Below are 72,089 nucleotides of genomic sequence, written 5' to 3'. Positions count from 1 at the left end.
ACTAGTTTTAGGGATCTAGCAACCCTTACTGATCTTGTACTAGTTTTGGGGATCTAGCAACCCTTTTCTGATCTTGTACTAGTTTTGGGGATCTAGCAACCCTTACTGATCTTGTACTAGTTTTGAGGATCTAGCAACCTTTTCTGATCTTGTACTAGTTTTGGGGATCTAGCAACCCTTTCTGATCTTGTACTAGTTTTAGGGATCTAGCAACCCTTTTCTGATCTTGTACTAGTTTTGGAGATCTAGCAACCCTTTCTGATCTTGTACTAGTTTTAGGGATCTAGCAACCCTTACTGATCTTGTACTTGATGTTTTCTTGTTGGTGTTGTGAGATGAAAGATTGCCCCTAAGTGAATGGGCAGGAGATGTTCGATGACAGGGATTCTAGTGTTGCCCCTGCCATGTGAGTATTATGATGCCTCTCCAGGCGCTCTGCTGGTGCTGATGATGTGATTGCCCCCTGACGAGGATTGTTGGTAAGTGGTGCCCTTGTGCCAGTGGGCAAAGGAGTAGCTGGTTGACAGAGATTCTGGTGCTGTCCCTGCCATGTGAGTATTGTGATGCCTCTCCAGGCGCCTTTATTGTGGGATGACTGGTAAGTGTTTCGTGTTGTTCTTGTCAAGGTGAGTATTGTGATGCCTCTCCAGGCATCTGCTTGTGGTAGGTTTTTTTTCTGAATTTCATTTTTTGTTTAGCTTCGGCTCTTTCATGTTTGAAGCTTGCCTTTTTTGCTATTTTTCTAAATGCTTCGGCTTTTTCAACATTTGTGAAGCTTGCCTTTTTCTCATGTTTGTTTTGCCTTTTTTATTGTCATCATTGGTGGAGGGATCTATTCCCATGATGATGTTATTAGCTGAATCTTGATTGATGAGTATTATTTTGGAAGCCACTCCTAGCTTTGGTAAGGAAACCATTCCTAGTCTTGACATTCTCTTGGATCATCCTTCATTTAGTTGAGGAGTATGGCGTGATGGCCTCTTCATGCTTGTGGACTTGATCATTCTTCCTCGTCCGGTTCTATCCCGTCTTGTTGTTGACATGTCTTTTGTTTCTTGGTGGTTATATGAAACCACTTATATGGAATGCCCTTGTTGGGGCTATGTTTTTTGACATGATCTTGGCTTTAAGGCACTGTCTAGTTATTGATCTTTTTTACGAGTGCTTTGGCCTCTTGATTCCTCCGACAAGGGATGGATAAACACACACAAAGAATGCAAGAATGCACAAGAAAATGCAAAGTAGGAATGGATTGGATTTTTTTTCTTTCAATTTTTTTTGAACTTATACCCTTTTGTGCACACTTGTGCCCTATGCATGCTATGCAATGATGCCTCTATGCTAATGCTTAAATGCAGATTGATTTTACTTTCAAGAAATTAATATATGCGCATTAATCAACGACATGGATTGTTAGCCTTTAGCCGTGTCGAATTCATTCCAAGTGTTGCTTCCTGAACTTGAGGTTTGTTTAGTTCAGCCCTCTCGCTTGTACTGGATATGATATGTTAGCCCTTGGATCAGGTGTACCTAGACTCTTTTCTAGGACACCTCCATCTTCTCCTTGTGAGTGTTCACTGTGCATACTCCGTGTATCTCTCAAATTTATCTTAATGCCATATAGGTCAAGAGAAAAGAGAGGAAGAGGATATATATATATATATTTTTGTAAAAGTTTTGGTAGAAAGGATTTTTTTTCAAAAATGGTTTATAGAAGAATGGCTGGCCGAGGTAGGCTGGTGGTTTAGGCTGATGAACAAGCACATTCAAAGTGAGGAAATCATTTTCTGCGTTAACTTATTATTTCCTTCAGAGTTAAGCGATGACTTAGGATTGCATATTGATTAAATGATCTTCTCGAGCCGTCTTTCGGTTTTCAGCTCGGGATGCTGTTTTGTCCTAACTTTTGCCTAGGTTACTTGAGATGTGTTCCCTAGCGGACATTTTTTTTTATCCTTACTTTTGCCTAGGCTACCCTTTTTGTTTGTGGGTCTCCTAGCGGACCTTGCCTTAAATTTTTTGCGCAGCCCCCTTACTGGGTTTCCTGCCAGGCTTTTGTCTTTGCAGCATTTGTGATCATCTTTCATTCCTTCATTAAAGGGCGATGCCCCTTGCACTGATTTCATTTGGACTCTTATCCACATGTCATGCCCAATTTGATTGAACTTTATGTGTTTTTTTTATTGCGTATTAAGCCATTGTTTCTGATGACATCCCTATTTTAAATGTGCTTGCTCATTTAAGGTTTTGTTGATGAGGCTTAGAGTAGATAAAAGGGAGAAGAGAAATGAAATAGAAAAGTGTATGGCATTAAAATAGAATTTTCAATTTACACGTGCCCATTTAATGTAGCTCAAGGGCCCGGGCATGACCCGAGTTCGTGATTCATACACAAAGAAGTAGAGGGAGGTTGCCCCTTAGAGAGGCCTAGGTTGTCTGACTGTAGGGCTAGTCCTACACTTGCTTGGATGTGACAATTCAGAAGTTCTCGTGTAGAGGGAGACCCTTTGGCTTCTTCTCTCATGAAAGTGTTGTTAACCCATATCCTGAGCCTTTCCTAAGAAGTAAGAATATGTAGAAGTGATGATAGAGCTTTCCATGGAGTCTTGTTTTTCAAGAGGAACATCCAAGCTGTCTCTCGATTTTCAGCTCGAACAAACATTACTCTTTTTTTTTTAACTAGAATACCCTTTGCGGGTTTTCATTCTAGCAGCTTCTTAATAAGCAATGCTTCTCTCTTATTGAAATCATTTTTCAAGAAAGTTCTATTCACTTTGCCTAGGTGTTTGAGGGATTCGCTCTCCTCGGGTTCTCTTTATTAACTTGCAACTCGTTAAGAGTGCGGATCCATCCATTCCTAGTCATCTTTCCATTTCACTTGGATTTCACGGTTGCACGACACGACTTTATCCTCTTAGGACAAGAATTGGCGTCTTAAAGATTGTAGAGTTTTTTACCCTCAACTCTTTATGCATGGCTTATTTTCCATTAATTTTGACTAACACACATAGGTTAATTTCTCTTTTTATTCTCATTTATTTTTTCAAGAAGGATATGTTCTAAATGAATGCAATGGAGAATGAAGAGAAAGTTAAGAATAATAAATATCAGTCTCATTGATTTATTTATTTGTGAATGCTCAAATAGATTTTGACAGTATTAACAAATCAAAGTAAAGGCCCAACCATAGTGTTTTTTTTTTTTGTTTATAAAATCGATTCGGGCTTTATCGTATATTAGAGCATTCACTTTTCTTAACTTTCTCTATATGTTGGTGATACCTAATTTTAACCTAGAATGCATGCCATTTTTTGTTTTTATCTGAACTTTATCATGTTTTAATTAACTATGAGATATGATGCATGATATGAATATACATATATTTTTTAAGGTATTGTACATATTTTTTGGAAAGGAAACTACTTATATGATGCGATGATATGATGACCTAAGAATGTACAAAAGGGTATAAATTTCTCTATTTTTTTTATATTTTTATTAACAGTTTGCTTTTTTTTTAAAAAAAAAATAAAAAATTAATTCACTCTTATTAGAACAAATAATGCAAACAAATGCACGCAAACATGTTCAATCAAGATACACCCGCGAACAGTCACGTTTAAATCCTTGGTCTGTGGTCCCTGCAAGAAAAGTGCATTGTATAGGACAGTTCTAATCTCACTGGTCTTAAGGCCCCCAAGGTGCCCCCATTATAGGGACCCAGTATCTCTGTCGCCGTCACCTGGCAAACTCTAAGGTTTATCGCAGTATTTCGGGCTAGAGTAACTGGTTATCACCTTGAGTGTGATTTCCGACAAGGCTCGCAGGCTCCAAGGCCAAACTTGGGCCGGTCGTACGTCAACCACTCCCTATGTTTATTACCCTCATGCCCCCGGGTGTAGGGAGAACTGTTGTGTGCAAAGGTTTGTGTACAGTTTTATTCAAACAGGTGCAAAATTTAAATAAACAAACAAACAAATATTAAAGCCAAACAAATAAAACAAATAAAGTAAAGGGGAAAAATATTTAAATTATTATTTTTATTTTATTAACTTCATCAATTAAATGGGCTTGACCCTCTTTAAACGTCCCCAGTGAAGTCGTCATCTGTCGCAACCCGAAAATTTCCGATCTTGCGATCTATGGTTTAGACATCCTTTTAAAAGTCTCATTAATTAAGGAATGCCCGGACACCAGACTAATCCTTAATTAATGGTTTTGAAAATAGGTTCATGGAGTCGCCACCAATATTTTACTCAAAACATTGGAAAAAAAAAAGGTTTTTAAAAGTCCAATAATGGCCTTGATAACCAGAATTGGGTTCGGGGGTCGGTTACGTGTAGGGAAGGTATTAAGCACCCCTACAACGCCCTTAATCGGTACCCTATGAAGAAGTTAACATTATAAATAATAATAATATAAATATTAAATCCCCTTTTATTGATGACTATTTACATGCTTGAAATTTAAATTATACAATTAATCCTAAAATGTCTACATGATTATTTTTATTATAAATAATATTTATTAAAAATAAGAAATAAAAGAGAGAGAAGAAAATTAGCTAAAATACCTCTTGAACGAGCTCTATTAATCTTCAAAGATGGAGATTTGGGTGCTTTTTGGCAACCCTTCACACTACAATGCCTCACAAAAATCTCAAGAAATATAAAAGAGAGGAGAGAGAAAAAGAGAGAAATTTCGTGCTCTAGGGAGTCTGGACGAAATTTTGGGGTCCGGAGAAATGAGCCCCAGCTGTCTATTTATAGACTTCGGGGAGGGGGTCCAGAACGGCCCGTTCCAAAATCGGAACGGCCGTTCTGGATATGGCCGTTGTGGGTTAATTTGGACCTTGGAACGGCCCGTTCTGAAACCAGAACGGCCCGTTCTGATTTCAGAACAGCCCGTTCTGGGGGCCAAATTAAGCCCACAATGATTGGTTTGGAACGGCTTTGGAACGGCCCGTTCCAGATTTAGGAACGGCCTGTTCCAATCTTGGAACGGCCCGTTCCAATTTCGGAACAGCCCGTTCCAAATTAGAGTTTTTGGCCTTTTGGGAGCCTCGGAAAGGCCCGTTCCAATTTTGGAACGGCCCGTTCCGGGCCACTAAAAATTCATGATTTGTCTTTTGGGCCCTTAACGCCCTATATTGTTGTTTTGTGCCTCCCGGGCGAAATTGGGTGTCTACAGGCCCGAGATCAGTTGTGACCTATTTGGATAGTGGGTCGATGTCGCCTAGCGCGTGTCCGAGTTCACTCTGCGCTGTGATGCCGAGCTTGAGCTCGGCATAGTGTGACACCATTACTACCCCAACACATATATAATATAATTTAATTAAGAAGAATAAACTTTCAAAGGGTTCGTAAAAGGGTTCACATAAAACTTCAAAACTGTTCTTTCTTCAATATAAGAAAATGACTGAAAAATAAAACTTGAAAGGTAAAATTTAAGAGTTTACAATTTGAAAATCATTTATTACAATACCAAATCCATATAAATATTCTGTCCTAGAAATTCTCTGCCCCGATGTCACACTATCAGAGCATTCCCATAATTTAACTCTTGGCATTCTAGATGTCACTCGTAGCCGGATCTTCTTCACCTAAAATATCCACAGTTTATACGGTGAGAAAAGAAAATATTTATATCCAAAGTACATACAAACACATCACAATATAATCTCATCATAATTCATTATTTAATTATATATATATATATATATATATATATATTATATATCAATCATTCATCATCTTCACATCTCAATTCACATTTAACATATCTGATTTCACATACATATCTCAATCCATCATAATCCACACCAATTATACAATTTACAACATCATTTCCATATTCATAATTCATGTCAATCTTACAATTAACAATATCATTTCCACATCCATAATTCACACCAATCTTACAATTAACACTATGCCAAGACCTCGCCACATCTGACACAAGTGATACAGGTTAATTGCCTCCCACACCAAACCAGGGTCACGCCCTCCTTGTAGCATCACTTACCCAGGGGTCGTGCCATCCCTAGTCATTAAGGAGTACGCTCGTCCTTGAAGCATCACCTACCTAGGGTTCGTATCATCCCTGATCATCCGGGAGTACGCTCGTCCCTGAAACATCAACTACCAGGGTTCGTATCATCCTTGATCCTTTAGTGTGAGGAACCACAATCAAATTACAATCCATACAGTCTCTTGCAATTAACCCTATGCCAGGGCTGCCATAATCGACATAAGTGGTGTGTGTTAACTGTCTTACTCATCCCACACCATGCTAGGGTCACGCCCTCCCTGTAGCACCACGTACCCAGGGGCCGTGCCATCCCTAGTCACTGATGTGAGGCACCACAATCACAATCATAATCACATCCATACAACATCTCATCTCATAATTCAAATTCACATCACGTACACAATTCCACCTCACATACACAACAGATAAGCCCAACAAAATAAGGGTTTACACACCCCTCAAGTAATTCACATCAAGATCATTCATTCTTATCAATCAATACAATAATAACATTCATAAATTAATATTATAAACAATGGAATTATCAATTTTTCCAAAACCTAGCCTACAGGCACTTTTCTATAATTTCGTTCTCTCTCCCAGAGCATCATTTTTACAAATAAATCATATATTCATACTCCTAAATTCATACAGAATCAAATAATGCCAATAATTTTTCAAACAGAAATAATTATAAAATTGCTCATAATCCTAAGGGCTCTTCTTCTACCCAATTCTCTCATGTAACTTCACATATAAATAATCCCATTTTCCCCCGTACCTGGATAAACAGCAGTTGAAACTACAACAGGGATCTCTTGGTCTTCTCCTCTAAGTGCCCCATGGTCTTTAGAGAGAAGAAGAGGGGAAGAAAAAGAACAAAAGAGAATAGGAAGAGAGAATGAGAGATGTGAGAAAATGAGAGGTAAGGCCTCCTATTTATAGGAATCTGCCTCATCTAATCCGGAACGGCCCGTTCGAAAAGTGGAACGGCCGTTCTGGACCCTCCAGAACCAAGCAAAAATCTCAACTGGAACGGCCCGTTCCAAAACTGGAACGGCCCGTTCGGCCCATTCTACTTTCAGAACGGCCCGTTCTCCAAACCAGAACGGCCCATTCTCCAACCGGAACGGCCCGTTCTCAACTATTTTTTTTAGGCAAATTCTTTATTCTGGAACGGCCCGTTTCACTTTCGAAACGGCCCGTTCCAGGCAACGAATTGGGCCCACGGCCCAGTAAAAATTTGGGTTGTTACAATACTCCCCTCCTTTAAGAAATTTCGTCCCCGAAATTTTTTGCAATGGTAGACTCCTCACTTCTTACTTTCTAATTCTTATGCAACCTCACTACCTTATTGATGTACAACTCTATCACTTTCACCAAAGGATATCTAAGGATAAAACATGTAAATTTGGTGAGCCTATCCACTAAAACACAAATAGAATCGATCTCTTAAGCGTCTCAGACAAACCTATAATTAAAGTCTATCCACTCACCATTACTGTTCCAAAATGGGACATCTAAGTGCTACACAAATTCCTTAAGACTTCTTGCATACTAAACACGAGCATACAATTTCTCTACTCCTCTCTTCAACTTAGGCCACCATGCTTCCGCTGCACCACTCTGATACATCCCCTAAGGTCCCAATTCATCTCAGTAGCTCCTAAATGAATGTCCTTCCTCTAAAATCATCTTTCTTAATTGAAGGTTACTAATCACTCAAATTTGTTCTTGCACCTCGAAACAACATCGATTCTACTCAGAAAAGTTATCTATACTCCTACCAATCTTTTCCACTCGGTTCTCTAAGAAAGGCTCTAACTCCTAGGCTTCTCTAATCTCATTCATTAATTCACTAGTCACTTTTAACATAATCAATTCAATGCTCCTAAGAATAATTTCACACACAAAGCATAAGTCTCTAAATTCTTAAATCAAATCCAACCCTTAAATCATCATAAATGATATACCAGAGGTCATCATAATCAAAGCATCTGCCACAATATTGGTTTTACTTCTATGATCCTCTTTAAAGATTAAGCACCTAAGCGTAAGTTCACTAGGTATACATATTAGATCTCTAATTTCACCACTCCATCTACACCCAAGTCAAACTCTTATCCATCACCTTATCCTATAGCGTCATATCTTGTCACCAAAATTATGCCTTTCCAATTTCCTTCAACAATCCATCCATTACTCAAGTCATACTTAGTCTCACACTACTAAGGGTAACCTTATAAGCCAAACTTAAATCTCTAATTTGAGCCAAAAGGATTCATCTCTCTAATCATAAGGAAAGATAAATATAAAGGTTTCCTACACAAAACATCGGTCACCACAATGACTTTACTCAAATAACAACTAAGTTTGAAATATTAGTCCTCCAAAAAGTTAAACTATCTCTTTTGTCTAATAATTAACTCCTTCAGTCAACCAATAATTAAGGCTCTAATTATCAATAAATACCTCAAGCTTAGATTCATATAGGCAGTATCTCTAAATATTACAACTGCTAACTTAAAAAAATCATAGGTAAGGTAATTCCTCTAATGAGTTTTCAATTGCCTAGAATCACAAGCTACTACCTTTCCTTCTTGCATCAACACTCCACCCAAACCTATCTTAGAAACATCAACCCATACCACAAAAGGCTTACTAAGATTGGCCAATGCTTACACTAGTGCACTAGTCAATCTTTCCTTAAGAATTTGGAAACTACTCTCACACTTACTATCTCACACAAAAATAACACTCTTCTTACTCAATCTGCTCAAAGGTAGTGCTATCTTAGAAAGTTACTCAATCAATATCCAACAATAATGAGCTAATCCAAGACACTCATAACCTCGCTAATAGACTCAAGTATCTCTAACTTAAGCACAACTTCTGTCTTAGATAGATCTACGTTTTACCTCCACAAGAAATTACATGGCTTAGAAAACTCTTCTTATACAACCAAAATTCATACTTAGATAACTTAGCCTAAAGCTATCTTGGATAAATCCTCACTCTCAATTCCAATTTGATGATAGAACACCTTAAGGTCAACCTTACTGAACACCCGTTAATTGATCCATAAGGTCATCTATCCTCATATCAACATACATGCATATCAAATCATATTAGAATACCTATTTAAACCTTCATATATATCCTTCCCAATCATATATATGAATCTATCACTATTTTACACCATAAAACATGTGCATGAACTTAACTTTACCACATAGCATCATACAACCTTTAACAACCTTACAATCCACATGACAACACCTAAGAACATCATAACCAAATCATTTTTATCCTTGCATCGCCTAGTAACTCAAAAACATCATGATAACATATACCTCCCTTCAACAATGACAAAGCAAATGACACATAAAGAGTTATACTCATCAAAATGATCTCAAACCTATTTCAAAAGAAATCTAAGGGAATAAGTTATAACTCTTATGAAGTCATAAGACTAAAAAAAATCATCTTCTTAGCTAAAAATTCAAAAACCATAACAAATATATTCAGTGCTTACAACTAGACTTTTGATCACCAAAGCAGTTATAACTAAAGTTCTAGACCTTTGTTTTTATCTTTTTCTAGTTCCATTGGAAAGATAATATCTAAAGTCACATTCTTCATGAAGACCACAAAAATCTAATTTTGTCAATACGATACTCATACTGTCACAACAAAACTACAGCGAAAATATCTTCTACACCAAATAGCAATAGTGTATCAATATATCTAATACCACAAAAATACCTCAACTCTTCCAAACTCACACCTCAATTTCCCTTCAAGCCTCTCATTATAATCCTAACCAAAACAACTCACATGCTACCTAAACCAGAAATGGTTAACATGCCAGTACTAACACTCAAGGGAATTACCGTCATTTCAATCTCTCACCAAGGAGACAACCACCTTAGATTCAACTGTTACAACTATAGATGTCAGGAACTCCACCAATCGCAAACTCTTAGTACACTCGACAAATCAATGTATCACTCACATCTAAGGTTTTAATAGTTCTAGTTGGCTTGCAAAAGGCTCCGTCCACTATTATCGACACATGTGCTCGCAACACGAGCGATACTATTCAACCACTACTTCTTACATAAGTAAGAAGTATCAAAACCAATGAGTAATCATCAACTAAGCTATATCATGTCTTTCAGTCAAATTCTAAGAAAACAATACATAGGTACGACACTAACAACATAAGAGAACATTATCATCATATCATTATCCTCATCCTAAAGCAAAACATTTAGAGTACACAACAACAACAAACATAATCAATCATTATACTAACATATCAATAAGTTTCACAATTCATTTCATCATTCATCTACCAAACAAACATAGTAGACTCACAACTCACGGTCGATTGGATCGACCTGCTCTGATACCACTAAATGTGACACCCTTACTACCCCAACACATATATAATATAATTTAATTAAGAAGAATAAACTTTCAAAGGGTTCGTAAAAGGGTTCACATAAAACTTCAAAACTGTTCTTTCTTCAATATAAGAAAATGACTGAAAAATAAAACTTGAAAGGTAAAATTTAAGAGTTTACAATTTGAAAATCATTTATTACAATACCAAATCCATATAAATATTCTGTCCTAGAAATCCTCTGCCCCGATGTCACACTATCAGAGCATTCCCATAATTTAACTGTTGGCATTCTAGATGCCACTCGTAGCCGGATCTTCTTCACCTAAAACATCCACAGTTTATACGGTGAGAAAAGAAAATATCTATATCCAAAGTACATACAAACACATTACAATATAATCTCATCATAACTCATTATTTAATAAAATATATATATATATATATATATATATATATATCAATCATTCATCATCTTCACATCTCAATTCACATTTAACATATCTCATTTCACATACATATCTCAATCCATCATAATCCACACCAATTATACAATTTACAACATCATTTCCATATTCATAATTCACACCAATCTTACAATTAACATTATGCCAAGACCTCGCCACATCTGACACAAGTGATACAGGTTAATTGCCTCCCACACCAAACCAGGGTCACGGCCTACCTGTAGCATCACTTACCCAAGGGTCGTGCCATCCCTAGTCATTAAGGAGTACACTCGTCCCTAAAGCATCACCTACCTAGGGTTCGTATCATCCCTGATCATCCGGGAGTATGCTCGTCCCTGAAACATCAACTACCAGGGTTCGTATCATCCTTGATCCTTTAGTGTGAGGAACCACAATCAAATTACAATCCATACAGTCTCTTGCAATTAACCCTATGCCAGGGCTGCCATAATCGACATAAGTGGTGTGTGTTAACTGTCTTACTCATCCCACACCATGCTAGGGTCACGCCCTCCCTGTAGCACCACGTACCCAGGGGTCGTGCCATCCCTAGTCACTGATGTGAGGCACCACAATCACAATCATAATCACATCCATACAACATCTCATCTCATAATTCAAATTCACATCACGTACACAATTCCACCTCACATACACAACAGATAAGCCCAACAAAATAAGGGTTTACACACCCCTCAAGTAATTCACATCAAGATCATTCATTCTTATCAATCAATACAATAATAACATTCATAAATTAATATTATAAACAATGGAATTATCAATTTTTCCAAAACCTAGCCTACAGACACTTTTCTATAATTTCGTTCTCTCTCCCAGAGCATCATTTTTACAAATAAATCATATATTCATACTCCTAAATTCATACAGAATCAAATAATGCCAATAATTTTTCAAACAGAAATAATTATAAAATTGCTCATAATCCTAAGGGCTCTTCTTCTACCCAATTCTCTCATGTAACTTCACATATAAATAATCCCATTTTCCCTCGTACCTGGATAAACAGCAGTTGAAACTACAACAGGGATCTCTTGGTCTCCTCTAAGTGCCCCATGGTCTTTAGAGAGAAGAAGAAGGGAAGAAAAAGAACAAAAGAGAATAGGAAGAGAGAATGAGAGATGTGAGAAAATGAGAGGTAAGGCCTCCTATTTATAGGAATCTGCCTCATCTAATCCGGAACGGCCCGTTCCAAAAGTGGAACGGCCGTTCTGGACCCTCCAGAACCAAGCAAAAATCTCAACTGGAACGGCCCGTTCCAAAACCCAGCAGAACGGCCCGTTCTACTTTCAGAACGGCCCATTCTCCAACCGGAACGGCCCGTTCTCAACTATTTTTTTTAGGCAAATTCTTTATTCCGGAACGGCCCGTTCAACTTTCGAAACGGCCCGTTCCAGGCAACGAATTGAGCCCACGGCTCAGTAAAAATTTGGGTTGTTACACATAGCGGTACGGATAGTACACTAGCCCCCGAGCTCCGAAGACCGCGGGTCGAGGAGTTAAGACCGAGCTCGACAAGGGGCCGTGACCCTTCGAGTATGTTTGTCTGTCATGATGCCATGTGTCATAACCGTCACCCTCGTTCCCATAATGCGTGGGCGGTGTGTTAATGAGAAGTGACGGTTATGCAATGATGGTTGTGCCCATCATAATGGGGTCCCATTAATGTGTCGTCAGTTTTGTCTTTCTCTCTCTCCACGTGTCGTGTGTTTTCAAATTTTTTAGACTTCTTTTGTCTCTCTCTCGCACATTTCTCCCTTCACTTTACATTTTTCCTTTGGCTTGTTCTTGACGCCTCCTCACTTTCCTCTGTCCACTCTCTGTCTTCACTTTTCTTGTCTCCGTTCTCCTTCGTCGCCATTTCTGGCAACTAAGTTCCAATCCTTCGTTATTGTTCCTTCATTTGTCAGAAGAGTACCAGGTACTTCGATTTATCTATCTTCTTCTTCTTCTCAAATCTTTTCATCTTCTTGATGGCTGGAGGGAGTGGTGCCTCATCTTCTGCGCCGGCCAAAGGTAAGGGCAAGGCGCGCGGCAAGGCAGTGGCCGTCGAGACGGCTGCCGCTGAAAAGAAAAGGAGTGGGAACCAACCCAGGGAACCCTTCCCCGTCATCTCTGGCTATGAGTGGGTCAGGGGTGATGTCAGAGAGTTCTATAGCGTCTTTAAGTCGTTCTTGGAGATCAATGCGATTTGGAAGTCGCACAGGATCTGCCAATTGTCCATCTCTAAGCTCATCCGGCTTGAACCTTGTCAACCCAGCGAGCGTGTATATATGGGGGGTACTTCCAATCTTCCTTTTTTCTACATGTACCTGTGTTTCCTTAGGGATTTAGGCGTATGCCTTCCCTTTACCCAATTTGAGTGCAATTTTTTGAATTTTGTTAACTCGGCTCCTTGCCAGTTGCACCCCAATAGTTGGGGTTTTTTGAGGGCTTTTCAGGTCCTGTGCTCGACCCAAGGGGTAGGGTTGTCTCTGTCTGTTTTCCTTCATTTTTATCAACTAAAGTTGGGCGTACCTCCCTATGGTTGGGTGTCTTTGAACGGGAGTAAGGCTGGGGGGCTGTTTTCTCTTTATTCCTAGTCTTATAAGAATTTCAAACAAGAGTTCTTCCAGGTTCTGCCCAAGGAGGTTGACCCACTGAAAGATGAGGTGTTCCACTTCAGCGGGGTGCCGAGGTTTCCTCTCTACTGGCAGCATGCTCTAGTCAGGTTTAACGGGTCGGCCAACCTTCAATTGATGACCTTGGACGCTGCTGCCATTAAAGACCTAGAAGCGCTTCCTCGTCCCTTGGATTGTAAGCTCGTCTTGTCGCTTGCTAACTCGCCGTACAAGGAGAGGGGTCTAGAGAGTGAGTACCTTGTCTTCCTTAGTTGTCAGGGTTTGTAAAATTTTCTTTTACTGATGTACTTGGCTTTTATACTTACAAGTATAATGGGAAAGAGCAAGTGGCACGAGCTAAAGTCTCGGTACAATGTGGCCGAGATTGAGGTCCCCGAGCCTCAGGAGGAGGAGGTCGCCCCCTTGGAGACTCGTAGGAAGAGAAAGAGGGGAGAGAAGGAGGTCGGGGGGACCTCTGCCCTTCAAGATGCTGAAGAGGTGACCTCTAAGGCCGTCGATGCTGACCCTGTTGACCTGATAGGAAGCCCTCCTCCCGAGGGATCGTCCCGAGCTGCCACGGAAGAGGTTGCTCATGAGGCACAAGTTTGTATATTTTTTGTTGCTGACTGTCTTTCTTCCCCTTTGTGTGGTTTTTTGTTTTATACCTTAGGGAATTTTTGTGATTTTGTAGGCGGAGCCTGAGAGAACTGCCGTTGAGATCCGGGTAGAGGCAAGATCAGAAATGCCAGGGTTGAACGCCCCCGCTGCTGCGCAGGCGGCCTCTGCTCCGACTCCCACCAAGGTCCGTAGAGAGGGGCCGAGCTCTGAGGTCCCGACGCCTACCCTTGCAGCCTCGGCACTACCGTCTCGTCCGTCGAAGGAGGACCCCAAGGGTAAATACATCGCTCAACGCTTCGACAAGGATCGCCCTTTGACACGGTTGGATCACGTGAGCGCATCATTGGATATAGACTCATTGTGGAGTTCGAGGGTGATCGTACGTATAGACTTTCTACCCAAGGGGTTCGCTGCGCTTGGCTGATCAGGCGATGTTCGAGAAGGTCGGGCCAGTATAGAGTCTCAATTCTGTAGAGGTCTTCATGCAGCGGTAGCTTGCTATCGTAGACCACTAGAAGCACAGGTGGGCGAAGCTGCAGGGGGACCTCGAGAAGGCTAAGAGCCGAGTCCAGCTTTTGGAGGAGGAGAACAAGGCCTTAGGAGCTGCTCTCGACGAGGCCAAGAGGCAGAATGAGGCCGAGCTACAAGCCACCAGGAGGGATCTCGCCAGAACTCAGAAATCTTTGAAGATTGCTCTAAGGGCGAACGAGGTCTACGCGGCTCAAGTTGGCGAGCTTCAAGAGCTTTCCAGTTCCTCTCGAAGTCACGCACGCTCCCTAGAGGATGAGGTCTCTGCGTTGAAGGCTGACCTGGCGGAAGCGATCGAGAAGCGTCTGTGTGATGAGGTGCTTCTTGGTGGGAAAGAAGAGGAGGTCGCAGCTCTAAGGGCGGACTTGGACAAGCTGGTCATGGCTAAGGCGGAGGTGGAGAGGAGGCTTGTTGAGACTAAGCGAGCTGTCCTGCTGGAGCATAAGAAGGGATTTGTCAAGACAACTCGTCAGGCGAGGTTGCTGGCTCCTAGGGTCGACTTCTCACCCATGCATGTGGAGAAAGAGGTGTGCTTCGGGCGGCTGGTGAAGGAAGACGACCTCCCAGACAACTCAAGTGAGAATGCCTCTACCTAGGCTGCTGGGTTTTGTAATAGCTTAGTTTGTTTTGTTCTTTTTTCTTTCCCTTTGGATTCATGCTTTTGACCTTGCAAACTTGCTGTGTATATATTATTTTTCGTCTTGCGCTTTTGATAGTTTTATTTTTACCTTTGGTTTTGTGCTCATGTTTTAGGCTTAGTTTTTGCCTGTTTTTTGTGGTTTGAAAACACGTTTATACTTGGCTTAGTTTAAAGTGATTTGCGCCAGGGTTCGAATTCGACCTCAGCATAGGATAGGATAATTCGCACTAAGGTTCGAGCTCGACCTCAGCATAATGATAAAATAATTTGTACTAAGGTTCGATCTCGTTTTAAGGTTTAAGATAGAACAATTCATACTAAGGTTCGAACTCGACCTCGGGTAAGATAGAACAATTCATACTAAGGTTCGAACTCGACCTCGGGTAAGATGAAACAATTCATACTAAGGTTCGAACTCGACCTCGGGGTAAGGTGGAACAATTCATACTAAGGTTCAAACTCGACCTCGGGTAAGATAGAACAATTCATACTAAGGTTCGAACTCGACCTCGATTTAAGATTTTGTTCTTAAGGTTCGAATTCGACCTCAGGTTGAGAGTTCGTATCAAGGTTCGGACTAGACCTCGTCTTAAGATAAAACTATTCATATCAAGGTTCGAATTCGACCTCGACTTAAGATAATGCATTTTATAATAAAACAGGGTAAACTCAAGAAGTCATGAATGGAATGAGTCATTTTATTAATGTTATGGGTGTGCCTCGTTAAAAACCCTCTCAGCCAAAACCCATTTTTCTGTTTTTTGGCACAAAAGACCGAGTCGGGAAAAGAGTGCACAACTCATTTGTACAATTTCAACTGAAGTAGAACTTGAGATGCGTGGCATTCCATGTTCTCGGGATGGCTTTGCCGCTGAGCTCTTCTAGTCAGTATGCTCCATTTTCTAAGTTTTTTGTGACTCGGAACGGGCCATCCCAATTAGGCGCGAGCTTCCCTTCTGATGAATCTCTGCGGGCATCTCCTAGTAGTCACCACACCAAGTCGCCAACCCTGAAGGAGCGAGGTCGGACTCGCGTGTTGTACCTCTTGGAGGCTCGAAGCTTGCATGCCTCTTCATGAATTCGTGCTTCATCTCTTAGCTCGTCAATCAGGTCAAGGTTGACTGCCATCTCTTGAGCGTTCTGCTCACTGTCGAAAACCTGGTGTCGATGAGACGTCTCTCCAACTTCTACTGGGATCATGGCATCAACTCCATAGGTTAGCCTGTAAGGCGTTTCCTGCATCGTTGATTGGGGGGTGCAATGGTACGCCTAGAGGATGCTGGGGAGCTCGTCGATCCATTGTCCTTTGGCGCTTCCTAGCCGCTTCTTGAGCTCTCGAAGTATCACTTTGTTTGTGGCTTCGGCCTGACCATTGGTTTGGGGATGCTCCACCGAGGTCGGGAGGTGTTTGACACCGAGCTCACGGAGGAAGTCCTTGAAGCTCTGTGCGATGAACTGCCTGCCGTTATCGGTAACAAGGGAATGTGGAATGCCAAACCTGCATACGATGTTCTTCTAGGTGAACTTCTGTACGTTCTCGGTGGTGATCTTGGCGAGTGGGCATACCTCGATCCACTTGGTGAAGTAGTCGATTGCCACTAAGAGGAATTTGAGTTGACCCTTTGCGGGGGGAAATGGTCCGAGGATGTCCATTCCCCACTAGGCAAAAGGCCACGACGACATCATCTGGTGGAGAGCTTTGGGCGGTTGCCAATGTGCATTGCTGAACTGCTGGCATTCCTTGCATTTTTGCACGTAGGCTTGGAAGTCTGACTTCAATGTGGGTCAGTAATATCCAGCTCGGAGTACTCTGGTCGCCATTGAGCGTGCTCTGGAGTGCATGCCACATATCCCTCGATGGATCTCTTCGATAAGAGGTCGACTCTTTCGTTTTGCTCGCGGGGCACGTGGCAGATTCTGAAATCTTCGAAGGAGGAGATCTGTTGGGAGGCTACGTGAAAGTATCTCTACAATAGGGTATCCTTAGTCTGGTATGCCCCGCTGAGTTGTTCTACCATGAGCTTTGAGTCGTTATTGCAAATTACTCGCCGCGCTCCGAGGTCGTGAGCCAACCTTAGTTCGGCTAGCAGCGCTTCGTATTCTGCTTGGTTGTTGGTCACTTTAAAGCCAAACTTGAGAGATTGCTCTAAGGTGACCTTATTCGGCCCTTCCAAAATAATACCTACACCACCACCTTTAGAATTGGAGGACCCGTCAACATGTAAAGTCCATACCTGTTGTTCGTCGACTGAGGTTGGGGTCAGCTCGGCCACAAAGTCTGCTAGACACTGAGCTTTCAGGGGGCCTCGCTTTCGTATTTGATGCCAAATTCGGATAACTCCACTGACCATGCTATCATTCGTCTGGTGAGCTCTGGCTTTCTCAGGATTTGCTTGATCGGGTAGTCGGTTTTGACGACCACTTGATGACTCTGGAAGTAAGGTCGGAGGCGCCGAGCTGCGGTGACAAGTGCTAGTGCAAGCTTTTCAATCATCTGATACCATTTTTTCATGTCTTGAAGGACTTGGCTGATGAAGTAGATCGGCGTTTGCACCTTCTGGTGTTCTTGCACTATGACTGTGCTGATTGCGCCTTCGGCCACAGCCAGGTAGAGGAGGAGGTCGGCGCGATGATCGGGCCTCTAGAGGATCGGTGGAGTCGTGAGAAAGACCTTGAAGCTCTTAAAAGCCTCTTCGCACTGGTCCGTCCATTCGAAGTTCTTCAGTTTGCGCAGCAGGGTGAAGATGGGGCCCGCTTTCTCCGCCAATCTAGGGATAAAATGGGACAGGGAGACCAACCTTCCAGCCAGGCGTTGGACGTCTTTCACAATGTAAGGGCTCTGCATCTGGATAATGGCTTTGCATTTCTCTGGGTTGGCTTCAATGCCCCTGCTGGTGATCATGAAACCAAGGAATTTACCTCCTTGGACGCCGAAGACACACTTCTCTGGGTTGAGGCGCATGTTGTGTTTTCTGATCTGGCTGAACACCTCGGCCAGGTCGGCAGCATGACCCTCAGATGTAGTGGTTTTGACCACCATGTCGTCAACGTAGACCTCCATATTCCGCCCAATCTGTTGGTGGGTACATCATGATCTGGTTGTACCCGGAGTAAGCATCAAGAAAATTGAGGAGGGCGTGCCCGAATGCTCCATCAACCAGCCTATCGATGCTCGGTAAAGGGTATGAGTCCTTGGGACATGCTTTATTCAGGTTGGTGTAGTCGACACATATGTGCCACTTCCCCGAGCTCTTCTTCACCAGTACCATGTTTGCCAGCCACGTGGTGTATCTGACTTCGCGGATGAAGCCTGTGTTCAGTAGCTTTTGCGTCTCGGTGAGGATGGCTTCTCGCCGCTCACCGCCGACCTTCCTCTTTCTCTAGGCCACGGGTTTTGCCTCCTTGTGGATTGCCAACTTGTGACAAATAAAGTTAGCATCTATACCTGGCATGTCGGCGCTGGACCATGCAAAGAGGTCGGCGTTCTTAGAGATTACGGTTTCAAGTTGTCGCCGTAACTCCGGGTTTAGCTGCCTGCTTATTTTTGTGCACTGTCCAGGGAATTTGCCAACTTGAAGGTCATCGAGCTCGTCAATGGGACTCGGTCGTTCATCATGGGACTCTGACCTCGCATCCAGGTCAGTGATATCGACCTGGGTGATATGAGCTACTGTAGGGGGGTCACGTTTGTGGCGCTCCTCGAGTGGTGAGACTTTCAAACTCTCGGCGTAGCATTGCCGAGCTATCTTCTAGTTTGCTTTGACAAAAATTATCGTGCTGCCACTCCTTGGGAATTTCATCGTGAGGTGCGGGGTATACACCATTGCTCTGAGTTGGTTCAACGTCGGCCTTCCGATGATTATATTGTAGGATGTGTTGGCTTCGACGAGGAGGTAGCGGACCATAATTCTCCTTGAATTAGGAGAGGTTCTGAAAGTTGTCAATAGGTCCACGTACCCTCGAGTGTGAATTCGTTCTCCTGTAAAACTGACTAGAGGTTCTGTGTGAGGTTGGATAAGGGAGTGGGGAATATCTAACCTTAGGAACGTCGGCCAGTATAGAACGTCAGCCGAGCTTCCTTGGTCGATCAGTGTCTTGTGGACCTCCCAATTGGCGACCTCCACGGCGATGACCATTGGATCATCCTGGTTTGGACAGACGCCGATGTAGTCGTCGTCGGTGAAGGTTATTGGTGGTGTGCTTTGGCGCGAGGTCGAGGAAGCGGAGTGAACATTGTTGATGCTGCGCAAATGTCTTTTGCGCGCCGAGTTGCTAGAGCCTCCCCCTACGAAACCACCTACAATTGTGTTGATAACTCCCCGCAAGGGAGTTGACCTTGTTTCTTGACTTACCTCGGCCTGCACCGCGCCTCCAGCGTTTTGTTGGGATCTAGAGGGTTGGTCTGTGCGAGTGCCTGAACCGCGACCTCACCCTCGCCCTCGTCTTTTGTGGCCTCCTCGGTGACCTTGCTGTCGCTGGACGTATTGTCCAAGGTGTCCTGCCTGGACGAGTTCCTCTATACGATCTCTGAGTGTGCGACATTCCTCAATTGTGTGACCATGATTTCTATGGTACCGACAGTGCTTAGATTTGTCCGTGTTGTTGGGACTGTGTCCAGGTGGTGGCAGGATGAGTAGGTTACTGTTGCTGGCTTCCTCCAAGATGTGTACTCGGGGCGCATTCAAGGGGGTATAGAAGTCGTACCTCCCCCCTTTATTTGTCCGAGTAGCCTTCTTAAAATGGCTGTCATTGGTGACTTTCATCTTGTCTTTATGACCGTGGTCTGGCTTGGCCTGTGATTTTCCGTGAACCTGGACATGAAAGGCAGAGTGCTCTTCCATCTAGATGTACCCTGCAGCTCGGGCACGGAGTTCGTCCATGTTAATGGGTGATCGCCGACACAGGCTATCAACGAAGGGTCTTGGCTTGAGTGCCATGAGCATGGCATGTAGGGCGACCTCGGGGTTCAAGTTTCGAATTTTGACAGAGACACTAGCAAAACGCTCCATGAACGCCCTCAGCGATTCGTCGTCGCCCTGTTTGAGACTAGCCAAGGTGGCTGATGTGACATGGTGAGGCTGACTCGTGGCGTACTGCGTTGTGAATCGCCTTACTAGAGTGTCGAAATTGTCGATCGAATCTACCAGCAGTTGAGTGTACTAGTTGAGCGCTGCTCCCTTGAGCGAGGTCAAAAAAATCCTACACAGAATAGCATCCTCATTAGTGTATAGGTTTACCTGTGTAATGTAGAGATCGTCATGCTCGTCCAGGTCTGATGGAGAAGGTGAGGAGGAGTGATTGATGTTCTTCTCCTTAGCTTCTCCTAGCCACGGATCTTCTTCAAAAGAGATGCAAACCGAATGGATTGAAGCAATAATGGAAGATGATTCACGGATGTAGAAGAGGCTTAAGCCTTGGATGGAAGCATCCAAGTTTAAGAAGTAAGAGAAGGCTCACTTCAGAGTGGAGGAAACCTAATAGGGTTCCTAAGGTGAAGCTCACTTTCTCTCAAGAAGACTTTGAAGGAAACTCGGCACTTGGTTCTCAAATTTCATAAATGTTCAAAGTGAATACAAAAATGTGAAGGAAGTGCTTAAGTATGCACGAAATTGAAGCACATAGGCGCCTAAACTAAAGCTACACAAATTGGCGCCTAAAGTTTGAATTCAAATTTGAAATTTGAATTCAAACTTTGGTGCACATGTGTAAGTCCGAAATTTTAGGTACCAAGGTGCATTTAGGTTTGATTTGAGAGTTATTTAGGGTTAATTTGAGTGGCACATGTTCAGCCATCCATGGTGCTAAACATATGACTCAAATGTAACTTAAATGACTTCCAAATTAAACCTAATTTAACCTAATTAGCATACTTTAGTATTCCTTGTATTTTCCTATTCTAATGACCTAATTACATTGGTCAAACAATTACAATGGAAAGGAAAAATTACAAGAATGAAAATGAGCCCAATATTGGGTACCAAAAGCCCAAAGGCCCATGAAGCCCAAAACTAGGCCCAACTAGCCTAAAACCTAAAATGCTACTCTATGTGGTCCAAAATACAAGACCAAAATATATTCAAACTATGCTAACAAAAATATAATAAGAATGTTAATAACAAGATAGACCCATGTTGAAACTTGGTTTGGGCCTTCCAAGCCTATAGGGCCCATTGGGCCTTGACTGGCCCAATCTTCCATGTCTAGCCCACTCCTCTTGGATCTTTGAGTATGTCACCTCTTGCACTCCAAAGCATGATTCCATCAGGGTCAGTCGTGCCGTCGTAACGGTCGATGCTGAGAGACTTCCATCCGAAAGGGAGGGGTGTCTCCATAATGCCATCCATGAAGGGGTGGCGGCGGATGCTCGCCCTATGTCTCGGATCCCGGGCGGGAGCGTTGCTGACTTCATGGGCTGACCTGTTTGTTGGTGCGTGCGACCGATGTGTGGCAGGCCTGGGGGTCGGTGCCCTAGGTGCAGTCGGTGGTTGAGAGACTGAGTGCCCCTCTTCTTCGTGTTGATTACTCGGTTGAGGGGGTTGTTCAGAAGGGCACCGAGGAAGCTGGGCGCGAATACGCTCATTCTCGGCACGCAGCGCTGCTAGGTCAGTTTCATTCGCGGCACGCAGCGCTGCTAGGTCAGTTTCGTGCTTGGCACGAATGCTTTGCAGGTCGACAACGTGTTGCTGCCTCATCTGTTCGACCTGTTCGATCAGTCTTCTCAGTGCTGCCTCGCTATCCATGCTTGTCGTGCGATCTAAGTCGTCTGTTGCTCGTCTACTATGGCTTCGGGTGAAAACCATAAGCGTGGCCGATAAGAGCTATCTTGATCGGCCCCACGGTGGGTGCCAAATGTTCTTACTGGAGATCGTTCGTAGGGATGATCTGCTGGGTAAGATCGGCGAGCCTCCTTCACTAGGTACGCTTGTTGTTCCAAGGTGGGGGTGGTACCTACAAAAGAGACTCCGATGCTAAATTTAGTGTTTGTGGAAGTACGAGTCTCGTATAAGTAATGCACGTACTTTAGTGTGAATTAGGGTTTATCTGGGCCTTGGGCCCGAGATCAGTTGTGACCTATTTAGATAGTAGGCCGATATCGCCTAGCGCGTGTACGAGGTCACTCCGCGCTGTGATGCCGAGCTCGAGTTCGGCATAGCGGTACGGATAATATAGAAATAAATGTATAATTATTTAAAGAAAGTTTTCATTTAAAAAAAACATGGTTCCGTTAAATATAAAAACAAAAAACAAATGTTATAGATAATTTGGAAATATTTTAACTACTAAACTCTAAATCTTAAATCTTAAATTCTAAAACCCAACCCTAAACATGAAAATAATATTCTAATGACTAAAAATATTTAAAAAATATTGCATATATTATATATAGAATCGTGAAAGTTTAATGTATTTAATTAATTTTTTCAACTAAATGAAATGGACTTTTTTATTTGTATATTTTTGTTTATTTATTAATATATCAGAAAGGCTTATAAAAGAAAATTCAACTTGAAGAATTTTATTTTATTATTACATTTCTATGTGTCCAACATCATGGGCGACACGTCAGGATGCCCAATAAGGTGACACCGATGCATAAATGCATTGAACGCGCACAGCACCGTGGCATCTTGTAGAATCCACCAACGAAGAAACCAAACGCCGCAAAATGGCGCCAAAGAAGAAACCCGAGTCCGATCCTCATGGAATGTTCGCTGGGATCGTTGTTTTTTTGGTCCCCAAAGGAGTTCAAGCACGTCGATTTCAGGTACGAATACCATTACTCTGTTTTTTTCTTTTTTCATTTGAAGTTCCCAAGTTTGAATCTTTTTAGTGTTTCTTCACTTTCCCTGCGTGTCAGATTTGGAAGGAGAGGTTGGTGCAAATGGGTGCCGTGGTAGAGGAGCGCCTCTCCAAACGGGTCACTCATGTCTGTGCTATGCACTCAGATGCCCTTCTTCAGCAACTGGATAGGGAGCGTTTGTCACGTTTTAAAGGGGTTGGCCTTTTTAATAACTTAATGTGATTTGTGAGTGTTTTGAGTTTTCTGTTGTTTACATGGAGATGAAAAGATGATGATTAGTATTCATTAAGCACCCGTTTTGGCCATTCGTTGGTCATAAATATTGATTGGTGTTTCAATAGCAGTTTCTTAAGGGACCTGAAGCTGTTTGGATAAGTTTATCCATAAGTACTTCGAGGATAGAATATTAGAAAAATTGAAATAAGTTTCTCTTTAGGATAAAGTTAAAACTAGCTTATGTATGAATTAAAAATAAGATTTTGAATAAGTAATAGGAGAGAGTTTCCACAAATTAGCATATGCATTAACTAATTTCCGCTTCCTTCCCATTTTTTTTCTTCTTTTAAGTGTTTCTGGAAAAGTTTAATGAGATGTTATTTATTGATACGTGATCAATGTGGTGGCAGGTCGTGTATATGTCTTACAAGGGCCACAGTAGATATCTACTAATGGTGTTTAAAGGGTCTTAAGTCTTAATCATGTTTTGAGCTGTTTTTTTAGTTTAAAAATTGTTATGTTGCATTGTATTTTGACATGTGTGAACTGAAATTGATACTTAGTTATTTTGTTTGTATGGTAACCTATACAATTGGTACATTTTTATTATGCTGATTTTTTTGTAATGAGAATTGTTATATTTTGATTATTTTGACTTTTGTGGACTAAAATTAGAAGAAAGTGGTACTGAAATTTTATGTCTTTGAAGTGCATTTGTGGGTTTCTATTTTTGTGTTCATAATGTGCTTTTACATGACTTTTGTTTAATTAGTTATTTAATTATTTTGGGTTAATGGTGCATTGTGCAGAGAGTTCTCCTTTATCAATGGCTAGAGGACTGCTTGAAATCAGGGGAGTTGCTATCCGAGGATGGGTATGCACTGAAGTTGGATCCTGAAGGTGAACATACACCTGAGAAGTCTTTGGACCCTGGACCAACTAATCAAAGCACTTCAAGCGATCCTCAGCAATTGCTTAATAAAAAGAGAAAATTATCTGCTGAGGATACAACAATTGTAAATCATGAAAGTGATGATGATGGGAGAGAAAAAGTGATATTTTCATCAACAAGCACAGCAAGCAGTCATGGCGAAGTTGACAGTTTAAGTTATGGAAACACTAGAACCCAACACAATGGTGAAAATGAGGTGGTAAGTAATAAGAACTATATGCCAAAAGCTGAAAATTATTTCATGATAATGTTTTTATTCCAAAACAAGCACTTTCCTCCAACACCTCTACTAAGAATAAGATTCTGACAAATAAAATTAATAATTTTCTTATCTTCCAGTCCATATAACTATACTAGTGTTTATGCATGCATTCACACACACTTGCACACACTTACCAGTTATCACTCATATATAAGCTTATAACCCAGAGGTTTATTCTTTCTTGCTGTAAGTTGAAACTCCACTAACATGAGGTACACTTTGTACAGTCATCATTGTCATACTGTCCACCTGATCTAAACAAGAACATAACAGAGATATTTGGGAAACTTGTGAACATATATAGAGGTAAGATTCTTATAGCTCCTAGTCTCCTACACATTGCAGTCTTTTTATGTTTTCTGTTACTCTGCTTTTTCTTATTTATTGGGCTAATGTTGTTTGAAAGCATTGGGTGAGGATCGGAGGTCCTTTAGCTATTACAAGGCTATTGCAGTGATTGAGAAGTTGTCATTTAAAATTGAAAGTGCCGACCAGATAAACAACCTACCATCCATTGGCAAATCAATGAAAGATCATGTAAGGGAACTATGTCACTAGACGTTCTGTTTTGCCTTGAGCTTCTATACTGCACTACACATCATGTAGTTTTATCTACTGGTACTTTGAATGACAATATATATCTTTAGTTTCTGAATATTAGTTGCTGATAACTTTATTTCTCTGTTGTCATTAGATTTTCATCATATAAAATTCCATCTGTCTTCTATGATATTGGCCTAGTTTTTATATTATTATTGTTATTATTATTATTATTATTATTATTATTATTATTATTAATTGGGGATAAAGGTGCAAAGGGTTGTTGTCTAGTTGTACTGGGGAACCGTCTAAGACGACAATTGAGTTTTAGTGTTAATATTTGTGAGTTATGATTCTTTTAGAAAGTTTGTTATTTGGTTTTGGTCATCAAATTATGATTGTTTTTATAATATAGTTGTTTGGTTCTAATATTTATCTGTGCAGCTTCTTTACCTTTTCTTTTGCCTTCTGAAATTTTGTTTTTTTCATTTTTGGGATGAGTAATCTACATTGATGGCACAACAATATGAATTTGGACCTCAAGAAGACATTTGTGCCTCTTATGTAATGATTTGGCACTTACTTTTAGTTTTGGTCAGATAACAAGACAAGCAACTCTTTTTACTATGTACAGGTTCAGGAGATAATAACTACTGGGAAGTTATCCAAATTGGAATACTTTGAAACGGATGAGAAGGTATTATAACTGTTGACCATGTTTAGTTAGAGTTCCAAGGAAAAATTGTATGAATAATATATCCTTTTAGCTTTAATGATTATTATTTAATTTTTATACATGATCCTTGTGTGATCACATTTTTGAATACTATTGCATTATATTAGATTATATGGCACATCAAGAACCCATGTTAAACAGTGTTGATAACTTACTGTCTTAGTGTTGGAGCTTGTAATTGTATTTTGTTTTAATTTATTGAGAGTGATGTTTGAACTTGATTTTTATAGCTAAGATTGGTTTAATATGTACTCTATTATTTGCATGAATAGCGAATAGTTGGTCTAATACTCTACGATATGCAACAATTACCTTTGATTGTGTAATTGGAAATGCCAAGTATTCTTTAAGCTATTAACACCCTTTCTTTAAGATATTAATACCCTGTATATCTTTTTACATTTTTTTTTGCAATCTTGTTGCCTTATCTTCTTCCCCCTTATTTAACTATAGGTGCGGACAATATCCTTATTTGGAGAAGTATGGGGCATAGGTCCATCCACAGCACTTAAATTGTATGAGAAGGGTCATCGTTCATTAGATGATCTTAGGAATGATGATTCACTTACAAATGCACAAAAGTTAGGGTTGAAGTACTTTGATGATATCAGGCAACGGATTCCACGCCATGAGGTCTGTGATACTGTTAATGAGATAATATCCCTCCCTTCCCCATCTACCGAAAAAACTTATTTTGTTAAACTCATTTGATAGGTTCAAGAGATGGATCGCATTTTACAAAAAGTTGGGGAGGATGTTTTGCCTGGGGTGAGTGAGCACTAAAGTTCTTGCAGGAATGAGATTAATACAAGCTTTCTATCTTTTTCTCTCTGCCTGTCTCTGTTTCAAAATAGATATTTCTCCAAGCTGCTCATGGTGAAGTGAAGCCAAATGCCATGTTCTGTGAAATAAAATGGGTTGTAGATGGAACACCAATGGATAAACTAATAATAATACTCAACACAAAAATTGCACAAAATACAACAAAACACTTGCTGTTCCGGGAACAAAAGTCTTTATGCACAAACTACAAATAGCAATATACTTGCCTAATTACGCTGCTACAAGTTATATTCATTATACATAACTGTCATCAGTTTTTTTTTTTAATTATTTTTTTTATTTTTATTTTAAATATTTTCATCATGCAGTTAAATACAGAACTAATACAAAATTGCTAATTTACTATACATTATTTTCCATCACATATACTCCTAAAAGTAAAACATAATTCGTTGGAGTCCCTAGAGAACTGCCAATTGGTTTGTGGTGGGTATTAATTCACAATTCATTTACAAATAGGTTTGTTCCATTTGAGTTTGAATTTGTGTACAAAGATGAACAAAGTTTTAGGAGGAGATGATGTATGTGAGGTAAGGCAGCAAAGGTAGCAATGAGATGGGTAATGGATGGAGTTTGGATTTGATGAAGACAGGATAAGTTGAGAATGAGCATGGTAAACTATCTATAGGAAGTGAGAGCATCGAATCAATGCCCAGTAGGAGCACCCAATTGCGCTCTACAAATGATGATGATCATTATCATGAATGGGGATGATAAATCTTCCAATATCTTCACAACTCTTCTGTTGTTTTCTTATTATAGTTTTGATGGATGTGAGAATGCAAGAGAAGGAAACCCCATGAGGAAAACTAAAAAAATGTAAAATTTTGTATTTACCAAGTATACTCCTTGTGTACCGCATACTTGCCTGAAACTGATGTTTTGGGTACCAAAGAATATTGCAAACTTGCTGACTATGACTCCTAATAATAACTGTCTCCAATCCATCAACGAGTCCTTCCTAACCTTTTGAGAGAAATGGTAAATGGAGAGAACATATTCCTTGTGTATTGCAAAGCAAAAGATGTGTTTATATACAAAGTAGTGGGCCTAGGCCCATAAGATAAAACTATATCTAACACTCTCCCTCAAGCTAGTGTATATAGATCATATGCACCAAGCTTGTTACAAATATAATCAATCCTAGGACCTCGTAATGATTTGGTGAAAACATCTGCCAACTGATCAGTAGAGTTAACAAACTGAGTAGTAATGTCCCCAGATAAAATCTTCTCACGAATGAAGTGACAATCTATTTCAATGTGTTTGGTCCTCTCGTGAAATATTGGATTTGAGGCAATATGGAGGGCAGCTTGGTTATCACATATGAGAGTCATCTGTGTAACTTCATCAAATCTCAGTTATTTAAGCAACTGTTTGAGCCAAATGAGCTCACACGTAATAGAGGCCATAGCACGATATTCTGCTTCTGCACTAGGTCTTGCCACTACATTCTGCTTCTTACTTTTCCAGGAAATCAAGTTATCACCGATAAAGACACAATAACCTGAGGTGGATCTCCTGTCAAAGGGAGAGCCTGCCCAATCTGCATCTGAGTACCCCACAACTTGGGTATGATTGTTGTAGCCATATAATAAACCTTTTCCTGGAGCACTTTTGATATACTTCAGAATGCGGATGACTGCATTCCAATGTCCTGCACATGGAGAATTGAGAAATTGACTCACCACACTAACCGCAAAAGAGATGTCAGGACGAGTTACCGTGAGATAATTCAATTTCCCAACCAATCTTCTGTACCTCTTAGGATCTGAGAAAGGCTCCCCCTGACTTGGTAGAAGTTTAGCATTGGGATCCATAGGTGTATCAACGGGCTTGGAACTCATTAGCCCAGTTTCCTCTAAAATATCCAATGCATACTTTCTTTGAGATATTACAATTCCATTTGTAGATTGCGCTACCTCAATCCCCAAGAAATATCTAAGTTTACCAAGGTCTTTTGTTTGAAAGTGATGGCAAAGATGTTGTTTTATCTGAGAAATGCCATGATGATCATTGCTAGTAAGAACAATATCATCAACATACACTATCAAGTAGATGCACCCAGCAGTGGAATGTCGATAAAAGACTGAATGATCAGCTTCGTTTCGAGTCATACCAAACTGTTGGACTACGGTACTAAATCTACCAAACCATGCCCTTGGAGACTGCTTAAGACCATAAAGTGATTTGCGGAGACGACATACCAAACCGAAAGACTCCCCCTGAGCAACAAACCCAGGAGGTTGCTCCATGTAAATTTCCTCAAGCAAATCCCCATGAAGAAAGGCATTTTTAACATCCAGTTGATAGAGAGGCCAACGACGAAGAGCAGCCATGGTTAAGAATAATCTGACGGAAGTCATCTTGGCAACGGGGGAGAAAGTGTCGCCATAGTCTAATCCAAATATTTGAGTATAACCTTTGGCGACCAAACGAGCTTTGAGTCGATCAATGGTGCCATCAGGACCAACCTTGACTGTAAAGATCCATCGACATCCAACCATAGACTTCCCAGGAGACAAAGAAACAAGATCCCAAGTACCATTGTTCTAAAGAGCACACAGTTCATCAAGCATGGCTTGTCTCCAACCAGGGTGGGCCAAGGCATCACCTACAGTTTTAGGAATAGACATAGAGGAAAGAGAAGAGAGACAAGTATATTGGGATGGGGATAACTGGTGATAATTCAAAGTAATATAATGAGGGGAAGGATTACGAGTAGAATGATTACCTTTCTGGAGAGCAATAGGGAGGTCAGACTCAAGTGGTTGGGCCGGAGGGGACGAAGGTGGTAGCACCGAAGTAGAGTCAATTGGGGGTCCAATGCGAAGGCTGGAGCGTTGTCGACGATGATAAACTTGAAGTGGTGGCGGAGGTGGTGAGTCGGGTGACACAACAGACAAAGGAGCAGTATCAAAGACAAGAGGGATGGTTGAAGGGGCACCGATGAACAGTGGGTCCACCGAGAGGTCAAGGATTAGGCTCTAGATACCATGTTGAGAGAAATGGTAAATGGAGAGAACATATTTCTTGTGTATTGCAAAGCAAAAGATGTGTTTATATACAAAGTAGTGGGCCTAGGCCCATAAGATAAAACTATATCTAACATAACCCATGTGAATCTCAGTTCCCATTAGTTGTTTACTCAGAAATTATGTGGTGTTTAGTGCTGCTTTTGTCTTTCATCTGTCTTTTGACTTTTAAGTATGTATGAATTATGATACAAAACCCCCCTTGCTTATTCAAGAAATAAAAAATGTGGTCTAGGAGTTTGTTAGTGATGGATTACATTACTTCTATTTATTTCAGTTTTTCTATTAATAGTGGATCAAGTTATTTCCATTTATTTTGGTTCTGTTATTTTGGGTAGGAGTTTGTTTCATTAGCATATTACAAATATCTCCCATGTAGGCTTAAGTTTTCTGATTGGTAATTCTATTATTGAGAGTCAGTCCATATAATATGGATGTCCTGGTTGGGAGCAATATTTGTTCAGATTCTCCTTCTGTTATTTCCAGCTCTCTCTCTACACTTTCTTTACTGCCCATATTTTTTGTTCTCAGTACCTAACATGTAGCTGATGGCTTCAACTGCTAGTTTTTGGTTTTGGTACCCAAAGTTACTTCAGACATGGATATTGTGCAAATGTTAGATTATACAAGCTTTATTTAGAAATTTACAACTTTTGGCATGTATCTTGTTAATTGTTATAGTTTACAAAATTGTTACAATTTACTTCATATAACTCTTAGGGATTCCCTGTTTCTCAACCCCCCTCCACCTTTTTGTAATTCATGCTTTCACTTACATATTGCAGATAATTGTTATTAATATTACTCAATAATCAGCAGACAATTTTTTTGTTGTTCCCACAGTTTGAAGCATGATGTTGAAAACTTGATTATGGTGTTGTGTCATTTAGGTTGTTATCATTTGTGGGGGATCGTATCGACGTGGGAAAGCTAGCTGTGGGGACATTGATATCATTATAACACATCCTGATGGTAAAAGGTACTGCTTGATTTCTTATAAACTTTATCCACTGCTATAGCAGAGTAGTCTAGGAGTTGAGTGGACCAGCCTTGGGCTTCTACAGGATTCAAATATGGAGTGAATTCCAAATTCCAATAGCTTCCATTGCAGCTGCTATTGGCTTTTTGCTCACTTTAGTGGGTCTACCTTGCTATTGGTCTTCAAAAACACAATTTTCACTCCAACTTTCTAATGCATTTTTTGCTTAAGCATAATGTAATTTGAACCCCTTCTTTGACCATTCCTCATAAAGTTACCAATTTGACCTCCTTACCTTAGAGGACTTTTTTTCTTTTTTTCATGTTTCTTTTTTTCTTCTTCCTTTAGATTTCCTAGTTCACATTCTGCTAAATTTTATCTAGTTTGCTATGTTCTTTTTCTATTAATTTTACCATCATCTTCCAATTTTTTACTTCATTATGTTCTTATTACTGCTTGATGGTGATTGTGTGTAAACTGTGACGTAATATTTATCATGAATTTGTTTAACTTTGGTTTTCTAAGTATTTCTATGTGTAGCATGAATTATATAGTTTGTATTATGATATTTAAAATAACGGTCATCCTGCTATATCATTTTTAGAGCTGGTTGCTATGAGGCAGATGCTATCCAGGATTGATAACTGCGGAAAAATATAATGTATATTTCTCTGCTTTGGGAAAAATATAAAAGTGGTATAAATAGAATACAAGGGAATAAATCTGCACACTAATCTATCCCTGAAAATCTAGGAAATAATTCTCCCTATAAATGCTGTATCTAAATAATTAAAGGAGGGGAAATAAAATTGATCTTATTAACATTAAATCCTATTATGGGCTGTACAAATCAGAGTTGAATATTCTAATTGATATGCGCTGATCTCCAACACTCCTCCTCAATCTAGGTGGTAGATGTCTATCATACCCAGATTGGATCTAATGTTTTCATACGTGTTCCTTGGAAGAGCCTTTGTTAGGATGTTTGCATGATGGAACATGGTCAACACTTATAACACCGTGGTCAATTTTTTCTTTAATGAAGTGTCGGTCAATCTCCGCGTGCTTTGTCCTATCATGGTGGACTGGGTTCTTTGCAATGCTTATGGCAGCTTTGTTGTCACATAATATCCTCATAGTATAATTGATGGGAATTTTGATTTCATCCAGCATCCTCTTAAGCCAGATTCCTTAACAGATACCTTGAGCCATAGCTCTGAATTCAACTTCTGCACTACTCCTTGCCACCACAGGTTGCTTCTTACTTCTCCAAGTCACCAGGTTTCCCCACACAAAGGAGCAATAGCTTGTAGTTGGTTTTCGTCAGAGGGGCATCCTGCCCAATCTGAGTCAGTGTAGACTTCAATGCTTTTGTTTGAGTTCTTTTTGAAGTAAAGCCCTCGACCTGGTGTACCTTTGAGATATTGGAGGATTTTGTTCGCCGTTTTCATGTGGGCCTTAGTTGGATTAGATGTATAGCGACTACCTAAGCTCACAGCAAAACCAATGTCGGGCCTAGTGTGAGTTAGGTAGATTAGCTTCCCAACTAGGCTTTGATATCTATCTTTATTAGTTGATGGACTGTCTTCTTCACTTCTCTTTTCCGGTTCAATGGGAGTATTGGCTGCCTTGCATCCTGATACATAAATACCATTCTTTGTTCGAGCAATTTTCATCCCTAGAAAATATTTGAGCTGACCCAAGTCCTTGACTTCAAATTTCTTGGCCAAAATTCCCTTCAGATGTTTGATTTGATCATAATCGTTTCCTGTGATAACGATATCATTAACATAAACAATGAACAAGGCTACCTTCCCTTCCACGGAGTGTTTGACAAACATAGTGTGATCTGATTGGCATTGGTTGAACCCGTCTTCCTTGACAACTTGAGTCAATCTATCAAATCACGCTCTTGGAGATTGTTTAAGGCCATATAGAGATTTTCGGAGCTTGCACACCATGCTTGAGGTTCTGGATGACTCAAGTCCAGGGGAATTTGCATATAGACTTCTTCTATAGGAAGGCATTCTTGATGTCTAGTTGATAGATTGGCCAATCTAAATTTGCAGCTAAAGAGAGTATGACTCGAATTGAATTGAGTTTGGCCACTGGCACAAAAGTCTCTTCGTAGTCCACTCCATATGATTGGGTAAACCCTTTTGCTACCATCCGAGCTTTGTACCGGTTTATACTACCATCGGCATTGTATTTGATGGAGAATATCCACTTGCATCCAATCGATTTCTTTCATTCCGGTAGTTGATTTCCCACGTGTCATTTTTAACCAAGGCCTGAACTTCTTCTGTTACAGCTGCTGCCCATTCAGGTTGTTGGAGTGCTTCTTGAACATTCCTTGGGATATTTGTGCTGTCAAGAGCTGCCACAAAAGACCTATACCCTTGTGACAATTTTCCATAGCACACATATTTCTCAATGGGGTGTTGAGTGCAAGATCTCACCCCTTTTCTTAAGGCAATAGGAATGTCAATGTCATCAATAGGTTTAGGATTAGGAACGATATTACCTTGGGAAAACTCATTTTCTGGAGCCTGGTTGGATTCATGGCTTTGCCTTGGATCTGTGCTGGACTCTACTCCCTTCCTTCTCTTCTTGAAGTACGTCGTCCAGTTGTCTCCTTGTGTGGCTGGGCTTTGATTTTGCTGAGATGCATTCCTCTCTCTAGCTTCAGTTGGTGCAGTTTCTACTGCATTTTCCTGTTCAGTTTCTGCTACAGGTGCAGTCTCGGCTGGTTCTACATTTGGGGCAGATTCGGTTAGCTCAAATCCCAAAAATTCTATTGCGTTTTCTGTATTTTCTATTGTAATTTCCTCATGTAGGTGAAGTATTGGTTGGCTTTGTATTTGGGGCAGATTCAGCTAGCTCAAATCCCAAAAGTTGGGATTCTACCACTTTAATTGGATAAGTCTGCTCTCCTTGAATGCCAACTTTGGGGTAATAAGGCTGATTCTCAAAAAAAGTGACATCCATGGTGTGGTAAAATTTCCTGTGTTGGGGTGAATAGCATTTGTAGCTAACATGAGAGATCTGGTCACTTCTAGGAGATGTCTATTCTTTCTATCGGCGACTCCGTTCTACTGAGGGGTATCTACACATGAACTCTGACGTATGATTCTATGTTTCTGAGGTAGGAATTTAGTGCAGAGTGATAATACTCTCGGCCGTTGTCACTTCTAAGCACCTTAATTTTGCTTTGAAATTGTGTTTCCACCATAGTATGAAACAACTCAAATATTTTGCCAACTTCTGATTTCTCCTTCATTAGGAAAACCCAAGTGACCCGTGTGTGATCGTCAATGAAGGTGACAAACCATCTTGATCTAGTGACATTGTTTACCCGTGATGGTCCCCATATATCAGTGTGAATTAGGGAGAAAGGTTGAGAGGGTTTATAGGGTTGAGGCGGGTAGGAGTTACGGGTATGTTTGGACAATTGGCATATTTCACATTGAAACAACTCTTGATTTTTATTGAATACTGTGGGAAACATTTTTTTCAAGTACATAAAATATGGGTGGCTTGACCGATAATGCCACAACATTACAGAATTTTTCCTATTTGGAGGTACAGTTGCACAAGAGTTGGCCTTGGGTTCCGCTTTTGACTCGTCAACTTGGAGGAGGTAGCGTCCAACACATTCTTCAGCATTGCCAATCGTCTTCCCCGACTCCAAAATCTGAAATTCACATAGGTTAGGAAAGAATTTAGTGACACACTTCAAATCTCTTGTCAGTTTGCTAATGGAAAGCAAATTATAGTCAAGTTTAGGCACATAAAGGACTGAATTCACGGTAATATTTTTTGAGATAATAACTGAACCTTTACCCATGACCTTAGAAAGAGTCCCATCAGCTATTCGAACTGTGTAATTATTTAGGCATGGAGAATAGCTTTTAAACATAGTTAAGTCTCCAGTCATGTGATCTAAGGCTCCTGAGTCAATGATCCATGACTTTGGTTTTCCTTTGCTAGTATTTAAAGCATGCAAGAAATTACCTTTTTGTGCCACTGTAGGTGTACCAATTGTTTGCTGGAGAATTTTCTATAGTGCTTCCATTTGCTCCTTGCTGAATGGAGATGGGTTAGAATTTACCTCAGCTATGTTGCCTCTGCTGTCCAGGTTTTTGGTCTGTTTTGCCTCTGAAGGTCTGCCATGGATGATCCAGCAGTTGTCCTTAGTGTGACCCAGTTTCTTGCAATGATCACACTAGGGCCGATTTTTCTTTTGAGATGTACGAGGCTGGTTCCCCCTTGCTGCCATTGCTGAGCCTTCAATGGATGGGACTGCAGTTGACTTTCCAAGCATCACTTTCCTCCTGCTCTCCTCTCTTCTCACTTCCGAAAATACTTCTCGGATTGTTTTAAGAGGTTTGGTTCCAAGTATTCTCCCCCGGACTTCATCAAGTTCTGTGTTCAGCCCCAATAGAAACTTGTAGATCCTATCTTTCTCCACCAATTCTTTATACTTCTTTTTATCCTCGGTACAACTCCATTGAACATCTTCATATATGTCTAGTTGCTGCCAATGTCGACTGAGTGTACTAAAATACTCGGTGACTGAGAAATCACCTTGTCGCTGGTCATGGAGTATGCTCTTGATCTCAAATACTGCAGACGTATTGTCCAGATTTGAGTAGGTTTCCTTCACTGCATCCCACATCTCCTTGGCAGTATCATAGTACATGAAATTTTCCTCAATTTCATTAGTCATGGTGTTGAGCAACCATGACATGACTAAACTGTTTTCCAGTTGCCATTTGTTGAGATTAGGGTCACCCTTTTCAGGACTCTTGGAGTCTCCTGTGATGTAACCTTCCTTCTCTTTTCCTTAAAGAAAGATCTTAACTGATCGCAGCCATTGACGGTAGTTCTGGTCATTCAATTTGTGACCGATGATAGGAAGAGCAGGCCCTTCAACCAAACTAGTGGCCGAACCTTCTGCCTTGTTCTCTCCCATGGTTGGCAGTGCTAGGTTAGGGATGGTCAGATCGAGCTCTGATACCATGCGGAAAAATATAATGTATATTTCTCTACTTTGGGAAAAATACAAAAGTGGTATAAATAGAATACAAGGGAATAAATCTGCACACTAATCTATCCTTGAAAATCTGAGAAATAATTCTCCCTATAAAATATAAATGCTGTATCTAAATAATTAAAGGAGGGGAAATAAAATTGATCTTATTAACATTAAATCCTATTATGGGCTGTACAAATCAAAATTGGATATTCTGATTGATATATGCTGATCTCCAACAGATTCTGATTGATATGCGCTGATCTCCAACAATAACTATGATTTATATTATCACTAAGCATGCTTTTCAAATAACAATTTTATACCCTTTTTACTGCTTTTCAAATGGTAGATGTTAAAGTTGTAAATTGTTGTAGAATAGTAATTAGTAATTCTCTACTATACCATGTATCAAATTTTCACTTGGTAAAGCAAAATTCTTAGAAGATTCTATTAGAAGCATGACTTGACTTTGAATACCATTTTTAGTTTTTGATCGATTGTATTCTGAATTGCTAAAGTAAGCAATTTATGTTATAGTTTTTATATTCCTTGATTTCTTGTGTGTTTTTTTTCCTTCTCTTATTATTGGAATAACATGTAACATTCAATGGCTATCACAATGGCGTGACGTTACTCTTGCTGTCAGGTGAATGCAACTGACTAACATCGTTCACTTCTCTCTCCATCTCTTGTCTAGTGGAAACTTCTCTTTTCATGTTCAGAGGTTCAATAGATTTGTTCATTGCTTGCAGTCACAAAGGATTTTTACCAAAGTTTGTAAAGCATTTAAAAGATATGAATTTCCTAAGGGAGGATTTAATTTTCAGTGTTCACAGTGAAGAGGTAATTTTATTATTTTCTTGCTGTATACAAATGATATTTTTATTTGGCTGATTAATCTTTCCTGAAAAACACTATTTTTCTAGAGATCATTATTTCATGTGTATGCCAATATCATCACAAATAAGAGTTTGAGTGTGTGCTCGCATATGATGATGCAAAGCAGATAAGAGTTTGTTGAGTTGTAAATAGCAGTTTAAGCTAAACTCAACCACATTTTGGGTTTGGTTGCAAACACTTCTATGCAAGGTTGTCAATCTCGAGAGTTTACGTAATCTCGTGAAGGCTTCGTAAACTCGTAAGAGATTACTCAATAAAAAAATTATAAAAATAATTAGAAATAACATAATAATTGAACATTTTAACTCCATATTAAAGAGTAAAATAACAAATTACATCAATAATAAAATGCTAAAGTTCTTAGAAAAGTTCACACAAATGACAAAACCCAAGTTCTTAAAAATAGACAAATAAAAAAACTAAGAGTAAGTTAACAATGAATCACAAAAAAAAAAGTAAAAACCCTAACCAGAGTTGCGGAGAAGCAAAGTCGTGGAGAAGCAGAGTTGCGTACTTGAGAAGCCGCGCGACTTGCAGAGGAGAAGACAGACAATCACGCACGGAGAAGAGTGGTTCGTGAAGGAGAACGGTGGTTCGCGCATGGAGAAGAGTGGTTCGCGAAGGAGAAGAGTGGTTCGTGGAGGATAACGATGGTTCGCAGAGGAGAACACACGGAGGAGAAGTGGTTCGCGCCTTCACCGTGGAGAAGACAAGAGGAGAACGCGCAACGGTTTGCCTTTGCCGTGGAGAAGACAGTGGAGCCGCGGAGATTGTTCGAGAGTGAAATGAGAGTCACTGAGTCAGTTATTAGCCCTAACCCAAAATGAGCGTTTTGTTTATTTGGAGAACAAAAAAACAATGTGATCTCATAAACTCGGGACCGATCTCGCGATATCACCGAGATCACCCGAGATCACGAGATCACCGAGATTACTCCGAGATTACTCAAAAATGAGTTTACTCCCGAGTTATACAGGTAAGTTGTCCTAATCTCGTAAACTCATACTCGTACGAGTTATCACTAGAGATTGACAATCATGCTTCTATGTGTTGAACAGTTTATATGGTTGGAATTTTAGATTTTACCTTGGAGCAGTGCATGGATTTTGAAATAACCAGCTTTCTGAAGAAAATGAGGAAGGAGGGCCAATTATATTTTCTAACTTTTATGATTTTTGATTATTTGGAACTTAGAATGGGAACCCTCTGGAATGTGTTAGCATATTAAGAATTACTGATCATATAATCAGGAGCTAATAATTATATCTTAATTTTACTGTACTCTGAAAATTTGTCTGCAACCATCATCCCATTCTACAACAAGCTCATAATTTCATTCTCTATTTCAGATATCTTTATCTCTGTAATTTTTCTATAATATCTAGATATACTGTTTGATGAATCAATCTCTACATGATATTTTTTTGTATTAATCTGTCAGCTACATGTTTCTGTAATAATTTTCTTTGTTAATTTTTCTTTGTCTAGACAGGGTACTGATTCTGGTGTGGACACTTACTTTGGTTTTTGCACCTATCCTGGACGGGAGTTGCGGCATCGTATTGATCTAAAGGTGACATGTAACTTCTTAATAGAATATCTTAAGCAGATTCTTGGTACAGATGTCATGTAACATGTAACATGTAGCACGCCATATATTTTTTTAGTTTTATTCATTGCCATGTTTTTCCTGTAAGACAGTGCTGGTATATGCATTTGAACTTGGTTAGCACTTAACCATAGGATACTGTTGCTGGTCGTACTTTGTTACATAGCGCCACCTTTTAGCATGGTTGATTTGAATGTTTTTTCATTACAGGTGTACCCAAGAGACATATATGCATTTGGACTTGTAGCTTGGACTGGAAATGATGTCTTGAATAGGAGGTATACTTGTTTCTCTAAGCACTAAACTTTCCGTTTCTAGCATTTTGGCCATTGAGCTCTACAAGAGAAGTTCAAACAGTAGACTTGGGATTGATATAGTATGGGAATATCAGATTAATTTACTTTCTGACACATGCGTTACTTTAGTAAATGCTTGCAGGAGTGAAATAAATATCTAATAATGTAATAATATTAATAAAAGAGAAGATAGAATGTTGTAACCAAGGTTCCCCAATTTCCGTTTGTTAGAATAGCTTGTTTAGAAAGCCTCTTCAATTTTTTAAATATTTTACTGTACTTTTCTGATTGTACTTTTTCTTGATGTAATAGCTTAGGCTTTTAGACTCTTCGGCCTTTTGTAGATCTAATCATTATCATTCCATATATAAGGAAAAGATGCAGATCAGTGTATACACTGTTTTTACCAATCTATTTCAATATTCAAGTTGGTATCAGAGAGGGTTCGACCCCGCTTTGTAGTTTCACTCCATTCGTTGCTGTTCGTCAGTGACCTCTTACTCCAGCGAACCTAGGGTTTGGTGTGCCTCGTCAAGTGTGACCTAACCCTATCAACTCCAATCAGAGGTTTCACACGCTCGCACATGCTGCTTCTCTCAAGTTCTGTCAGGTGCATATTGTTCACATGCCAATTTCTGTTTGTCAGAACTTCCTTGTTCAATCACTGCCTTGCTCGTTGGAGCCTCCTGAGCCTATTTCTAGAGTTAGTTTTTTTGATTTGACCACTGTTTAGGGTGTGGCTATGCTGTTCTTCTTCTGTTGGTCTTCTCTCTCTAATTCCTGTTGCACGACCCTTCTTCTTATGGCATCTCTAGGTCCGATTTTGCCTATTTCTGACACTCCAATCATAACCATGGAGAAGCTCAATGAAAAAAATTATTTATCATGGGCTGCCTCTGTGGAACTATGGTTCCTTGGTCAAGGTACCACGATCACTTAGAAAAGGAAGACATTGAGGGTTCAGATGAAAGTCAGACTAAATGGAAAGAGCTTGATTTTCAACTATGTGCTGTGTTGTGGTAGTCTGTTGAACCAAACATTTTGGGAATACTTAGAGCCTTCAAAACTTGCTGTTCTTTTTTGGAAAAAGGCTCAAAATATTTATGCAAATGATATTCAGCGGTTATATGATGTTACTCAAAAAATAGCATCCTTGAAACAAACTAATCATGAAATGACGTCTCACATTGTTGAAGCCCAAGTTGCTGTAGAAGAACTAAAAATGTTCTTGACTGATGATTCATTAGATGGAATAAATAAAAAAACTTGATAGGCTATATATGGTGTTGATCCTGAGAACATTGCACTCAAATTTCAATCATGTTCCTGACCAGATTCTGACTGGCCAGGAGATTCCTTCAATGGATAGCCTAATAACTAGACTTCTTCATGTCCCTAAAGAAGTGAAGAATGAAAACTCTATTGGAATTATTGAAGCTTCTGCAATAGTTTCTAGTCAAGGTAGAGGTGGTTGTGGAAATCAAGGTAGTCAAAATCGAGATCTTACTCAAGATCGCAAAGGGTAGTATGGATTGTAAAACGGAAGATCATAACATGGATCGTAAGATCCTACAAAACTTATGAAATTCATATATACGCACACATAAGTTTTGTAGTAAAAAAACAGCTTCGTCCTAGTAAAAAACAGTAAAAATTCAACTAGATAAGCAAAAAATAATGATATTTATATAATATAAAGTAGTAAGCCAAATTACTAATATATATTAAAAAGTAAAAACCCCATTCTAGTTACAAAACTATAACTCTTTCCCATTGTTCCCAATTACAAAATAGTAGCTCCATCCTAGTTATCAAATAAAGATTCTATCTTAGTTACAAAAAAATAATCCATCTAAACTCTAAAGAAAATAATCTTGCAAGTTAAAATCATAATCGCTTAAGATATCTTCAACTCCATCATTTTCAATTCCATCTCGTTCACTATTCAAATCAGCAATTTCCATATCATCTAGAGGTGCAGTTTCATCCTCCCCAACTTGTATTGGAGCCAAGTTCTCATCCGAATCCAAGTTGTTTACATTCAAATCCAATCCTTCATTCTCCCCATGCTCATCTTCCATAATCCATTCATCATCGGATGAGAAATCATCAAAATTAATTTGAACTAGTTTCCTTGTTTGCTTCTACTTAGCTAATTTTGAATTAGCCATAACATATACAACATCATTCATTGTGCTTTGTGTTGAGAATAATAGTGAATGAAGAGAACATATTCCTTGTGTATTGCAAAGCAAAAGATGTCTTTATATACAAAGTAGTGGGCCTAGGCCCATAAGATAAAACTATATCTCCCATAAGATAAAACTATATCTAACACTCCCCCTCAAGCTGGTGTATATAGATCATATGCACCAAGCTTGTTACAAATATAATCAATCCTAGGACCCCGTAATGATTTGGTGAAGACATCTGCCAACTGATCAGTAGAGTTAACAAACTGAGTAGTAATGTCCCCAGATAAAATCTTCTCACGAATGAAGTGACAATCTATTTCAATGTGTTTGGTCCTTTCATGAAATACTGGATTTGAGGCAATATGAAGGGCAGCTTGGTTATCACATATGAGAGTCATCTGTGTAACTTCGTCAAATCTCAGTTCTTTAAGCAACTGTTTGAGCCAAATAAGCTCACACGTAGCAGAGGCCATAGCACGATATTCTGCTTCTGCACTGGATCTTGCCACTACATTCTGCTTCTTACTTTTCCAGGAAATCAAGTTATATACAAAAGATGTCTTTATATACAAAGTAGTGGGCCTAGGCCCATAAGATAAAACTATATCTCCTATATCTAACACTTTGCTTTAGCCTATTCTTTCTCTTTGTGTGGACCTAAACAAATGCAAATATGATAAGAAGCTAGCAAGTATTGTAACGACCCGCCATGGTCTCTACACTTAGTGGAATCGCCCTACTACTAGTGAACTAAGGAAAATATTAAATTGGATAACTCATACATACAGGTATAGATAAGAATAAAAATAACCAAATTCTTTAAATACAAAATAAAATGTCATATATGTACAGTCATCCCAAAAATAATATTCCCTAGTGCCGGTCAAAAAGACAAAAATCGCTACCCAAAATGGTAATCCTAACACGAGGATCAAACTCCCCGTCTCGCAGCGGTCACCTCGACTCCAAGCTAGCCCTGACCTGCTCCCATACCAAGTATGATCATCGCAGTTCCACCACATGGAAACAGAAGGGTAAGCTAGAATTCACAAATGAATCATAATAATCTATACTACACAATCGTATTCATAGAGTCACACCATACACTCTATCCAATACTACTCATGCATAAAATACAATCCACCAATCATGAAGTCAAACACCACACTTCATCATATTAATAATCATGCAATAAATGCATCTCATGACAGATATCAATGCATATCAATCATCTAATGCGTCGTCACGCATACACCTAGGAGATCTCCACAACAATAGAGCTGTATAAGTGACATTCCATCCTACCGAAACCACCCCAACCGTTTTCACGCCCAATGCGCCCGCTCGGTTACAGCTAAATAGGATATATAATCCTCCCTCGGGTTTACTCGGATGATGTCACTTACACAATTGGAAGTCCAGATCCACCGTCAGGTATAGCACAGCTGGTACGGGCTTATCACGACCTTGGCATGCATTAACCAAGTCAATTGTGGAGTTCGCCCACCGACTATCCGCAAGGATCCACGCACCTTCCCGAGTACTTGGTTAAGGGAATAACCCTCGACCTCATACCCCGCTCCAACACTAGCTAAGGACTTAGAGGAGACTCACCCAACCCAGTGGCCTATCTGAGCACCACTCTCCCAAATCCAGTGGCCTCCCAGAGCACCACTCTCATATATCAGTGGCCTATCCAAGCACCACTCTCAAGAGACTCTATGTGAGCTCTTCCAGTTCGAAAATATTTTTCGTCTCCTCAAGTCCTAGGCTAGACTCATGCCATAGGCATCACATGCAATCATGCATCATACATCATAATGGTCTGCCCACCATCATGATCAACAATTATACACATGTCATAAGACATCACATGCAATAATGCATCATACATCATAATGGTCTGCCTACCATTATGATCAACAGTCATACTCATGAACATATACGCATGTCATATCATATTCAAACATTCATATGTATCATCACAAAGCATACATATGAATCACACCTCACCATACATCATATATCATACATACATGATCTAAAACTTCAACTTTAAACATGCATAAGCATCAATTCATTCATAAACTTATTCATGCTCGGCGTAGCCCGAGCTCGCCCAGCCTAATCCCAGCCTGAGAGTCCCAAGACTCATCCACGCCTAGCGCATTCAACCTGCGCCCGGCCTAAATTCCAGTAACAGAGTTCACAAACTCTCATCCACACCAACAAATCCAGCCACATGCAAACACAAAATACAATGCATAGGCTCCATACAACTTAAATAAACCTAGAATCAACATGTACCCATCTGATGCATCAAATTCACCAGAAACCCCATTTTTTTCCAAGACTTTGAACAATTAGTGAATTCTCCGATCCAGCCATGGATCCTCAACTTTCATGCATCAATTGAGTTTCTAAACTCACATGCAACTTAAATAACAAACATTCTAGCTTCCCTTACCTGAAGGTTGGCTAAGAATGGCCAACAACTGTGACGAAAAAGAATTCCTTTCCAAAACTCAACCCGGAACTTCAATCCTCCCAAAGCAAGCTTTCTAATCTGAATTTCAAGAAAAGTCAGAAGGAGTTAGTGATCTAGAGGAGAAAAGGAGTCAAACAGAGAAATTTGGGAGAGAAAGGAGCTCACTGACCCAGAGACCTTCTCTCTAAAACTTCTCTCTAAAAACTCAAAAACTCCTGAAGGCCCCCAACCCCCTATTTATAGACTTTCGGATTTTGCCCAGAACGGCCCGTACCGAGTTCGGAACGGCCCGTTCCGAACTCCCAAATCACGCACAAAATTCACGTCCAGAACGGCCCGTTCTGAAATCAGAACGGCCCGTTCCGGAACTCATTCGGAACGGCCCGTTCTCCCTCCAGAATAGTCCGTTCTCCTTCCCAGAACGGCCCGTTCTCAACTACAATATGTAGTTCAATTCAGTAGCTTGGAACGGCCCGTTCCAGTTTGGAAACGGCCCGTTCTGGGCTACTGAATCAACCCCTTTTTTTTTTTTTTAACAATGTTACAAGTATAGTAGACTAGTAAATTCTATTTTATAGATATATAATATATTTTAATTCTACTTAACTTACCATTTCAAAAAAACTCCAATTTCTTTCACATCCAGATGAGCTACATGTCAAGTTTAATACATGTATTGCAAATTTTTGGAGTTCTGGATGCTCATCACCGTAAGACTCCCACCAATCTGCTGGAGTCTTTAAATTAATTGACCTAGGGACAACCAAAATATTGTCCATCTTTTCTTGTCAGTCTAGCCATCGGTCATAATTGTGCATCCAGTTTTCTCCCATTCGTCCCTATATGATTGCAAAGTAATTGATGTATTTTTCACTTCCTCCTTCAAAAGTTTGACTCTAATCTCATGATATGATGGAGGCTTAAATCCAAGGCCATGCTTTGAAACCAAATCAAACATAGCAAAGAATTCTTCACTCTTTGCCACATTGAAAGGTATTGCGTTGTTGTAGAAAAATCTAGCAATTGCTTGACATGCTTCCTCTCTCACACCTTTCTTAAACATGGTATTGATGGTGGCTTGTGTACTAATTACTCTCTTCTTAAAAATATTTATGGGACTACTAGTGTCAATTGCTTCATTGCCTTTTCTTTTATCACTAGCTTCTAGGCTTTCCTCCTCCTTATTAAGGCTTGATTTCTTGATCAATTTTTTTGCAAACCAACAACAATTTCCCACATTTCCTTCTTCACTTCATCAATAACAACCTTGCAAGCACCAACATCCTTTTAAGTACCAGCCAAGTGATGCTTCAACCTATAAACTCCCCTTGTTATTACCTTTTGGCAATATTTATGTTGAAGCTTCCTTGTATCCCCACCAACTGAAATACAATGCTTCCAAGCTACATCGCTTCTATTTCCAGGAGCATTTTTGGGAGGCACAGGGGCATAGGAATTTGGAGTTGGATTAGAAGATAAGAAATAGTAGAAGAGTTAATAATACTTGAAAAGGAGAATAATTTTATTATTATTATCCATACATATTACATTTTCCTTATATCTATTTGTAACAATCTAATCTTCTAAAATAAGGAAATAAGGAAAAATATTCTGAAAAATATCTTAGAAGATTCTATAGATATTTTCTCTAATTAGGAAGATTTTTCCTCTAATTACAACACTCTCCCAAAAGTTGGTAAATGAATATCAATCATTCCCAACTTGCCTACAAGATCTTGAAATCTACCCTGAGGGAGCCCTTTTGTAAAAATATCTGCTATCTGAAGTTCTGTAGGAACATGAGTTGTAATCACAAAGCCTTTGTCTAGATTATCTTTGATGAAATGTCTGTCAATCTCAATATGTTTGGTCCTATCATGTTGTACTGGATTATGGGCAATGCTCATGGCAGACTTATTGTCACAGTATAGTTGCACGGGGTTGTCCACCTTGACTTTAAGGTCATCCAAAATGATTTTCATCCAGAGTCCTTCACACATTCCTTGAGCAAGGGCTCGGAATTCAGCTTCTGCACTAGAACGAGATACTCTATCTTGCTTTTTGCTCCTCCACGTTACGAGATTATCTCCAAGAAACATACAATACCCAGAAGTAGATTTTCTGTCAGTAATAGAACCTGCATAGTCAGCATCAGTATATATTTTCATAGTTAATGTATCTTCCCTTTTGAACAATAACCCCTTTCCTGGACTTGACTTCAAGTATTGGAGAATTTTGTCAACTGCTTGCATGTGTCTCTCTCTTGGATCATGCATAAATTGGCTCACTACACTAACTGCATAAGCAATGTTAGGTCTTGTGTGTGATAGATAAATCAATTCCCTACCAATCTCTGATATTGGGGGTTCTCTACAGGAGCACTTTCTTCACTTCCAATTCTATGATTTTGTTCTATAGGAACTGTTGAGGTTCTACATCCCAGCTTCCTTGTTTCTTTGAGGAGATCAAGTACATATTTCCTTTGTGAGATGAAAATTCTATTTTTGGAATAAGCAACCTCTATTCCAAGAAAATACTTGAGTTTTCCTAGGTCTTTCATTTCAAATTGGGCTGCCAATTTTTCTTTTAATGCCAATTTTTTTGCTTCATCATCTCTTGCAATAATCATATCATCCACATAGACAAGCAATAGAGTGAGTTTAAGACCATACAATGCTTTCTTTAGGAGGCATACCTTGTTTCTTTCATTTTTCACTTCAAAACCTGGGGAATCTCCATGTACACTTCCTCTTCTAGATTTTCATGAAGAAAGGCATTCTTCACATCCAACTGGTGTAAGTTCCAACCAAAATGAGCAGCCAATGCGAGAACAACTCGAACTGTATTCATCTTTGCCACTGGGGCAAACGTCTCCTCATAGTCAATCCCATAAGTTTGGGTATAGCCTTTTGCCACCAATCTAGCTTTATATCTTTCTATTGTCCCATCTGCCTTATGTTTCACTGTGAATATCCATCTACACCCTATTTCCTTCTTGTCTCTTGGCTTATCAACAATCTCCCAAGTTGAATTTCTTTTTAATGCATTCATCTCTTTTTTCATGGCTTGAGTCCAATGTTCAAGTTTCATGGCCTCCTGGATTGAGGTAGGAATTTCTGTGGCATCAATGGCAGCAATCATGGTTGTCAATCTCTAGTGATAACTCGTAAACTCGTACACTCGTACGAGTTTACGAGAGCTTACCTGTACAACTCGGAGGTAAACTCGTTTTTTAGTAAACTCGGAGCAATCTCGGTGAACTCGTGTAAACTCGTGTAAACTCGCGAGACTACCTCCGATATTAAGAGATCACCGTTTTTTTTTTCACTTACACAAAACGCACGTTTTGTGTTTTGTGTGTTAGGGCACTTTAGTCTCGTCTCCTACTCTCCTCTCCACTCCAGATCATCTCTTCCTCCGCAGCGCCTCTTCCACGGCTCCTCCTTTCCTCCGCACGCGCCTCTCCTCCTCCGCGCGACTCATCCGCGCACGCCTCACCTCCTCCGAGCGACTCCTCCGCGCGCCTCACCTCCTTCGCGCGACTCCTCTGCGCTACACCTCCGCACGCGCCTCCTCTCCTCTCCGCGCGACACCTCCGGCGCGTCTCCTCTCCTCTCCGCGCGACTCCTCCGCGAGCGCATCACCTGGTCCGCGCGACTCCTTTGCGCGCGCGACACCTTTGCGCGCGCCACCTTTGCGCGCGCCTCCTCTCCTCCGTGTCTCCACCTCTGCTCTTCTTCTTCTCTGTGCGCAAATCACTTTTGTGCGACCCAGGTTAGGGTTTTTAAATTTTACATTTTTACTTTTTTTTTGTGATTCATTGAATCATTGTTAACTTGCTTCTGATTGCAACTCCATCCGACTATCATTTATGATTCTGTCTATAGTAATTTCTACTATAATCATGTCTGGGAGTGGATCAAATTCTACTGGTACTGGATCAGCAGCCTCTTCTGTTGCTAGAAATAAAAATGCCCCAGGAAACAGGTCAGATATTGGGTGGAAGCATGGGACAGATGTTCAGGGCAATGCAAGAAAAGTGAAATGTAATTATTGCTCAAAGATTGTGAGTGGAGGAATTTCTAGATTCAAGCATCATCTTGCAGGGACTAGAGAAGATTCAGAGCCTTGTGCTTCAGTGCCTGAAGAAATTAAGTTACCTTCATTCTCTCACTTTGTCATTTGTGTGAACTTTTGATCTTAAATTTGTGTTAAGAGCATTTATTATTAATGTAATTTGCTATTTGGGAGTTAAAATGTTCAATTATTATGTTATTTTTATTTATTTATTTATTTATTTATTATTGAGTAATCTCTTACGAGTTTACGAGACGAGTTTACGAGACGAGTTTACGAGACGAGTTTACGATACGAGTTTACGGAGCCTCCACGAGTTTATGGAGCCTCCACGAGATTACGTAAACTCTTGAGATTGACAACCTTGGCAGCAATAAAGCTTATGTGCTTATCAGAGAGATTGTTAGTGCAAACATACTAAGAAATAGGATATTTAGCACATGATCTTCTTTCCTTTCTCAATGCAATGGGTAAGTCCTCAGTAATACTTACCTCGTCACTGTTATCTTCAGGGATCCTCACCTCTGGATTAGGCAATTTTTCTTGCTCGAGAGTCGAAGTGGGTTGTTTTCTTCTTTCATATTTTTTGCCAAAAAATTGTCTTCCTCTTCTTCCGCTTCTTCCTCATTGTGGACCATGGTAGCTTCATTGCTTAGATCTTGGGCATCCTACAAAGACAAATATGGTAATGACAAGAAGGAGAGCTCCTCCACTTCAAGTGCTTTCTCCCCCTGAAGTGGTGGATTGGCATAAAAGGATTGTGTTTTATGAAAGGTGACATCCATGGTGATAAAGACGCGACGACTCTGAGGATGATAACATTTGTACCTTTTTTTATTAGAAGGATACTCAATAAAGACACATTTAAGAGCTTTGGGATCTAATTTACTACGATTAGGATGATGAGAGTGAACAAAAATAGTACATCCAAAGACTCGACTAGGTAGACTCGATATTAGGGAGGAAGAAGGAATAAAAGACAATAAAGACTCTATAGGACTAATGCCATTTAAGATACGGGTGGGTAACTTATTGATGAGATATGTGGCGGTTAACACAGCTTCTCCCCAATAATTTTTTGGAACAAACATTTGAAAAAGAAGAGCTCTAGTTACTTCAAGAAGATGACGATTCTTTCTTTCTGCAACCCCGTTTTGTTGAGGGGTGTTTACACATGTTAGTTCATGAACAATACCATTATGAGACAAAAAATTGAGAAATTCATGATTCACATATTCAGTACCATTATCAGACCTAATTCTTTTGATATTTTTTCCAAATTGATTTTGGACAAGACGGAAAAATTTAACAGATTTGGAAAACTTCTGATTTATTTTTCATAAGGTATGTCCACGTGACACGCGTACAATCATCAATAAAGGTAACGAACCATTTGGCTCCGGAAATAGATTCTACAGCAGGTCTCCAAACATCAAAGTGATTAAATCAAATGGAGAAATACTCTTTTTATTACTAATAGGATAAGATGCACGATGGTGCTTTGACAATTGACAAATATCACAATTAAAAGACTCAATTGACTCCTTGGTAAACAAATGAGGAAATAAGGACTTGATAAGGTTGAATGAAGGATGCCCAAGCCTTTTATGATGTAGCCATATTTGGGAATTTGCCCACGTCTCAGATGTAGCTTGTTGACTCATGATTTTTGTTTTTCTTTGATCATTAGACTCCAACAGATACAACCCACTTTGCTCCTTAGCAGTTGAAATCGTCTTCCCCGTGGCAAGGTCCTGAAAAATACAATAAGTTGAGAAAAATGTTGCTGAACAATTTAAATCCTTTGTGAGTTTTTTCACAGAGATAAGACTATTTGTTAATTGTGGAAGATGTAAAACATCCTTTAATACAATAGACGATTCGAAAATTATATTCCCAGAGCCGCATATAGGTACACCCTGACCATTCGTAACTGTAATAAGTTGTTCTCTATTTCGTTTAACATACGAGTTGAAGAACACACGAAAAGGTGTCATATGATCAGTTATTCTTGAATCAAGAATCCAAATACCTTGAGGCATAGGACCAACAATATTGAGACAAATCTTACCTTTCATGGATAGAGTACATGATCCAGAGGGCTTACTCATTGATTCAACCATTGCTTTCAAGCGCTCGAGTTCCTCCTTATAAGCTTTCATATCAAGATCTGGTGGTGGTGAAGTACTGGATTGATTGGTGGCTTCCTGTTCTGAGGTAGTATGATTTGCCCATCGTTGAGCAGACCCTTTGTTGTTACCCATGCGTTCGAGAACATTATTTCTTCCATGGAGTTTGAAGCATGTTTCCTTGGTATGTTCAGATCTTCTACAGTATGAACAATAGTCTCATGATTACCTTTTTCAAACGACTTTCCTCTGGCATTTGCTCCTTTGTGGATCCCCTTTCCAGTTGTCATGGCAGAGCCAATGTTGGAGATCCCCCCATCAAGCATGACAGCTCTTCGAGTTTCTTCTCCTCTTACCATAAAAAATACTTTTGATAGGGATGGTAATTTTTCTCTTCCTAAGATTTGTACCCTGATTGGGTCATACTCATGATTCAGGCCATGGAGAAAGTTGAAGATTCTTCCTCTTTCCATGGCTTCACCATGTGTGGCAGCATCTGTTTTACACACCTTTATTGTTTGGTACTGATCTAATTCGATCCAAAGTCCATTCAAGATTCCGTGATATTCTGATACAGAAAAAGAGCCCTGTTTTGTATTAAATATTTTACTTTCAATGTCATAACATGCAGCAAAATCCTTTTTTAATGAAAAAGTACTCTGTAAATCATCCCATATCTCTTTGGCAGAAGAATGAAACATAATTTCGACTTATCTCAGGAATCATGGAATGCCACATCCAAGTCATAATTAGTGAATCTTCATTGTCCCAAATTGGAAAATTTGAGTTGTCTAGTCCTGGCCCTCCACCATCTATGTGATCTAGTCTTGAACGTCCCTTGAGAATCCTTCGAATATACTGGCTCCACTATAGGAAATTCCTACCATCCAACCGATAGGCACCCACCACATTTGGAAGATCATTAGGACCCAAAGGAATAATTTTTACCTCAGACATCCTTTGGAATGCAATCTGGTGACCTTATCCGAGAAACGATGACCCTATCCGAGACAAGACGACGTGTGGGATACACCGAAAAAAGGAGCAGAACTCAAAACTCAGATTACTCAAATCTGGCCAAATGAGATGTCACCGACCCGTGGAATGGACTCAGGAGGCTCCGGCGACTCTTTCTGTGGCGACGACGAGTGGGTCTTGCCGGAGCTAGGCGCGTGGGCTACACGTGCTGGCGACGGTGGCGGCACGTGGTGGCGTATTTCCCGGAGCGAATTCCGGTGTTGTGTTCGCTGGAGTTGGGCGCACCTTTCTACCCTATCAACGACCCCAACGGCTACGGCGGAAGACGCAATGGCCGGACAACAGCAGCGGTGGCTACTGTTTGCAGCGGAAATGGAGCTCCCAAGATCGGGAGCTCTGATACCAACTTGAAAAGGAGAATAATTTTATTATTATTATTCATACATATTACATTTTCCTTATACCTATTTGTAACAATCTAATCTTCTAAAATAAGGAAATAAGGAAAAATATTCTGAAAAATATTCTAGAAGATTCTATAGATATTTTCTCTAATTAGGAAGATTTTTCCTCTAATTACAACAATAATTTATGTAACAGTCTTTTAAAAAAAATAAAAGAATTAGATGGCACAAATAAGAGAAGGTGTAGGCTTACGATTACAACAAAAATGTACAGGCTTGCAATAAACAAAATCCAATTCTGAATCGGTTTGTAACTTCTAGGGAAAGAGAGAACAAAAGCAAGGAAAGGAAATCAGAATTTCACATCCCACACAAAGGGAAAATAAGAAAGATGGAATGAAATATAAGTGTGATTGGAACTTATTAAATAGGTTTAGAAGAGTAGAAGTGGCGGTAAGAAGAGTGGGAGTCTCTACTTTCGTAAAAGGAAGAAGATTTAATTTTTATTCATGATAGAATAGCAGCCGTCTCTATTTTCGTAAAGGGAAGAATCAAGAAGAGCAGAAGTGAAGGGAGTGGCGGCTTCTAGTTCTCTGTTTTCGTAATGGGAGAGTGGAAAGGTTTTTATCATTTTTAATCTATGTGGGGTAGAGGGCACCTTTCAATGTTTCTCAAGTTATTGGGCTTTAGGGGGAAATAAATATGGGCTTACGTTAGGGTTTTTTTGGGCTGAATGTGTTTTAAATTCTGGGTTATAAAATCAGGTCTCAAGTCCGACCCACAAACTAACCTAAAATTAGGCTTGCAAAAGAGCGTCGTTTCTGTGCGAGTTACGCTCTTCCGCGACGATCTAGTACGATCTGCAAGTTTTGCGATCTAGAGCAGGCACGAGCATGGAATTGGTGAAGAAGATCGTGAACGTGTCCGATCTTACGCGGTTTGCCGCGATTTTGACTACCATGGTGGAAATAGAGGAGGAAGAGGAGGCAGAAGTGGTCATCCTCAATGTTCATACTGCAAGAGGATGGGTCATACCCAAGAGAATTGTTATTCTCTTCATGGTTTTCCAGAGAAGATAGAAAATCTATCCAAGTTTTAGAAATTAGGAAAATCTGATATGAAGATCCTTGAAGATGATTATCAAGAATATCTTCATTGGAAATCCATGAATCGAGCTCAATATTCCTCTACCACTACTGTTTTTATAGCTTGTGTTTCTCATTCAACTGCAAATCAAAGTCCATGGATCATTGATTCAGGAGCCTCTAATCACATAATTCTATGTTTTCTTCCATGTCCCCACTTAAATCACCTCACGTTTTTACCTTAGCAGATGGGTCTAGAATTACTCCCAAAGGAATTGGTCAAGTTTTTCTTTCTTCCTCATTAAATTTAAACTCTATTTTGTTTATCCCTAATTGTCCTTTCAATTTAATTTCTTTAAGTCAGTTAACCAAATCCTTAAATTATTCAATAACTTTTAATGCTGAATCTTTTGTTATTTAGGAATGTGGTACGGGTCGGAAGATTGGCATAGGACATGAATCTAGTGGTCTCTACTATATTGAAACGCAACCACCTGGATGTTGTGTTGCTGTTTTGTCACCCAATCTTTTACATGATCGTTTGGGTCACCCAAGTCTATTCAAGTTAAAACTTTTGGTTCCTAGTCTTAAAAAATTAGAGGAGTTAGGTTGTGAATCATGCCAATTAGGCAAACATGTTAGGTTGTCTTTTCCCAAGCAAACTGATAAAAGATGTAACTCGGTTTTTACCACCATTCATTCTGATATTTAGGGTTCAAGTCGTGTAACATCTTTTGGTTTTAGATATTTTTTAACCTTTATTGATGAATTTTCTCGATGTACTTAGGTATATTTAATGAAAGATCATTGAGCTCTTGTCTATTTTTATGACCTTCTTCAATGAAATCAAAAACCAATTTGGGAGAATAATTAAAATTTTTAGAAGTGACAATGCAAAAGAATATTTATCTTCTGAATTATCCTCCTTCCTATCCTCAGAAGGTGTCTTGCATCAATCTACATCACACACACCCCAACAAAATGAAATAGTAGAAAGAAAAAATAGGCACCTTGTGGAGACTGTACGCACTCCAATGTTCAATGCAATTGTCCTTGTACATTATTAGGGTGATGCAATTCTCACTTCTTATTTTTTAATAAATAGAATTCCCTCTTCTTACCTTGAAAATAAAATTCCCTACTCTATTATTTATCCAAAGGAACCCTTGTTTCATGTCTCACCTCAAGTCTTTGGGTGTACATGTTTTGTCCATAATGGTTTTCCTGGTCAAGATAAGTTGTCTGCTAGAGCTATTAAATGTGTTTTTATTGGCTATTCTCGTCTTTAGAAAAGGTACAAGTGTTAGTTCCTAAAGACCAAAAAATTTTACATGTCTGCTGATGTCACCCTTTTTGAACAAACTCCATTTTTCTCATCCTCCATTCATGATTCTTTTTCAATACAACAAGTGCTACCAGATTGTTCTTATGTTTCCATTCCGCCTCAAATTTCAATTCATACCACTCCTAACCAAGAGGTTAATCAGTCTATCATTCCCACAACTAATCCTACTCAAGCTACTCCACCTCCTCTTGTCACATATCAACATCGAACACGACAAATTGGTCCAACATTACTTGAAAAGTCAACATATTCATGTCCTTCACCATCAGACGCCCCTACTATGAATCCTAGTGAGGATAATTCTGGATGGCCCATTGCTCTTCGAATAGATATTCAGTCTACTCGGAACCATCATTCTATTTATAATTTTTCTGAGCTATCATCGATTATCTCCCTTGTATTTCTCTTTTGTCTCTTCAATATCTCCTTACTATTCCTAAAAATGTTCATGAGGCTCTTGATCTTAGATGGCGACAAGCCATGATTGCTAAAATGTAAGCTCTTGAACATAGTGGTACATGGAAGCTAGTTCCACTCCCTCCTGGGAAACAACCAGTTGGATGCAGATGGGTCTATGCTATTAAAATTGGCCTTGATGGTACGTTTGATCAGCTCAAAGCCAGATTGGTGGCCAAGGGGTTTACTTAGATTTATGGCCTAGATTATGGTGCCACCTTCTCTCCTATGGCCGAGATTCCTATTGTTCATCTCTTTCTTGCTATGGCAGCTATCCGTCATTGGCCTTTCCACCAATTAGACATTAAAAATGCCTTTCTTCATGGTGAGTTGGAGGAGATTTACATGGAGCAACCTCCTAGATTGTTGCTCAGAGGGAGTCTGGTTTAGTTTGTAAATTGCGAAGGTCTCTTTATAGCCTCAAACAATCTCCTCATATTGATCATTGGAATGCTGTTTTGCGTATTCTTAGATATATCAAAAAGACTCCAGGACAAGGATTACTATATGAGGTCAAAGGAGATAGCCAAAGTTCTGGTTACTATGATGCTGATTAGGTAGGTTGTCTTATAGATAGACGTTCTACTACTGGATACTATGTATTTCTTGGTGGAAATCTCATTTCTTGGAAGAGTAAGAAACAAAATGTTGTTGCTCGATCTAGTGCTGAAGTTGAATATCGAGTCATGGCCTTGATTACTTGTGAATTTGTATGGATTAAGAACTTATTCGAGAGTGGAGATTTTGTGAGGATCATCCAATGAAATTGTATTGTGATAATGAAGTCGCTCTTCACATTGCTTCCAATCTAGTATTTCACGAGAGAACCAAGCACATGGAGGTTGATTGTCATTTCGTGAAAGAGAAGTTGTTGTCCAAGGAAATCATTACTGAATTTGTCAATTCCAATGAACAACTTGCAGATATTATGACTAAGTCTTTAAGGGGGCCTCGAATTCAATTTTTATGTTCAAGGTTTGGTGCATATAATTTGTATGCACCAGCTTGAGGGGGAGTGTTAGAATAGCTTGTTTAGAAAGCCTCTTCATTTTTTAAATATTTTACTGTACTTTTTTATTGTACTTTTTCTTGATGTAATAGCTTAGGCTTTTAGACTCTTCAACCTTTTTGTAGATCTAATCATTATCACTCCATATATAAGGAAAATATACAGATCAGTGTATACACACTGTTTTTACCAATCTATTTCAATATTCAAGTCTGTTTAAATCCTAAACTCTTGGATCTAAGAAATTGGCTATCAACTGTGAGCTAGGTGCCATCTTAATTTAATGTCGTTGTATGGCAAACACATAAATGTCTTTTTAAAACTTGATCATTCTTGTATTTTGAGAAAGTTTGGATAAATTTCTCAACCTAACATTTATAGTAAAAGAAAGTAAAAATAATGCAATAAAGTAAAATGAATCAAACTTCCACAAGTTAAAATTAATTAATTTATGCAACTCAACCATTTTAGAAGCACTTTCATTTAACTTATTCATAAATAGTCACACAAGTTAATTTTAACTTATGCAAGAGAAGTTTCACTCATTCTACCTCATTCTTTATTTTCTTTTCCTACAAGTGTTATTGAAAAATTTCTCCAAACTAGCTCTTCATAGTTCTCTTGTGTAAACAGTAGATGTTTTCATAACAACACTTCATTATTAATTTGATGGGACTCGGTCAATGCTTTAATTATCTATGTCGTCATTTCTGGGTCATCTATGGTGAACAAGTTGTGGTGGTTTTTCTTTTTCTTGGTGCTTGAGTGCAGGTTGAGGCTGCAAGCAGAATCAAAAGGATTCCGACTTGATGATACAGGGTTGTTTCCAGCTACTCTAGGTTCTGGTGGCAAACGGGTATGGCTTAAAAGTTAAAAGAATCTTAGTGATAGCGTGTCTTGATTTGCTTGAATTCTCATATATACTTGTCCCACTGCAGGGTGCAAAAGGTAGTGCAAGTTTGAAATTTCATACCGAAAAGGAGGTATTTGATTTCCTGGACTTCCCTTGGCTGGAACCACATGAAAGAAATCTCTAAATATACGAATGGTTTGTAAGAAATCTTTTGCTTGCTGAGCTGAGTGCTGTTTTGTAAATATATATATAATGTATTCATGTGTCTGGCATTAGTATATTTTTTTTGTACAAAAAGTGGCTCAATTAGATGAGAACAGGATTTTTGTAGGGATTTGTTTAGAATGTATTATAAGTTAAATGTCATGACTACACATTAATTGAAACTAAATGTGGTCATCTCAAAAGATTGGGACAAAATCGCATAGCTTACAGATTGTTACACCTTATAGTACTTGGAGATAGTTTTCTTTCAACCCTGTCCTAATCTATTTCATTCCGTCAAAGTGTGGAAGACAATCAATACTATTTCAACTACGTTGTTTGAGAATTGTTTCTCCTAGGAATTTTCAAGCTCATGAGAAATGTTACTCAAATGTAAAAGGATTTGCTAGCTTCTACTTTAAACTTGTATGCATAAGCGATTTAATGTGAATTAGCGGCATGTATAAAGGTTGAGAAAACACTAAAGGTTCCATAATTCAATGGCTAAATATTTTTTAAAAAGTTATTGGCTTAATTTAGTGATGGCTTAATTGAAACTTAAATATCATCTAGTAAGGGTCAACAGTGTTTTTAAACCAAATGTTATCGGATTCGTCACCCCGATCCAATCCATTTTTTTAAATCGTGAATTAGTGTCCGTTTGATTTAGAACATAGTAAAATTTAATTTTGATGAAATTGAGTTTGAACTGTTGAATGCGAGTGAGATGTGTCAAAATTAATTTGAATCATATTCAGAGTATTGATCAACTACGTACGGAATCTTAAACTTGGCGACCCTACATATTAACTATGAATATAAAAATTGTTATCCGTTTATATTAGAGAAAACTGTAATATAATTTATTGACTGAAAATGAATATGATACAATAATCTGAGTCTCTATTTACAGTCCTATATATACTAGAGAGACTCGAGAAGGAAAAATGGAAAAATACTACAACTGACTAAGTTTATAACTAATTATCTAATTCAACAGCTAAATAACTCTAGTTGACTCTCACGCCCCGCTCCACCTCCTCCCCCACCCCCCAAACTAAAGGTGGGTGAGAACCAGTAGAAAGTTCACCCATATTGACTCCCCCATAAATAGCTTTGTTCAACTTACACACTAGCGTTTTATCATAAGCTTAAGAACTTTGGTTGAAGTTGTTGAAAACAGAACATGAAAAATAAAAGTGCAAGACAAAATAAGATATACAGGCTTAGATTAGAAAATTTGCTACTTCGCACATCCAAAAGGAACAAAAAGTGATATAATATATTTGAGTTATGAACTCAATTTTTCACATATTAAAAATGTTCACAGCAAATGTTTAAATACTAAAACTGACCGACACTTGATTGGATAAATACAATAAAATATGACTAAGCTAACAAGTAAAACATTACTTGCCTATACAATTTACTTTTTCTAAACATAAACAATTTTTAACCAAACTTACAAGTAAAACAAAAAATTGTAGAGACTTAAAAATATTTAATTATGGCAGTGAACAATTTTCAACTGCCTACAAAAGCATATCCCCATCAAGTAAGCCGTTAAGGGAGACATTGTTTACATCAAGTTGAAGAATAGGCCACTTGTGTGTAAGAACAAGGGAGAGAATGATTCTAATAGTGACAGGTTTTATCACCGGAGAGAATGTCTCATGAAAATCAAAACAATAGTGTTGATTAAATCTCTTTGCCACAAGTTTAGCCTTGTATTTATTTAATGAGACATCATCATTTTCTTTGACTCAAAATTCATTTATAGCCAATAGAAATCCTATGCGAGGGAAGAGGAACTAAAGTCCTGGTGTTATTCTTTTAAAGAGCAGAGAATTTTTCTCTCATAGCAGCCAACAATTTTGGATCTTGCAAGGCTTGTTAACATTTTTCGATTCAACATGGGAAAGGAGAAGGGTGGGATGAAGACGAGGTTGAACAATACTAGCTTTAGATTTGGTTGTCATAGAGCGAGTGTTTATAGGTCTAGGTGGGGTATGTAGGAATTCAGAAAAATTAGAAGGCTGAAATTCATGTATTTTTATTCATACTTGCAACCTTTAAATACACAAAACACATTGATACAAAAACTGCTCATAAACATAAAATTAAATGACAAATGTAAATACTCATAAAAGTGTAATAACATCTATAATTCCTATAATTAAAATTCATAACAGTAAGAATTCTAATAATGCTCCATTAATCTGAAATAAACTCAAATAATAGATGCTGATTCAGATTCTCAACACTCCTTGTATCAGTAGCTATTGGCTCCAAGTTTTCCTCTCAAGTTCTCAAACTTTCCTTTTGGAAGTGTCTTTGTGAAGATGTCTGCCAATTGATCTTCTGTCTTGCAATATACTAACACAACATTACCTTTTTTTTTGAAAATCTATAACAGAATACAACTTAATATTGAAGTGTTTAATCTTCCTATGAAAGACTGAATTTTTAGAAATTGCAATTGCTGCTTGATTGTCTACAAACACCTTAGTTGGATTTGTTTTAACCACTTGTAGATCATCTAGAATTTTCCTTAACCATAAAACTTGATTAACAGCTTCAGCAACAATCCACTTTGGATCCTTTTCTTCTTCAAAAAAATATGCAGGTTCTAATATAGAAATATTACATCTTTCATAAATATCAGAAAGTAATCTGGTTCCTCTAACTGGTGGATCATCAAAACTTTTATAAAAAAATTTATCTTTTTCTTCTATAAAAGAAAAATTAGGAACTTGCTTCCAATCATCTTTCTCCCAAATCCATTGTTTATCTTCAACAAAATGAACATCTATGCTTATGAGAATCTTACCAGTTTGTGGTTGGTAGACTCTATAAGCTTTTGAAGGTGTGTTATAGCCAATGAAAATTCTTGCTTCTGCCCTTTTGTCTAGCTTATCTCTTTTCACCTTTGGCATATAAGTGAAACAAATACAGCCAAAAACTTTGAAGTTTTGAACAAAAGGTTTATAGCCATACCATGCTTCATAAGGAGTTTTTCCTGGCACAACTTTTGTAGGAAGCCTATTTAATAGAAAAACAGTCGTATTTGCAGCTTCAACCCAAAACTTCTTCGGAAGTCCTTTCTCATGCATCATGCTTCTTGCCATCTCCATTATCGTTTTATTCTTCCTCTCACTCACTTCATTTTGTTGTGGAGTGTAAGGAGTAGTAAGTTGGTGCTTAATCCCAGCTTCTTCACATAAAGAATTAAATTGATCTGAAATGTGCTCTTTTCCATTATCAGACCGTAGAACTTGAATTTTACAACTAAATTGATTTTCAATCCAAGCCTTGAACCTCCAAAAATTCCTGCAACTTCAGATTTAAATTTCAAGAAATAAATCCAGCACATTCTTGTTAAATCATAAATAAAGAGAATGTAATATTTACTTCCATTTAGAGATAATTCAGGTAGAGGTCTTTCAAGGTCTATGTGAATCAATTGCAGTTTTTGTGATGCTCTCTAACTAGTTTGTGGAAATGGTAGCCTGTACTGTTTCCCATATTGGCATGCATTACAATTATTTAAGTCAGCTTCCAATGATGGCAAGCCTTCCACAATATTGTACTTTTTCATGTTCAGTAGTGCAACATGGTTAAATGACCCATTCTCTTGTGCCAAAGCTCAGTGACATTGATCGTGCTTGAAACAGCAGCTTGCACCTCCTCTATTAAATCTAAAGAGAAACTTTTTCCTTTCATTTTGACCTTGAACAGATCATGTCCACTTGCATCTTTAATCAAACACATTTTTGTCTTCAAATAGAATTTTGTAGCCCTTTTCAAGCAACTGTCCAACATTTGATTTCAGGTACATAAAGTACATCAGTGATTATTTTTGTACCTGAACAACTTTCAATTGCAACAATGCCCTTCCCTTTAACAGTTATGCACTCTCCATTGCCAATTCTGACTTTTGAAACAATTGTCCTATCCAGCTCCTTGAACAATTCTTCATCATAGGTCATATGATGTGTGCATCCACTGTCAATCAACCAGCTCTCACAATTGTTATTGGTGGCAAAACAAGTTGCTGCAAATAATTGTTCCTCCTCCTTTTTTTGGTCAGCCACTTGAGCCTCTGTTTGAGATTGGCTTTTGTTATTGCAAAATTTTGCAATATGACCAAGTTGGTTGCATTTGTTACAGCGTAAGTTGGGTCTTCTTCAACATCTGAAGTGGGGATGGTTTCTTTTTCCACAGTGCTGACAAGGAGGATGATTTGGTTTCTCATCATCTCCTTTACCACCTTTGTTGGAACTTTCTCCTTGCTCAAAGTTATTCCCTTGAGCCTTTTTTTTCTTTCCTTTGTAACCATGACTAAGTTTCAGTTTTGCCTGTAAAGCACCTTCAATAATGCCTTCCTCCCTCATGAGTCTCCTCTGTTCTTGGGCTTGCAATGCATACATCAATTATGCCAAAGTGATATTTGACAGATCTTTGGAATTTTCCAAAGAGGAAATGGTGGATGCAAACCTCTAAGGAAGAGTCACAAGGATTTTCTGCACTATCCTTGTATTAGAAAATTCTGTCCCATGCAACCTCACCTTGTTTACAATGCTTAGAAGTCTGTCAGAATATTCTTTCACCCTTTCTAACTCCTTCATCCACTGCATCTCAAACTCCCTGATCAAATTCAGCACTTGCATCCCTTTAACTCTCTCATTTCCTTCATACTCTTGTTTGAGAAAATCCCAGATAGCCTTTGTTGACTTTAGAGTCACAATTCTGGTGAAGATTGATTGAGAAACAACAGAAAATAGACAAGACATTGCCTTTGGTTTTCGTTGCTTTCTTTCCTTATGATACTTGATTTGATTAAGTGTTGGATTTTCTGGTAATTGGCCAACCTCATAATCCTCCTCAACAGCTTCCCAAAATCATTTGCATCAAGAAAAGCCTTCATTCTGACTGCCCATAGGTGATAATTCTCACCATCAAATGCTGGTAGTGTTTGGACTGAATAATCAGATTGCATTTTCAATTCTCAATATAAGTGTTTAGGTGTTTGGATGAACTCTCAACCTTACCAGGTCCCTCAAGAACAAAATAAGCTCTGATACAAACCTAACTCTTGTTATGAAACTTAAATTAGGAGTTTTATTTTGCTTGGTATTCCTAGAATAATATTATTGTTGTTAATTATGAGTAGCATTTAAAGATACAAACGTTGGTTTTTCTTTCTGCTATAAATAAGTGTAATATTTCATTTGCAATATGAATGAGAATACAGAGAGTTTATTTGCTCCCAATTTATGCCTTTTGTTCTCAACAAATTGGCATTAGAGCTTGAGTGCGTGAGGTGAGTGTGAGCCGACCTAGTGTACCCAGCCTGAGAGAAGAGTGACAAAAAGTCTTGTGAGGTGTGTGAGTGGAGCGTATACACTCAAGAGAAATGGCAGGTTTAACTAATGGCATTCCATTACCCAAGTTGACTAAAGATGTCAACTACGATAACTAGAAGGTGCAGATGAAGGCCCTTCTCGGCTCCCAAGATAACTGGGATGTGGTTGAGAATGGGCACGAGGAACTGGTGACTACCGAGGGGTATACAAATGCCCAACTGAATGCATTGAAGGTTGTTCGAGCAAAGGACAAGGCAACACTGTATTTGCTGTACCGAGCTGTTGACGAGTCGGGTTTTGAGAAGATAGCTAATGCTAAATCTTCAAAAGAGGCATGGGATATACTCGAGAAAGCAAAAAAGGGAGATGAACGCGTGAAGCAAGTTCGGCTTCAAACCCTTAGGGGCGAACTGGAAAACATGAGAATGAAGGAGTATCCGAGTTCATTACTCGGGTGGAAACTGTGGCGAACAAACTAAACAGGAATGGAGAGAATCTTCCCTCAAGCCGAGTTGTGGAGAAGATCTTAAGGTCATTGACAGATGACTTTGAGAATATAGTGTGTGCAATCGAAGATTCCAAGGATTTTTCAACGCTCACTGTCGAAGAGCTTACTGGGTCCCTAGAGGCGTATGAGCAGAGAAAGAAGAATAAGAAGGAGAAGGGGGAGTCTCTTGAACAGGCTCTCCAGGCGAAGGCAACAATAAAGGAGGAGAAGGTGCTCTATGCTCAGAGTACTAGAGGTCGAGGAAGAGGCAGAGGCCTAGGTGGTCGAGGAAGAGGAGGACGAGGTGATGAGTATGTCGGCCAACAGGCTCGGCGTGGCCGAGGTCAGGCTCGAGGAGGCCGAGGTCAGACCTGGGGTGGCCGATCAAACACAAATAACAATATTGAATGTTATAACTATGGAAAGTATGGACATGTTGCCAAGGAATGTTACTCGATCAAATGCTACAATTGTGGAAATCTAGGTCATATTTCCAAAGATTGTAGGTCCGAGAAGAAAAAGGAGGAACCAACAAACTTTCTTGCTGAGGAAGAAGATGAAGGAGTGTTGCTGGTGACAACCGTTCCAGAAACTGAGATCAAACCGAGTTGTTCTTCTGAGATCAAACCGAGTTGTTCTGATAACTCAGTTTGGTACTTGGACACCGGCGCAAGTAACCACATGTGTGGTGACGAGCATTTATTCAAAATACTTTCAAAGGAGGAGCTCGGATCCGTTTCTTTCGGCGATGCTTCGAAAGTAGCCGTCAAAGGCTGAGGAACGATCTGGTATCAACAGAGAAATGGGAAAATCGGAGAGATCAAAGATGTATACTACGTACCTGATCTAAAAAGCAACATACTGAGCATGAGACAGTTAATGGAGAAAGGGTACTCGGAAGACTCATTGCCTAGGTAGAAATGAAGAAAAATCGCATGTACAAACTTGAGCTGAAAATAGTTCAAGATGAATGCATGAAACTTGATTTGGAGGATGAGGCCATGAAGTGGCATCTGCGGTTCGGTCATCTTCACTTTGGGGGGTTGACCGAGCTGGTGAAAAAGGAGATGGTGTTTGGACTTCCTAAAATGGAGTTTGAAAAGAAGTTTTGTGAAGAATGTGTGATCGGGAAGCACGCGAGGACTTTTTTCCCAAGGAGTTCTGAGTACCGAGAAAAGGAGCAACTCGGACTGATCCATACCGATTTGTGTGGGCCAATAACTCCAGAATCATTCAGTGGTAAGAAATATTTCGTCTCTTTCATTGATGATTTCTCAAGAAAGACATGGGTTTATTTTTTGAAGGAGAAGTTAGAAGTGTTTGAAACCTTCAAGAAATTCAAAGTAATGGTGGATAAAGAAACAACTAAATTCATCAAAGCAGTCCGATCTGACAGAGGAGGCGAGTTCACTTCTGTTGAGTTCAACAAATACTGCGAGGAACTTGGGATCAAGCGTTTCTTGACTGCCCCATATTCTCCGCAGCAAAACGGTGTAGCGGAACGAAAGAATCGAACTATTCTTGATATGGTTCGATCAATGTTGAAAGGGAAGAACATGCCGAAGAAGTTTTGGGTAGAGGCGGTGCAGTGTGCAGTCTATGTACAAAATAGATGTCCACATGCAAAGCTAGGAGAAAAGACGCCTCAAGAGATCTGGAGTGGCATGAAGCTGAGTGTTTCTCATCTTAGGGTGTTCGGTAGCTTGGCCTATGGGCAAGTACCACGACAGCACAGGACAAAATTAGAAGATCGGAGCAAGAAGTACATATTTATTGGATATGATGAAAAATTCAAAGCATACAAGTTGTTTGATCCTGATAACAAAAAAGTGGTGGCGAGCCGAGATGTTCACGTGGAGGAAACAAAGCAATGGTGTTGGAATAACTCGGCCGAAGTAGAAACTAGCTCGGACATTGTTGTACCTTCAACAACAACTACCACCGAGTTCTCAGATGAAGAATCCGAGCCACAACAGCCCAGGATGAGAAGTCTGCAGGAAATATACGACACTACAAATGAAGTTCATGTTGTATGTCTTCTCGCCGACTCTGAAGACTTGAGTTTTGAGAAAGCTGTCCAAGATGAGAAGTGGAGAACAGCTATGGATGAGGAGTTTGGGGCGATTGAGCATAATAAAACTTGGGAACTGACCAACCTTCCTGAAGGAGCTCGACCCATTGGAGTATAATGGGTGTACAAAAAAAAGATGAATGCTAAGGGAGAGGTTGAGCGTTATAAAGCTCGGCTTGTTGTGAATGGCTATAAACAAAAGGAAGGAATTGACTATGATGAAGTTTTTGCTCCTATCACGAGAATGGAGTCAATCCGACTTCTGATCTCGTTAGCTGCTCAGAGACAATGGCAAATTCTACAGATGGATGTGAAGTCGGCCTTTCTAAATGGAGTGCTGAAAGAGGAGGTGTACGTCGAGCAACCACTCGGGTACATGAAGAGAGGAGATGAAAAAAAGGTGCTGAGATTGAGAAAAGCCCTCTACGGGCTGAAGCAAGCTCCTCGTGCTTGGAATGAAAGAATTGATGGGTATTTCAAGAAAAACGAGTATGAGCAATGTCCGTACGAGCATGCCTTGTACATAAAGAAATCAGGAAAGGATATGATGGTAGTTGCTCTCTATGTCGACGACCTCATATTCACTGGAAGCAATGCAAAACTGATTAAGGAGTTCAAGGAGATAATGGAAAAAGAGTTCGAGATGACAGACTTAGGCCTGATGAAATATTTTCTTGGCCTAGAAGTGAAGCAATCAGATGAAGGGATTTTTATATCCCAAGAAAGGTATACGCTTGAAATCCTAAAGAAGTTTAAAATGGAGGATTGCAACCCGGTCTCTACCCCAATGGAATCAGGCACGAAACTCTCAAAGTTTGATGGAGGAGAACGAGCTGATTCTGGGAGATATCGAAGCTTAGTCGGAAGTCTCAGATACCTTACAAGCACGAGACCCGACTTAATGTTGAGTGTTGGGATAACAAGCAGATTCATGGAGGATCCAAGCTACACACATTGGAAGGCCTTGAAGAGAATTCTGAGATATGTTCGAGGAAGCCTATCACTTGGTCTTTTCTATTCAAAATCGGATGACTACCGATTAGTGGGTTACTCGGATAGTGATTGGTGTGGAGATGTTGATGATCGGAAGAGTACTTCGGGTTATGTATTCCTACTCGGGAATACGGCTTTTACTTGGCTGTCAAAGAAGCAGCCCATTGTAACTCTGTCGACCTGTGAGGCCGAGTACGTGGCGGTATCTTGGAGCGTATGTCATGCAGTTTGGCTTTCAAATTTACTGAGGCATATGGGAGTGATCCGAGATGAAGCGGTTGTGATCCGAGTTGATAACAAGTCGGCAATCGAGTTGGCAAAGAACCCAGTTAATCACGGAAGGAGCAAGCACATTGACGTTCGATTTCATTTCATCCGAGAACAGATCAGAGAAGGAAAGGTCGAGTTGGAGCATGTCGGAAGCCGAGTTCAAGCTGCGGACATATTCACCAAGCCACTACCAACTACACTGCTGGAGAATTGTAAAAGGCTGATTGGAATGAGAGATGGGAAAAATATTTAAGTTTAAGGGGGAAATTTGTTATGAAACTTAAATTAGGAGTTTTATTTTGCTTGGTATTCCTGGAATAATATTAATGTTATTAATTATGAGGAGCATTTAAAGATACAAACGTTGGTTTTTCTTTCTGCTATAAATAAGTGTAATATTTCATTTGTAATATGAATGAGAATACAGAGAGTTTATTTGCTCCCAATTTATACCTTTTGTTCTCAACAACTCTGCATTATGACAATGTTTCCTCTCAACGGCTGGTGAGTATGAGGACATGTTAAACCATGACGTATACCTAGAGTATTAAAATAAGTAGTGAAAGGACGATACTCCCCTCCCCAGATTTAATGGACTTATAAAGTTGTAATTCAACCATTGTTTTAAATTGTTTGAATACCGTAAGAGCTTCAAACTTGGGTTTTAACAAATAAATCCAACTAAAACAAGAATACGCATCCACGTAATGAAATTTATTATGAGAAGTAATGGGAGCTGATCCCCACAAATCACTGTATCAATTCCAATGGTGAATTATATTTAGTTTCAGACGCATGAGAAGGTAGACGACGCGCTTTACTCAAGCAACATGCAAACCAGAAAGGTAAAGTAGTTTTATCAGGAAAAGAAATATTAAAATGCTGAAAAGTAAGACGTAAAACATGAATGTTTGGATGACCAAGTCTAAGGTGGCATGTAAAGGAAGTGTTAGGCGCTACAATGTTGCAATTATTTTGAACAGTGGTGGTATTTATACAAAGAGAAACAGAAGAGGAATTGAATTTCATCAAGGAGTCTTTAATAAGCTGCAAACTGGAAAATCAATTGAGAGCATCAGGTCTGACTTGACCTTGAAGAAGAATTGCATTGGAGGCTTGAGATTTGACAAAAAAACTTTCAAAAGGAGAATGAAAAAATGTATAACCAAAGGATGAAATGGAAACATTGCCAATGAAGATCTGGTCAAGACCTTCTCCTTCAAAAGGTATGGTTTGTTGTATATTTTGAGAGTTGCTCATTACATGAAACGAAGCCTGAGTCAGGAAACCAAGTAGTAGACAGACCATGTTCGGTATTGGCAACCATGACATAAGGTTGCCTAGGACATAAAGACTGTTGTTGAGATTGATTCCGTTGTAAGGTATTCATATTTGGATTTTGAGTGAATTGTCGATTCCACTGTGAGTGACCAAATTGGTTCCAAGGCAACGACCACTGAAAGTTGGGAGAAGTTTGTGTCTGATATTGTTGATTGAAACGATGATAGCAGGATAAAGCTGTGTGACCATATCTAAAGCATACTTGTCATTAAGTGGAATACTGACCACCACGACCTCGTTTGTGGCCAAAGCGACCTCCGCAATAACCAGAACCACTAAACTCATTAAAGGAATTTTGATTCTGATAGTTTTTAGAGGATTTTTCACCATCATTAAAATTTGGAGCAGCCTGGGAAGTAGTTTGAGTAAGATTAACTGAGGGAGAAGTGGCAGTATCAACGGAAACCTTTTTTCTATACTTTTGGAGGCGAAGTTCTTGAGCAAGGGTCAAAACTTTAACCTGTCCAATGGATATACGTTACAGAAGACTCCCAACTAATGCAATAATTGAGTCAAATTCTTGAGGAAAACCTTTAAGAATAGCATCTAAATGCTCACGTGACCATATAGGTTCGCCTGTTAGGGTTATTTCACTATAATAAAAAGTATCATTAACGACAATTATTTAGAATTAATAAGATAATTGTCTACATATCTTTAGTAGCCAATAAAAATTAACTGGTAAAATTTTATTTATAGTGGTAATTTTTAAAAATTGCCGTTATTATCACATTTTTATTTCGCTTTTTTTTTCTTTCAAAATTCCTCACACTCTTCATACATGACAAGATTTCATTTTTTCTTTGCCTCACTTCTCATTGTCTCATCTCACTTTCACTCGCGCGGTTTCAAGCTTCAATCATGGTTCCTTCTATCTCTCGTGCGCATCAACTCGTTTTGCTATTGGATCCTCATATGGTAATATCTCTTGTGATTTTGGCTTCAATTCCAATTTTAGGGTTTTGTTTTGTATGATTCATTTTTTCTTTTCCATTTCAAACTCTTTCTCTATCTCTATCTCTTTCTGTTATAAAATGAATGTTTCGATTTGATTGTGCCTTCTACCTAGTGAATTTTGCCATTGTTCTCTTTAGCTAAGCTTGATGGTGTAGGAGTTGATGAGTAGTACTCAATTTCAGATCCAGAATTATTAGCAGAGGTAATGCAGGACATGTCATGCTTTTTGTATTAATCTTTTAAATACAAAATATTTATGTTTGTTTGATTTTAATCAAACTGTAGCAGTGGATACTAGCATCCTTTTCCCTGTTATTCTGTGGGATCAGAATCCGTTCTGCATATATATATATAGAGAGAGTTTCTACATACGTACACCAATTAATACGGAGAAATTGACTTGGGAGCAGTGGGGTGTTTGCATTGCCATTGCATCTTCGTCTTGGTCAATTAGTTTTTTTGTGAAGAGTATCCTAAACTTGAAAACTTGAAAATTTTGAATAGTCATATAGTTGCAGAATCTTACTTTGAGTAGAGATTATCCATTTCAACTAGCAGAAATGGTTCTATTATGTGAAACTTGGTTAGTACATATGGTGCTAGAGACAATACTATGATCTGGCATTTGTTTTGTCCTTATCCACTACATGATTCTGTTCTTCAAGTTGGCAAAATAACTAATAAAAAATAATCTTAAAAATATAAATATTATTTAGCTTTATCCATATATGAGAGGAGATTGAGAGCAAGCAACTATATTTACATCTTAAACCACACAGTTTGTGGATGTTATTGAACCATTGGAAAGCGTCGGTGTAAATATGATCCCAACTACCAAATAGGATATTGAGAGGTTTGTTACTTTTTGTTAATTAGACTCTGAACTTTTAGTGTATTGACATTTGTTCAGCAGCTATAAACGTATGTATTCCCTGTATAATATCTATTATGCTATTGTCATCATATTTTAAATCTCAAGCTTTATTCAGGATATAGTCACTTGAAGGAGTTAAAAACAGTTTGTGTGTTTCCGTAATGAATTTTTGTCCAAGCCTCTTAAGATGAGTTTCATGTGGTTACTTGATTCTAAGATAGCTTTGCCCTGAAAGGGTGAGATGTTATGCTAATGATCAGATTTCACCAATATTAATACTATGTTAGTCTCACATCCTATCCCAATCTTATTATGACACTTTGATCTTCTTTCAAACAACTATTTCAATTCAAAAACCCAAGTTACTAGAATTTCTGGGAAGTTCCCTAACAAAACTTAGGCAAATTAAATGAATACTAGTTTTAGCTTCTTATTTGTTTTATGTAAATAGAGATTTCACTGCTATGACTATCTCGCTTGGCTGTTACAATAACTTTTCTCCTTTTTTGTTTGATTCAGATGTCTACACTCTGCAGTGTATTTGGATTTTAGTTAGATTGGATTGTTTTGGACATATATAATGTACTAATACAATATAAGCATCAAATATAATACACATTTTGTAACTGGGACAATTATGAGGTTTTAGTTATGATTATCTAAAAGCTCTTTTCATAATTTCTATTTCGTTATCAATCGAGCAATAATCATTTCATATATTATACATATTTGATACAACATTATGATTACTTAATTTCAAAAATTAATATTATAGGATGCCATATATATAATTCCAAAAATTCAAACTATGAATAGCCTCAAGATAAGCAAAGTCATGCATTAACCAAGGTAGAGAATATATAATAGAAAATAATTGTGTTGGTATTGATTGACATTTTGGATAGAGAATAGGAGATGAAAGGAGTCATGTCACTTTTAAAGTGGTAGAAATATATATTTTTTAAACCAAAGGTATCCCAGCCAATAGATAGAGATTAATCCTTTGGAGATATAGAGATTATTGAAGTGAGTTTTGCCTCTTCCAATAAATTATTTTTTATATATGTTGGGATACAAACAAGTCCCACATCGATAAAATAAAATAAGAAATAACAATTTATATAATATAAATATACTTCAATGCTTGAGAGGTCTTTTAGATAATGACCAAAAGTAAAACCGTGAGGGCTAAGGCTCAAATCGGACAATATCTCATCATTGTAGAGTATATTTGTGTAATAACCTTATAAAAAATAATCCTCATAAAATATTCTCTCAGACAAATACCATAAAATAACCTCTCAAGCATTGGTATCAAAGCTGCCTGGTTGGATGCAGTAACAATCATAACATATAATGTGATATATAAAGACCGATTCCGCTGCATGAAAGGTTAGGTCCCTTGTTTGAGGGGAGGATTGTTGAGATACAAACAAGTCCCACATCGATAAAATAAAACAAGAAATAACAACTTATATAACATAAACATACTTCAATGTTTGAGAGGCCTTTTGGGTAATGACCAAAAGCAAAACTGTGAGGGCTAAGGCCCAAAACAGACAATATCTCATTATTGCAGAGTATGTTTGTGTAATAACCTTATAAAAAAACAACCTTCATAAAATATCTCCCTAGAACAAATATCATAAAATAACCCCATCAATACACACCACCAAGGACCAAACCCCTATCAAGATGCTGAAGGGAGCTATCTACCTACTAGATCAGACTTTCTTGATAAATGGTAGAAATATCTAAAAAGCCTTAAGATTTTCTGTTAATTTTGTTTCACAATTATTAATTATCGTGGATGGTTTTTGTATTACGCCCTTTCTAATTAAAGAGCATTGGTGTAATATATTCTTTTTGTATTTTTGTTGTCTGGCTGTAATTTGACTTGGTTATTTGATAATATCATTATTTTATTAAAGAGTCAGCATTTGTTTAACCAAATTTTTATTTATTTTAATAATTATTGTTTTTTTTTTAGAGTTCCTTTGTTTCTTTTTTTAGTGCATGTATTTCATGTAAAGTTGGATGGAAGCATGGAGCAGTAATTTGCCTTTTGATAATTAGGACGCATTAAACAACCCACTCTTTGGTAAGATCTACAAAACAAATCTTCAACTTTACTTTTATTTCTATTTGTATTCTTATAATATGGTCTCATCATTATATGGTGTGTATCAGGGGCGTAGATTGTATATATATGACTGTATTATACTATTATGCCTTTTTATTTTAATCATTACTTCAATTTAATGTTTGATATGGAATTACATATTTTTATGTTTTCATTTATACTTTTTGGTGTGTTTATAACCTTTAATTTTTTTAATTTTTTTTTAAAATGACACTTTATAGTTCCCTCTCAGCGAACAACTATTGTTAATTCTTTCAAGTTCTAACATGTTTCATTTTTTTTTTCAAAAGTCCAATAAGAAGCAAATAGCATATAATTTACTTTTATAGCTCGTAGAATTTTTAAAAATATTTTTTTTTATTGTTAGAAAAATAATTTCATTTTATTATTTATATAAAATTAACTATTATTTTAAAAAAGTGAACATGAATTAATTTTTAATATTATTATTTCAAAGTTAATTCCTTTTAAAATCAATTTACCTATTCTAGAATAAGAAAGAGAAAAGTTTTAGTCATTCTCTTAAATAATAAAGAGATATCAAATTTATACAATAAAAAATATACAATAATTTATTCAACACATTTTTTTTTGTTTCTTTCCATTACATCACTCATTATATCCCACATTTCTCTTGATATGTGTAATTGAACTATTTTTTAAAACTTTAATAAAATTAACCAATTTTAATTATTTCTATTGATATGTGTAATTCGGTTAAGAGTATCTTATAAAAAGAATCAAAGGGAGTATATACTAAAAAATATTATGTTCATATTTGGCCCCCCTTAACTTTATATCCTGGCTTCGCCCCTAGTGTGTAATTATATCATAGTGATTCTTTAGCACATGTTTTGCCTTTTCTTTTTATATACAAAGCTTCAATTTTCACAATACTCATATAAATGCAATTTTTTTGAATAGTCATGTATAACGCTCATAACAAAAGGTGGATGGAGTGTGATAGAGTTAGTAAAGAATATTTGGATGGAGTAGGGAACTTTTTAGACTATGCCTTTTCTCAAGAACATGGAGAAACAATTCAATGCCCTTGTAAAGAATGTGTTTTACACTAGTTGGTAAATCATGTTGTAACTTATGAGCACCTTGTGGTGAATGGTGTTATGGCATTGTATGATACCTGGTTTTGTCATGGGGAGTCAATAAATGTGCCAAATTGTGTCGAAGACAACAATTGCAGAGAGGAAGCTTTTCAGGGTGATGATATGGTAAGAATGATAAATGATGCTTTTGGAGGCTCTACCCAATTCAATATTAGTGAAAGGGATGATATTAAACCATACTTAGGAGAAAATGTTCCTCATTCATCAACAAATCAATCCCATCCAACTGTGGAGAAGTTTGAACGATTAATGAAGGATGCGGATGGAGAGCTATATCCTGGGTGCAAGAAATTCAACAAACTTTCTTTTTTTACTGCATCTTTACCATATAAAGTGAATGTTCGAATGGACAAATGAGTCTTTTAATGCTTTGCTTGGACTTTTAAAGGAAGCATTGCTTGAGGGAGAAAAATTACCTCCTACATATTATGAGACAAAAAGGATAGTTGAGGGATTGGGCTTAAAGTATGAAAAGATCTATGTTTGTCCTAATGATTGTATGCTTTTCAAGAATGAATTCGTTGATAAGGATGCTAATGAATGCTCAATTTGTAAGGCTTCTCGATGGAAAATGATGATAAAAAAATTCCTGCCAAGGTCTTAAGGTATTTTCCTTTGAAATCAAGGTTGCAAAGATTGTAACACCCTAGTTTTCATACCTTAAATTGAGGGAATGAACTTCTATTATCAAAGAAAAGGAGCTCCCAAAAACATGATA

The 72,089-nt window shown here is 38.7% G+C and overlaps 2 protein-coding genes across 6 annotated transcripts; both read left to right on the top strand.

Annotated features, from left to right (window-relative positions):
* Positions 1–22,900: 22,900 nt before the first annotated feature.
* On the top strand, positions 22,901–56,017 carry POL{LAMBDA} (DNA polymerase lambda (POLL)). 5 transcript variants are annotated; one of them, XM_020365316.3, is made up of 14 exons: positions 22,907–23,080; positions 23,174–23,311; positions 24,142–24,483; positions 24,774–24,852; positions 24,953–25,083; positions 25,721–25,783; positions 26,276–26,455; positions 26,537–26,590; positions 30,591–30,679; positions 36,470–36,560; positions 38,110–38,190; positions 38,437–38,504; positions 55,460–55,544; positions 55,627–56,017. In XM_020365316.3, the coding sequence occupies exons 1-14, from the start codon at positions 22,982–22,984 to the stop codon at positions 55,723–55,725; spliced, it is 1,599 nt and encodes a 532-aa protein (XP_020220905.1). In that variant the 5' UTR covers positions 22,907–22,981; the 3' UTR covers positions 55,726–56,017. The 5 variants fall into 5 exon arrangements, with proteins under 5 accessions (XP_082918019.1, XP_082918025.1, XP_082918027.1 ...); XM_083061893.1 differs by lacking the exons at positions 55,460–55,544; positions 55,627–56,017 and adding an exon at positions 47,093–55,453 and having other exon boundaries at positions 22,901–23,080; XM_083061899.1 differs by lacking the exon at positions 23,174–23,311 and having other exon boundaries at positions 22,903–23,080.
* A 5,219-nt stretch (positions 56,018–61,236) lies between these two features.
* LOC145955424 (uncharacterized) lies at positions 61,237–62,375 on the top strand. The gene is made up of 2 exons (XM_083070094.1): positions 61,237–61,544; positions 61,595–62,375. Exons 1-2 carry the CDS (start codon positions 61,237–61,239, stop codon positions 62,373–62,375), a joined length of 1,089 nt encoding a protein of 362 aa, XP_082926220.1.
* Positions 62,376–72,089: the final 9,714 nt, after the last annotated feature.

This window comes from Cajanus cajan, chromosome 1 (assembly GCF_000230855.2).
Source record: "Cajanus cajan strain Asha chromosome 1, NIPB_CcT2T_4, whole genome shotgun sequence".
NCBI lineage: Eukaryota > Viridiplantae > Streptophyta > Magnoliopsida > Fabales > Fabaceae > Cajanus > Cajanus cajan.
The sequence above is the reverse complement of the archived record's forward strand: the minus strand, read 5'-3'. Positions and strand labels throughout refer to the sequence as shown.

What these genes read in the sequence shown, in the direction of transcription:
- LOC145955424 (XM_083070094.1), top strand. Translation starts at nt 61,237, where the DNA reads ATGAAGGCCCTTCTCGGCTCCCAAGATAACTGGGATGTGGTTGAGAAT. An exon ending in GAAAACATGAGAATGAAGGA is followed by an intron (nt 61,545 to 61,594) that starts GTATCCGAGTTC and finishes CAAACTAAACAG; the next exon opens with GAATGGAGAGAATCTTCCCT.